The sequence below is a fragment of the Diceros bicornis genome, chromosome 21, assembly GCF_020826845.1.
Source record: "Diceros bicornis minor isolate mBicDic1 chromosome 21, mDicBic1.mat.cur, whole genome shotgun sequence".
Taxonomy (NCBI): domain Eukaryota; kingdom Metazoa; phylum Chordata; class Mammalia; order Perissodactyla; family Rhinocerotidae; genus Diceros; species Diceros bicornis.
The window spans coordinates 26411581-26483669 of NC_080760.1; the positions used below are offsets into that span (position 1 = coordinate 26411581).

At 39.0% G+C, this 72089-nt stretch overlaps 1 protein-coding gene across 1 annotated transcript; it reads left to right on the forward strand.

Moving 5' to 3' along the window:
• Positions 1-23479: 23479 nt before the first annotated feature.
• On the forward strand, positions 23480-58129 carry TRHR (thyrotropin releasing hormone receptor). Its single transcript, XM_058564451.1, has 2 exons — positions 23480-24268; positions 57722-58129. Exons 1-2 carry the CDS (start codon positions 23480-23482, stop codon positions 58127-58129), a joined length of 1197 nt encoding a protein of 398 aa, XP_058420434.1.
• Positions 58130-72089: the final 13960 nt, after the last annotated feature.

A 72089-nucleotide genomic window follows, 5' to 3' on the forward strand; every position in this document is an offset into this window, starting at 1 on the left:
TAGGTCATGGTGTCAAGCAAGGCTATCCTAAAGAATAGTGTGCTCAGTCTCTCCCTTTAACTCAGGAAAGGAGCCTAACCTTTCTAGGCATCCATTTCTCATAAGCTTCGTAGATTCTTCTTTTGAAAAGCTTAATCCCAAACCATTTCCAGTTTTCAAATGTGTTTAGTCATCAATAATTTCTTTTCCCAAATAGGATGTCAGGACTTTTGACATTTCAGGTATATACCAGGTGCAACAAAAATTGCCTCTGTCTGTATCTCATTTCCCTCTCTTCTGAATATTTGTGTTAATGATTACTTCCTCAGTGCTCCAAACCAAAGGATTCTTTGTTTTCATTCTAACCTTTTCGTAGGTTGTCTTCTTCAAGGAAATGTTGCCAGAACATCAATATTTTCTCCATTGGAAAGCTGAAGAATTGGTTTTGACATAATTCAGTAAAATTATGGGTATAACTGAAGATGTCTCACTCAGCCAGCTAAGCTCTCAATATCCTTTGTAGTCATCTGAGGTCATGGTGACCATATGGTCAGGCACAGCACCTCCTTTCTCCACCCAGTCTCTGCTGTCACTGTTTCCCACCCTCTCCTCAGTCCCTCACTAGTTCTACAGTGCAGGCCACCTTCCACCACTCAAAGGGAGATGATCGGTGATGCTGATCTGTACAATTATTGCAAGTGCAATTATCATCTACAATACCTCCTGCTGAAATGAAGCCCATCATATCTCATTTGGTTCAATTAATTACCAAACTTCCTTTCTCTCTCTTAACAACATGGCATCTACTACTCAGTTTTCTTCATTGGAAATCTAAAGTGTCTTAAAGAGGGTAATCAGATCTTTTCACTTTCTTCTACCTTGCATTGTGTGTTTAATCATTAAGGGTAAATGCAGAAGACATATGAGGAGTGTGCAGTGGCTGCAGGAAAGCTTGCATGGCAGATGCAACACTTGGTGCCCATCTCTAGTCCCACAGGGTTGTAGCATTATCCACAATGGCCCATGATTCAGCTGAGCTCCACACAACTTAGGCTACCTTCCTGATTTCCTTCATGGTCCAGTCCAGGTACCAGCAGAAGCATCATCAAAGAGTTAGAAGATCATGGAGTTGTACAGGCTTGGAGTTGGGTCCTTCCAAACAAGAGTGACTCAATCAGTCAGTTTTCACTTTGTTTAAATATCTCATTAGGGCTCTTCAGAGACTCAGGCTTAGCAATATACCCAGAGTTTTACCTTATGGATGGTCTCACATTCCTCCTCGTGTTCATTTACACTTTTCCCTTCCACATTCCAGACTACTTTATCTTGGTTGGTCCTCCTAAATAATAAAGTTTTTCTTTTACTATCTTACCAATGTGGAGAACTATATCTTTGGGTTTTTTTGTTGTTTTGTTTTGTTTTTAAGTTCCTTATATTCTGGAGGCCAGAATTCAAATACCATTACGCCATCCTCCCTTAAATGACAAGAGTAGTCAGTTACAGAGTTCTAATGATTCCTCTTCCAGGGATTTTTACCACATCTTCCCTCTTCTTTTTTGTCCCCATGCCACAATCCTAATAAGAACAACTGTAATAACTACAGTTTATAGAAGGTCCACCGTGGACCAGGTATTTTGTATATATTGTCTCTAAATCCTTGCCACTACCATGCAATGAAGAGGTTATTACCTCTACTTGATTTTTCTCTATTTCACTTATTGTGATAGTCTATTTACATATTTAATTTATTTATCTACATGTTTAATGGTTGTCTCAACCAACTAGACTATCAGCTCCATGAGGACAGGGATATTTATTTTGTTTGTCACTGTATCACCAGTACCTAGAACTAGTACCAGGTTGGCAAAGTCAAATCTGTTGCCCATCATTTTACCGTAGTACATAACACAGTGTCTTGCATTGATGTCTCACCCAATACATATTTATTGAATTAATTAATGAGATCAAGAATGACACACAAATCTCCCTCTTTTCTACTCTAATTGTATTTTATTTTTGGCATTTCGTCCCTAATTGGCCCACCTCGCATTTATTTATTCCTCTTAAATTTCAAACTCTTTTGGAAGGGTATATTGTATCAGCCAGGATTCAATCAGAAAAACAGAACTACCAAGGGAACCTATAATATGAAGAAGGGGTTTGTGATAGGGATTTGACCTTCTGCCATTGTAGGAGCTGGTTAAGTGACCTCTCTAAGTTTATTGTCTTTACATCTGACGTTAGAACCTAAAGTCCACTTATTAGGCAGGCAGGAAGGGAAGACAGAGGTAAAGTGGGGAAGAGGAGAAAAAGCTGGAGTCCATAAACATGATCTGGAGTCCGCAAAGGACTGAAACCTGTGCCATTTCCTATTGCCTCTGACCTCGATGGTGCAGGTGTCTGTGGAATCTGGGCTTTTCATCGTGGAGTTAAATATGCACACCTGGCCCAGGATTCAGAGACGCTGAGGAGATTCCAGAGGAAGGTGGCATAGTTGCAGGCCTGGCTGCTGCCTCACGCTAATGGGGTGAACTGGCAGGCATGCAACACATTGTATAAGCCACAATACGGCTGCAGCTTCACTCCTGCCTTGCAAATATCCTACAAAGATCTCTCTTGTGGCCCACCCTATCTGGAAACGTACAGGAAAGGGAATACTGAGGACAGTAGTTCAGCCTAGCCAAGTTGACAGATTACAAAGCTGCCTCTTGTATCTTCCAATTAACTGGTCATCATAATTTTGAGTTGCATTTCTAATTTTGTCAATCGTTAACAATTCACCCTAATTTAGACTAGAAACTTGAGGAACATGTTTTGTCCTGCTATAAAGGCCTTGATAGTACTACTGAATTCTTATTAACATCTTGCCTGTTCCATGCCACTTAAAATTTAATTGGATATTCACTTAAATTAACTTCTCTCAGTTAGAATTGCATTTCTCTCCAAACAGCATTAAACCAAACAAACAAATAAAAATAATGCCTTAAACAAAATAAAAACTTATTTCTTTCTCACATAAAAGAAGTGGGAAGTCTAGAGCCCGTCTGTCCATGAACATCAGAAACCCAGGCTTTTCTATTAATAAGATAAGACTTAGAATCTTCAAAGTTACTTTATGGTCCATGAAGGCTGCTAGACCTCCAACCATCACACCTACCATCCAGGAAGAGATAAAATTCAACGAGGTTTCCTCCCAGCTCCCTTACAACTTTCTTGAAGCTCTCCTGGAAATCCCAAAGAGCAACTTCCATTTGTATCTCAGAGCGTGAAGAGAAGCTGAAAATTATAGCCAGAACTCTATACATTGCTCAGGGGTAAATGAATAATGGGAAGCTAGTAGCAACATCTGACACAATTTCTAAGAAATACTCACTACATAAATCATACTTACCAAGATGAGATATTGCTTTCTTCTTTAGGCATCGATGAGAATATTATCAAATATAATGGTCGGCTTTAAAACAGTTAATTTTGTAGTAGGTTACTTCATTCAACATTATCAACAAATACTTTTGAAATTCTGCGCAATGTGGGTATTACAAAGAAAGTCCTCAAACTCTTAAGCTGAAGCAGTGGGGATAACACAGAAACCCAAATTTTGCAGTCCAAGGCAGTAAGTGATAATTACTGTAAAAGCATGCAGAGTGTCATGAGAGCTCAGTGAGACCCTGGATGCTCATCCACTGGGAGTGATAGCCCTAGGAACTGGCAACTGATTCAAACGGGGGAGTGGACGGGGCACGGGCTGGCACATTGAGATCCACGTGAAACCATCATGATTTGAACCAGGTTGTGGCGAGTGTGGGGGTCAATCAGACAGGCATTCATTAGTTTACCAGAAGGCAGTTTTCCAATTGAGAGAAGGAAGGGGCCCCAAGAAGAAAAACTTGCTAAGAATCCCGAGGATCTGCAGAAGTGGAGGAAGCTATGCAGAATTTACTTTGCCCACAGAGTTGGTGTCTGTTTAATATCACAGCATGTGAGGCTGAACTACCCACAATTCTCCTGCAGGCATTGCTTGAAAGGTAGTTATTCATCCACCTGATCCCCCTACCATCAAAACACTCTCCTGTCTTCGTTATTAAGAATGTTATGCCAGACAAAACATAACCTTAATGAAACCAAGGTAGCGTTCTATCTTTGCTTTTATTGCCTTCCCCCTCTAGCATTAAAAAAAAAAAAAAAGGAAGTTGGTTTTTCAAAATTTGCTTGTCACTTAGCCATGTTGATTACCATATATGAAGCGTGACTACAGTGTAATGAGACTAATGTCTTACAAACGCAGTGGCCTTTATGCATCCTAGTGAATGCCACCCCCTTCAAAGCATCGTGGGGGAAGAAGACACAGTTACATTGGTTGCTATAGTTCCAAGCACTGTGGGAGCTCGTGTTTTAGAATTCAACAGAGATTGTGGCTTTCCTTTTTTTTTCCACTCCCGTGGGCTTCTATTTTTTCCATCCTGCTTGAGTAAAGGGGGACCCAGAGAACGGATCTGTTTTCTTCTAGGCGTTGGGGAGGCCTAAAGTAGATGGTCCAGAGCCCAGGCTCCCAGGACGTGGCACTCAAATTCAAATCCCAGCTCTGCTCCATGCGAGCTGGGCCACCGTGGGTGAGGGTCTTACCACCTGCTTGTCTCAGTTTTCTCAACTGCAAAGTGGGAATACGAAAAACAGTGCTACATCATAGGGCCTGGGGCAGGGCTGAGGCTTCAGGTAGAGTTTAAGTTATTTCAGCTGTGAAGATAAGGTCTCCGGGAGCCACCGGAAGAGGAATACAGTACTGGTGAACAAATAAGTATGAACATTAAACTTCGAACTATTTCTTCCTCACAAAATATTCTTAAGCAATTAAGTTAAATCTGAACAACACAGTACCTGCTGTTTTTTAAAAAAACAAAAATGAAGCACCTTTATAATGAATGTCTTAAATCTTTTAAAAATAACAGATTCTCAATAATGTAAAGAATGAGCAGAACAGGTGTTTGTGAATTAGCATTCTTGTTTTGAAGACAAAGTAAAAATTACTGAGAAATTAAGCGGCAGTCTCCAGTTCCTCAGTTAGCTTGCTTTCAAGACTGTGCAGTCTAAGCTCTGTGCTCCAGAATGATTTACTGTCTCCCTTCAACAATCCAGTGTACGTGGAGCTGTGTCAGCCTGACACGTTAAATTGAGTTTGAGGGAACAAATGGGAAAAGTAGAATCAGTTATTGGATAGTTTTAAAGCTCTTCAGATTGTTTAATTATAGCCTTTACTGAATTTATGAAATCCGTTTTTATTGCCCATTAAGAACTGAGTGGCTATCTCCAAAACACCATGTAGAAACAGGACTGCCACCTGCTATAGCTACAAAGCCCTAGAGCAGATGGATCCCTCGGGCTCCGTGACCCACTCAGAGGCCAGGTCAGCAGACCACACAAGCCGCCTGTCAGCACTGAATGGGTTTTGCCGTGAAACTGCTCACGTGCTCCAGAAATGTTAACTTGCATTTGGGGTTTTGCATGTTCAGACTGGTGAGTGGCTATGGAAACAACAGTTTTGACCAAATTATTTTCTTTATTCCCAGGTAGACCCAGATTTGAAGAATTCATGTGGGTCCTTGATTGTCTATTTAGGCACTTTGCAACTCATGGCCACGAGTAGAATGTTCTGGTGGCTGGCCTTGGCCATTGCTGTTTCCTTCATTCTTCTTCAAAAGGATACATTTGGGGGCCGGCCCGGTGGTGTAGTGGCTAAGTTTAAACGTTCTGCTTTGGGGGCCCGGGGTTTGCCCGTTCAGATCCTGGGCATGGACCTACTCACCGCTCATCAAGCCATGCTGAGGCTGCATCCCATATAGAAGAACTAGAAGGACGTACAACTAGGATATACAACTATGTACTGGGGCTTTGGGGAGAAAAAAGAAAAAGAGGAAGATTGGCAACAGATGTTAGCTCAGGGCCAATCTTCCACACACAGAAAAAAAGGATACATTTGCTTTCAGGCAGCATATCCCTGCCTACGCAACATGTAGAGCCCCTCTTTCTGGCTGTGAGCACGTACAAGCAGTACCTGAAAGTAATTTATACCATGAGCTTGCATCAGACAGAGGGAAACCTTTATTAATGCACAAAACAGAATTCTTTCAAATCTAAGATGAAAGACTGTTTTTGGAGTACACATTTGCAATGGATTTCAACTATCACTTTTCCGTTCTTCTATTATTTGCCTCTTTTTTTCCTATTTCAAAGTGTTAATCTGATGCTTTGAGAAAGTTTCCTTTAAAAAATTTTAAGATGCTCATTATGAACTCACTGCAGGCAGTTCAAAGAAAAATCCCTAGGACTCCTGTAAGTTCCAGGAGATGTGAACACCTTCACGTCTGTCATCATATTATATTTTGACCTTCAGAACACCAGCGGGAATGTCAGTAAGAGGCAACACAGCAGACATATATGGGTGTCATATGGGCATATGAAAAGATAAGGTATCATTTTCCAAAATGAGTCCTATTGGACTAAGACACGAAATACACACACACACAGGGCAGGGAAGAAGAGGGAATTTCATGATCAAATAAGTTGGGGAAATGCTACATACTCTACCCTTTCATAGGTATATATAATACACTTTATTATCTTAAAAGATATGAAATGTTCTGCAGTGGAGACATATGTTTGACCCAGAATTTCTTCAAGAGTTTGAACCACAGAATCCTTGTCATTTGGGATTAGCAGGACTTGTGTTTTCAGTAACACACTTGGGGGAAAATTTACTCAATGATCACCAGTTAAGGCCTATATCAAGGATCAGCTAAGACTGATTTTTTTAAAAAAATTCTCCTGTCAATCTTTTTGTTGTTGTTGAGGAAGATTCCCTCTGAGCTAACATCTGTTTCCAATCATCCTCATTTTGCTTGAGGAAGATTTGCCCTGAGCTAACATCTATGCCAATCTTCCTCTATTTTGTATATGGGTCGCCACCACAGCATGCCTGCCGATGAGTGGTGTAGGTCCACATCCGGGAAACGAACCCGGGCCAACAAAGCAGAACGCGCCCAACTTAACCAGTAGGCCATGGGGCCGACCCCTCTCCTGTCAATTTTAGTCATATTTTTCCTGTGAACTAAATTATTTTATCTCTACAATAGTCACTTGTGTTGTTTGAACCTCTGTAAGTTTAGAACACTGGGATGTCGAAGTTTCGTCTATAGAAGACAGGAGACAAGGCCTTATTTAAATCAATAGATAATTACTTTTCTGACCTGATTAATAATTTGGCAGTAGTCTTTGCTTCTTCCACTCGTAGCCAATAATCACAGTAGCTTCCACACGCTTCCCATGTGCCAGGTATAGAGTGAAAATTATCTCCCAACATCATACAGTTAGGTAAGATCATCCATTTTATTACGAGGAAAATGGAGTTTCTAAGATGCTGAGGAATTTTACGAATAAAGAACAGAGTGAAAGACTGAACCCTGGTCTATCTGACTCCAACTGCCTTCCTCTGGACCACACAGCCTCCCTCTACTGTGAGCTTACCTGCCTTCTGCTTTTAGACAGAATATTACATGTCCACATCCAAAATAAAAGCACACGGATCCTACTGGTTTTAAAGGAAGAAAATTGACTGTGGGCTGTTACCCTAAACTAAACACCATCTGTACACATCTCTTCATCACCATTATCACACTCTGTCACAGTTATTGGCTACTCGTGGTCTCCTTTATTTGTAAATAGCTATGTCTTTTGTCTCAAAATACCCAGAACTTACCACAGGGCCTTGGAAAATTCCAAATATAATAATATCTAACATTTATTAAGCAGTTACTTTGTGTCAGGGCTTTATTTAGATGCTTTAAATGTATTAACTCACTTCTCACACCGATTATCATGAGGTAAGCACCATTATTATCTTTATGTTACAGATGAGAAACCTGAGGCTCAGAGAAGTCAAGCAACTTGCCCGAGGTCACACAGTGAGTAAGTGAAAGGGGCCAAGATCGGAGCCTAATAGGGACAAATGAACTCCCTGCTGAATAATAAGTGAATAAAAAGAGCTCATGTTTATTGAATTCTTATTCTGTGCTAGACACCATTCTAAGAACTTTACATGAATTCTGACTTTTATTCTTTACAACAATACTATGAGATGGGTGTGATTATTACCCCTCTATTTTTTACAGACAAGGAAATTGAGCAAAGAGAGCTTAAATAATTTATTCCAGGTCACAAAGCTAGTAAATGATGGGGCCAGGATTAGAACCGACTCCAGAATTCAAGTTTTTATGCTTCAAATGAATGAATAAATTTAATTAAGTTTTTAAAAACTGAACTAATTACAACACAATTCAGTAGAGAATCACAGACCTAAAAAATTTTTCGTAGGAATCATGCACCTATAAAAGTCGTTAATCTCAGAAACTGTCTGACATCATTTTTAAGGAGCAATAAAAAGTGTTTTCAGTGGTCTCCATTATGAAATTCTCCAAACTGACACCTGGCTTTCCCTAAATTAGAGAAACTATTTGGTACAGCATTCCTTCTTGTGGCTTGTATCTTTAAAATAAAATTAATTAAGATTTTGATTTGGCCTTTCTTGGGAAAACTGATTTGAAAGATTTGAAATCAATCATCAAAAAAGAAAGCAAATCATAGCAGGATACTCTCTAGATGTTTTCAAAATTATTCCAAACAGACATTCATATTCTGTATCCTCCACACTTCCCCTCAAAACAAATGTTCCTCAGCTCTAAGCTCCCCTGAAGAACCAGGAACCAGAAATGAATGGGAAGAGTCAAATGGGGAGAGAAAACAACAAGCATCATAAAAAACTTTGTATTTTCACAGACAGCTCTGGGAGGGCCGTTCTCTGCTGCCCAACAGTTGCATAATGTTCAGCAAAAATTTGCCTCTCTGGATTTATGAGATATAAAAAATGGCCATCATAGGATCTGAAAATGATAAGACCAGTCCTGAAATCACCGTGTCAACACTTAGAAAGTGCAGTGGAAGGCAAATAAAAATGATTAAATTTTGTGTAACAGAAGGTAGCAGCATGCAGAGCACAAGTAGCCATTGCCACAGGGAAACATTTGTCACAAGCGGACTGTAGATGGTGGCCAGGAGCAGGAAGCCAGGGGCAGGTGGGCGAAAGGCAGCCTTTATTGCTTTGGTGACTGTGGAAGGAAGGAAGGGGGGTATATTCACTCTAAGTCGCGCTGGCTTTTTCCATGGATATGAAATTTTGCAGCTGTAGTCCAGTCCCACGATTACAGAGCATCTCCCATAATGCCCTGAGGCCCTCTGTGGATGGTAATTACTCCTATTAGTGAGTGCTTACTATGTTAAAAGCAACTCTAATCACTCTATATTTATCCCCTTATTTAAACCTTAAAAACTCCCTGAGTAGGTACTATTACCAACTTCGCAGTCACATGAGGAAACCAAGACATGAAGAAACTAATTGCCCAGGGTAAAACAGATAGAAAGGAAGAGTCCAGAATTCAGAGAGAGAGAATCTCTCTGAATTCCACCAGATTCCACCGTCTTAACATTCTATGCCAGAGGTCGGCAAACAGCAGCCTGCTGCCCGAGTCAGCCCACTGATTGTTATTTTAGTGGCTCATGAGCTAAGAATAGTTTTTACATTTTTAAATGGTTGGGGAAAAAAATCAAAAGAACTGACACATGAAAATGACATGAGATTCAAATTTCATTGTTTATAAACAAAGTTTGATGGGAACCCAGCCACGCTTATTCATTTCTATATTGTCTATGACTGCTGTTGTGCTACAACGGCAAAAGTGAGCAGTTACCACAGAGGTGGTATGCCCTGAAAGCCAGAAATATTTATCCTCTGGCCTGTTACAGAAAAAGTTTTCCAGCATCTGGTCTATGCAATACTGAGCAAGAGCTGAGGAAGATTCTCCAAATTTGCCGCATCCAAGTGATGATCTGTCCAAGTGATGATCTTCCACTGCTGTCCAGGCAAACCTTCCATTCCACCTACCCCCATCTGTTTCATTCTTATATCTTTGCACTTGTGTGTGAATGTGACACAGTAGCAAATTTCTGACCTACCACCAATAGGTTATTTTGTCTTGAAATGTATGGATTGAAATATAAGTATGCTACACCAGCAAAAGTGGATAAGAGCATTCTACAAAATGGAACTAGAAACAAAACCAAATTTCCAAAGTATAGTTATTGTGACTTTAAAAATATTTGAGCCAGTGTTTAAGTGGGAGGAGAAAGAAACATTTCACATCTCTTTTTAATTAGACTGCTCCTATTAAAGAATAGAATGCTACTGTTGCCCAGAAAAGGTGGTCCCTTCAGCTGATCCACTCATTCGACTGCCTTCAGTGTGTGGCTTGTCAATTCTCACCCGAGAATAAGAAAATGCAAGTGAGTCGCTCTTGCTGAAGACACCTGTGTGCGTGAAACAGCAATCACAGAGGAAAAGGCAAAAGTAATTGGGAAAGTAGTGCTGCAGCCTCCCTTATCACCCGATTTCAAATAGTTTAATAAATAAATTAAAGCCTACGTTTAATTTAAACATTAGTCTGATAAAAACTTCACCTGAATACTTCATGCTTGGCTTTTATCGCTCAGGAATCGCTATAGCAACAGCGCAGGAGCAGGATTTGTCGTTTCCTTAACCACATTTAAGGGGGTAACCAATAAAAGAGGTGAACTGACAACAAAAGAACCATAAAATATACATCATTAGACCAGTAGATTCTGGTTTTCTCTTGCATTAATATACATTACATCAGAACAGAAAGCAAGAAGGTATATAATGATTATCTCCAAAGAGGAGATATTACCCTGTTCACTCGAGGGGACTCATCTGCATATGTATAGTGGGTTTAAAGGTCCTCAGGAGCTTGATTCTTTGACATCATGTGGGTTTTTCTGCTCTGTTACCTTACGCAGCTCTTAGCCTCTACAGGCTCCAGGAGCTAACGTCGTTGAGTCTGTGATGCGCAAGAGCTTTGGGCCTTTTCCAGCCTGCAGTGAACCAACACAGGAAAGCCAAATAGAACGGCCTTGTAGGCTGTCAGTAAATGCAGGCAGTGCGGTTTACAGATGTGATAAAATCCCAGGGGCACAACCAGAGGGCCCCACTTCCCAGCCTAGGTCCAGAAGACAGTTTCGTCCAGCTTCAGAGAGGAAACCAACTTCCTCCATGTTGGTTCCCTGGATATATATTGGAGTAGGAGAGATCCTATGGTCAGACTTCGCGCTACCTGAATCTTAAACATCTTTTCTCTTGGGTCTCCAGAAGAGCCTAAAATACTCTCAAAATCAAACATTTAAAACCAGAACATATCAACTATCCCAACATTCATTTTACAGACGAGGAAACTGAGGCTCAGAGAATTGAAGCTAGTTGCCGGGGGTCATCCAGCTAGTTTACGGGATACTCAAGTCTTTTATAGGACACATACATTTTGCCTCCCTGCTCTTCCAACCATGGAAATGATTATTTTAAAAAATGACTCTGGATCACTACACATTATACTGAACTCCGGGTTGTCAAAAGCTAATGTTGCTTGTTGAAACATGTTGTTAAAAGCATGTGTCTAGAATGAGAAGATATTCTCATGGCTTGCTCTGCCCTGGAGAGGTGGTGAACACTTGACATAATCTAATTGAGACAAGCAAGAGAAGTTTAAAGTTGCTGCCTGCAGCATCTCCCTTGAAAGGCAGTCAATCAATCAGTAGAAAGTGTTTTGATCTTTGAAGTACAATAACCCCTTAGGTAAGCAGATTCAGCCAGAATTTGTTAGGGACAGGCATAATATTGTAGAAATTTTCTTTTTCCAGCTGTGCTAGTATTCAGTTACACATACTCAATGGAGCCTAGGGGAATGCAGTTGCTTTGGCAAGGGTCAGGATTTCTTCAGTTATTAAGAGGTTGCAGAAAAATACAGAATGTTTATTTCCCAAGATATTCCCATTGCTAGGAAATGTGAATGAGTTGGGACAACCCACAGTTCCATAAACACCCTCCCACTCCTTCACTTTATTACACACATTCTTCCCTCAGCCCAAAATACCCCTCCTCTTTCTACTCTCAAGACTCAGGTCAAGGACTAGCACCTCCATGAGCTTTTTTGATCCTCCAAGCCAAGTTGGTGGCCACTCTTACAACTCAGGAGCCCACTGTATTTCTTCACATTTCTATCATTGAACTTAACAAGGTCATATTGTAACTCATTTTTGTGTTTGGTGGTCTCTGCCATGGGACTATAAACTATTTGAGGACAAGGGATCCTGTATTACTTATCTTTGCTTCCCACAACACTCGGAATATGTAGGTGCACAGTAAGTATTTATTTTCTGAAGTAATGTTTTGTGAATGGTACTAGCTGAAATTTTTATGATCTGCACATTCCAGCGGTTCACCATTTTCTCTCCCTAAAACCATGTCCTTGAAGACTTTGACATCTTGCTCTTTTGCATACACTTACGTTCCTCTTTCATTCTTAAATGGATTAAATCATTTGGCTAAAATTCAGAAGCAGGCTGAACATTAACACTAGGTGTGATTGCCAAGATGGTGGAAGGTCCGAAAAGGTGATGTGCTTGCCTAGAGATGTCGGATGGAGGGAGTTGCACACCTTCTCTTCATCAAATTGGCTTTCAAACTCTTTTGACCCAGACCCACAGAAAGGTGCACATTTTATATTATAACCATGTACGTCACAGCTTCTAGAGCCAGACCTCCAGGCTTGCACCCCAGCTCTGGAATATAACAGCTATATCTTTGTAAAGTTGTTTAACTCCTTAGTTTCCTCATCTGCAAAATGGAGTTGGTAATAACTCCATTATGGATTCTTATGAGAGTTAACTGAGTTACCATACATAAAGTTCTTAGAACAGTGTAAAGGCACTATAGCAACGTTATTACTTATAAGAATTAAACGAAACTAGAAGTTTATGAAATATACCCATATTATCTGCAATGTAAAAAAGCATTTTTCGGCCAGCCCGTGGCTTAGCGGTTAAGTGCATGCACTCTGCTACTGGCGGCCCGGGTTCGGATCCCGGGCGTGCACCGACCGCTTCTTCGGCCATGCTGAGGCCGTGTCCCACATACAGCAACTAGAAGGATATGCAACTGTGACATACAACTATCTGCTGGGGCTTTGGGGGAAAAAAAAAAGGAGGAGGATTGGCAATAGATGTTAGCTCAGAGCCTGTCTTCCTCAGCAAAAAGAGGAGGATTAGTATGGATGTTAGCTCAGGGCTGATCTTCCTCACAAAAAAAAAAAAAAAAGCATTTTTCATGAAATTTTAGTTTGATTTCACAACCCAATATTGGGTCTGAATCTGCAGTTTGAAAATAACAATGCTTAGCTTTCATTCTTTTTTTGAAATATTCATTTACTAGAGTTTGATAAACACCAATCGCGTTTGGAAATCCCTTTAAAACAGGCAGAGGGACTACAAAGCTTCAGTCAGAAGAAGTCATAAGAATGGGCAGTCTAGTCCCCCTAACTTACTTCAAGAATTTATTCAGCAAAAATAGACCTATGCCATCCATTCCTTTCATCATTAAATAGATTTGAATCTTGATTTTCTCTGATAATTCTCTGCAACACAGATGAGTACCCAGCTTCCATAGCTGCTCCTGCCACTTCTTGAAACCAGTAAGCGGTTAGCTGGTTACAACCTCAGAGGCCCATACCTCAAAAATCAGCAGAATTAGAAAACAATCTTTTTCTTCTACTCTAAGTACAGTAACCGTTAACATTTATTCAGTACACTCTGTGGTGGCATAGTTCTAATAATTTTAAGTTATATTATTTGATTTAATCCTAAAAATAAAAGACACACAACCCTATGAGATAGCTACTATTATTATCCCTCCTTTACAAATTAAGATATTGATGTGCAGAAAAGTAAAACAACTTGCCGAAGTCACACAGACAGTAAGTGAGCTGGTACTGAAGACCAGTCAGTGTTGAGTCAAGGACCATGGGCTTAGCATACGGCTTTGCAACAGGGCCCCTCATCCAAGGATGGAGGAGTCAGGCGCTGTGTGGGTTATGGAGTAGTGGTGACCATGGGACATCCTCAGAGAGGATGCCTCAGCAGGCACCTACTGCTCTCCATTGAGAATTTTCTTTCCATGGTTCCTTCCTAGATCCCAGCTGGTTAGCCAGGGGCTATTTGTCCAACCCTCTATTGCTTATTCTTTTCTCCCGGGCCTGAGTCCTGTCACCATTCTCCCTGGTCTTGTGAAATTACTCCATAGCCTTTCACATGGAACTAGCCCCTCCTAACACTCCACACCCTTAAAAATGCATACATACCTCAATTACAGCAGCTAACACACCGCATTATAATTCGCAGTTTATGTAAGTCACCCCTGCCAGGCTGGGAGCTCCTCTGTGCTTTTCACATTTACATCCTGTAGTGTCTGGCATAGAGCCTGTCAAATAATTGGCACTCAATAAGTAAGCGTTTAACAAGCGTGAATGGATGAACAGGTAGACGGACAAATGAACCTCTACACTGAAGGTGAGAGATCACTCCGTAATGTTGTCTCTGAATTCATTGACCACACTTCTTTCTTGCTACTCTTCTTCACAGAGGATTTCCCATCAGACTGGAAAGTTGAAGAAAAAATATAATAAAATACTTAAGAAATGTCTAGCCTTAGAAGAAATCACTACGACAATTTCACAAACTGAATATTTGTTCCACATTAATGCCCCTTTTTATTTATTTTTTGTTTTGTTTTTTAATCATTTCCAATATTAAAGTAGCCTTTGATTCTCTAAGATGCTATACTTTTGATTTTGGCAGATCTTACCTGTCTTCTTCAAACAAACCACTATTGCCTAACACCAACACCCCCAGCAAGCCCTGACCACATTTTCCAAGGGTTTGGGCCACCTGTGGGACTATCAGAAAGCATTTCCTCGTGGAGATGTAGTCCCTTCTGCACATTAGTGCTGGGATGATTTCATCAGTATCACCAAACATCCAGCTGCAACTAACAATATCATAATTAAGTGACTGGATTTTATTCTTAAATCCTATCTTCCTTTCCTTTTTTTTTTTTAAATTATATACAGCTTCAATATTCTGTGCTCTCCTTTCTGTCTCAGGATACTATTTAAGCCAACAATTTCTGACAACTAAAACAAATCATTTTTTTCAGTGTTTTCTATCACAATCATTATCATTTAAAGGCATCAGTAAGAATTTCAATTCCACAAATTCTTTCATTTGTTATGGACATAATCATGGTAAAAGAACAAATGCTTGCATTTTTGTTAATTAGTTAATAAAATGACTGAGGCGTGGGCTGGCCCGGTAGAGCAAGCCGTTAAGTGCGCGTGCTCTGCTGCAGCGGCCCGGGGTTCCCCAGTTCAGATCCCGGGCGTGCACAGATGCACCGCTTGGCAAGCCATGCTGTGGCAGCATCCTATATAAAGTGGAGGAAGGTGGGTACGGATGTTAGCCCATCAGTCTTCCTTAGCTAAGGGCCAGTCTTCCTTAGCAAAAAAAAAGAGGAGGATTGGCAGATGTTAGCACAGGGCTGATCTCCTCCCCCCCAAAAAAAAAATGACTGAGGCATGAAAACATTTAATGTTATATTTTACGTTTACTCAGTTTTAGAAGAAGAGTGATACGGCACTGGTATCTCCATAGAGACATATCTCCAAACCACTGAGTAACTCCATTGGATACAGCAAGACATATTTTATAACTTAGGTGTTTTAAAGGTGTTATGTGGTATTTTAGTAAGTTTAGTAATACCAGTTTTATTTTTCATTCCCACATTTTGCTTGGAGAGTAATGAAGATGATAAACTTTTATTATGTGCCAAGTGCGGGACTGAGCCTTTGATCTGTATTGTGTCACTTACCCATCACATCTATTCAATGAATTATATTTTAAGTCAATCATTTGGGAAAATTTACTCACTCATTTATACAACAAATTTGTATTGTACACAAACTGCCTTCTCTGTATACTCTGTATTCTGTCTGCTGCCTGCTGGGGAGCACACAAATGCTTAAAGCAGAGTTCACCCTAAACATGTAGAGTTACTTTCCGCTTTGAATTTTTTATATGTAGCCATTATGCAGATTTGTATGAAAACAAAACATTATGTAGATTTGTATGAAAATGGTGCAATCATTTTGGAAAACATTTTGGCAGTTTCTTAAAAATAGATATACTAAATTTATATCCCAACAATTTACTCTTAAGTAATTTGGTAATTCTTACCCAAGAAAAATGACAGAATATTTCCACAAACATTGTATTTGGATGCATATTAATAGAAGTTTTATTCGTAATAACCAAAACCTGAAAACAATCTAAATGTCCACCAATAGGTGAACGTATAAACAAAATATGATCTATCCATATATCTATTCAATGGAATATTATGCAGCAATGAAAGAGAACAAACTACTGATTCATGCAACAAAATGGATAAATATAAAAAACATTATGCTGATTTAAAGAAACCAGACATATAAGAGTACATATTGTATAATTCCACTTCTATGAAACTCTTCAAAAGATAAATACTATCTAGAGATAGATAGCTGAACAGCATTTATCTGAACACAAATTTGTTACGGGAAAGAGAATTGACTGGGAAGGAACATAGGGAACATTTGAGGATGACGGAAGTTTTCTGTATCTTAATTGTGCTGATGGCTACAAAGTTTTATGTCTTTGTGAAAATTCAAAAAAATCTACGCTTAAAGTGAATTCTTTTTATTTTATGTAAATTGTACCCCAATAAAATTGATTTTTAAAAAATGATATATACATATCTGGGGAGCAGTGTTACATGTCTGCACTTGTGTGTAGGCACAATAAAGAAATAAGAACAGAGGAGGAACTGAAGGTCAGATACTAAGTTGATAGAGTTAGTAGGCAAAAAAAATATTTTATTGGTAAAGTCTTACACAACTATTCACGTAAGGATATAAATTTGGACTTGTGATTCCTAACAGCCAGAGTAAAGAATAAAACATGATCAGCTTACAAACGGAATCTTATAATAACTTACAGTAATTTTTTTGAATTATATGCATTTTTAAAAATAAGTTTAAATAGTGTTCCATAAACATAAAATAAATCAAGATAAACATGAGCTCAGAAGTTTGATGTTTTGATTAAAATTCTTCTTCTTTAATCTTTTGTGTAGGTCATGTCCCCCAGTTACACTTTGGGGAGACTTTTTTAAATGGTGTTAACCCTTCCTGAACGTTCTTCTCCTGACCAGACAACAAATGGTACCGACTGCAGAGAGGAAGAGCTGTGTGTGTTTATACTTTTTCATTTTTAAATATTTTTAGTTTGAGTTCTGCTGCACTTTGTTTTTAAATCTAAGATCCTATTTTCTCCACAAACGTGGACACTAGGAAATATAAAAGTATATACAGTACAGAAATAGAAAGGAAGTGCGGACTGTGCCCAAAATACACAATATTACTGTATAGCTTATTTCACCTTTCAGAGTAAACAAGACTTCATGCCTTTTCCAATAAGCACAGACACGACTTCATAATCCCATCACATAAAGTATTTTCCTTTGTTGATCAGCAGCCAACAATTTTCTCTAGCTTTAAATTTCAGCAAAAATGGACTTTGACATTTTTTCTATCAAGTTTGCCAAATGCCACCTTCTCCTGCAGGCTCTGTGATGAAGCTCACACCTGAACAGAAGAAATTGAAGTATCATTAGTTCAGTATCTCGGTGACTCAGCATCAAATCCTGCATTGACTTGTTTTCTTCTTCCAGAACCCAGACCTCATATCACAACTGCAACGACCGAGTCTTTGCCGTGGTTTCTACGTCTGAATCTCAACTTGATAGACTGCACCACACTCAGCACTTCTAAACCTAAAAACCTGCATAGTTATACAATTTCTCTCAGGAACCAGAGTCTTATGCCAGTTTTCTGTTGCCAAAGTTTTCTGATGTTGTCACCTTTCTGAATCTTGGCAGGTTACTTGCACCCGGTTTATTTCACCTCATTGACCTTTCCATTGCCCTGACCACCACATACCACCAATCCCTCATCTCCAGAAACCAACATTTGTTGGTATAGCTCAGTGGTTCTTGACCATCATTGTACCTACCAAAGCTTAGGCTTCACTTCTTGACTAATTAAATAAGAACATCTGGGAGAGAGACTGAAGTATCTGTATTTTTAAAAACTCTCCAGATGATTCTGAAATTCAGCCAGGGATGAGAAACCTGGGAAAAGGGTAAGGCAAGGAAGGGCACAAAATTTAAGGGGGCTGCAAAAAACCAGTAATCAAGATATAACTTTAATGCAATATTTTTAAAAATCAAAGTGAATGCAAAATAATCCATAGTAAGCAAAATATCAAAATTTTAAGTAAAGGATCAGTACTTGGAGCCTGAGGAAACAGAAAATTCATAATATTGATGCTGTCTTTATTTAAAATTTTTATATTTTATTCATCATAGACTTTTTGCATTAACTTTAATTTTTAAAAATATATTGAATTAAATATTGATTGTATTAATCACTGAGGTTTTTGGCACCTCTTAAATTTTGCCCTCTCCTCACCCTAGTCTGGGTTCTGCAAACCACTGCATCCCAGCTGGATGCTCTACACTTTGTCTGACCCCAGTGCCACTTGACTGTAGTGAGCATAGATATTCTCTTTCCCAATAATCCCCCACCTGGCAAGCCAACTTCCAGTTATGACAGTTCAAGATAGAGAGTGATATACACATAGGAGAAGAACAAATCAATTGCTTTTGTCCAGAGTCCCAATCTCTTTCTCAGGCCATAGTCCGATCCTAGGAAATACATTGAAACCCAAAATACCTAGGAGGGCTAGGTTGGTATGTACATTTTTAATACACTCTCTAGGTAATTCTGATTCATCATTGCTCCCCACCTCCCACACCAGAACCATTAAACTAGATCATATAATACAGTGTTGCTCAAAGTGTGGTCCACAGACCAGCAGTATCAGCATTGCCGCAAGTTCATAAGAAAGGCATATACTCAGGTCCCATCCTAGAGCTACCAAAATAGCAATTTGGGGACAGTTTTACCAAGATCTTGACAATCTCTCCAGGAGATTCAGATGTATGCTAAAGTTTGAAAAATGCAGATAGCATAAATAACCATCTACTAATGGGTTCATGACAACCAGTGGATGGCCACCTACTACCCAGATAGCCAAGATCATCTCCACAATAAAGGTAGGGCTTGCCTGAACTCCTCTTCTATAGAAGCAGTCAGGCCCAGCAAGTGTGATATCATGTCAGTCACTGTGTCCCAGTAACAGAGACTTGGCCAAGCAAATGGTTTCCTAGGGTAGCCAGGGAAGGGAAAGCCAGATACTGAGAGCATGCCATCTGATTGGGAATGCCAAGTGTGGGAAGCAGAAGTGCTAAATCTTTCCTCCAGCTCAAGGGGCAAGTTTGAGGCCAGACCAAAAAAAAAAAAAATCCCAGCTAGGAGTCCAAGGACATTCTTACAAAGGAGCCTGTGAAGTCCAGTGCTCATTTTTGTTGAAGCTAGCCAAGTGGCACATAGTGAGAAGGCCTGGGTACAGGCATAAATTCAGAGAAAACAGGCCAAGACCGAAAGTGGGCATGAGAAGTGTGTGCAGTGTTTCAGGTTTGCCATCTACACTGTTGTAGCCATGACTTACCAACCTTTTCTCAAACAGATGCCACTGCACTGTTTTCAAAAGATGCATTTCTTTCTAGCCAAAGGTACTCAAAAGATATAAAAGCCACAGTTGGTTAGAATTTAAGATATTGTGAGGAAAAAAAAAAAATCTCAACTCAAATGTAAGGTTAATTCTCATTGTACCCTGTTTTTGTGCAGTTCTTTATACATTTATTTGATATTATCTGATTGAGGTTTACAAACAGAAAACCTATCTTACGAAATCACAGTTATTTTGAAAATATAATTTGTCAACGAGCTTGAATTTGATTGAAAACAGGAGCACAATAAACAGGCAAGTCTGGGATGGTGGAGTCAGAAGTTTGGGCTCTCCAGAGGGAGGGGAGGAGGAGTCGGGATGGTCTGAGTCAGAGCAGAAGCAAGGGCTCCTTACTAGAAAAGCTGCCTGGTGGTCATCTGTGGTTGTCTCAGCACCAGCTCAAGCTCCTTGTGGGCAAAGCAGAATCATAAAATTGCTCCCTCGCCCCCAAATCCTTGCCATTTTACACAGTTGGGCTCTATAGATCCCATCATCTCCAGTGAAAATATCTTGACTCTTCCCACCTATCAAAAGGAAGCTGTATTTTTCTTCAAGACTGTTCTCAGATGTTACCTTGCCTCTGAAGCCCTCTCTGGTCCCTCAGTCCATTGCCCCCACCACCCACGAATGCCTTCTCCTTCACAACCTACACCCTCTCAACATACGTTTTTAGTGCATGTCTCTCTCTGACTGTTTATAAGTCTGCTTCTCCCAATAGACCACAACCTATTTGAAGATAAAAACAAAATTTTATATACTAGCTTAACAATTATGTGCTGAAAGAATGAATAGAAACACAAAATAGAGACTTGGAGTGATGACCTTGCATGGTAATGCTGAAGAATGTGATAAGAAAAGATTTACAGTGGGGGTGGAATTGCCAGAGCAGATAGCGTTGTAGAGGTTCTCTTCTCTCATCTTTACTACTTCTCCGGAGGGCTGAAAACTAAAATCCTGGGGAGAATTAGAGGTTAGAGGTCCTTTATGAAGTATGACTTTCAAGAGGCATTTCCGGTTGGAGGTGGTGGGGTTGAGACCAGGTAGGGAGGCAGTGCCTTCACCTTAGAAAGCATTTTTCGTTCCAAAATGCAGAAGGCTAGGCAAGATATGAGGTGTTCAGAGTAATCTCTGTCATCTAGGCTAGTGAGAGAGGTAAAGTGGACATCCATTGTCCAGTCTGCTAAACCATTTGGGAGAACAAACTAGAATGGGGGCAGAAATCCTACTCAGGGTAAAAGAATTTGCGTTTGGCTGGTACCCTCCATTGTCTCTCAGGAACTCGCATGTGATACAGAGCTCAAGACTCAAATGGCCACAGAGGCCAGGTATGTATGATTGCTGAGTGAAGTCGGCATGTGTGACAGATGAGAAGGAGGTAGTATGGAGTGAGGAAAATAGGAGAGGGCACATCCTGTATCAAGGACACCCACAAACTGCTACCCACAGCCACTACTCAGCTTCAGATGGTGATTTACATGGAGGAATATGGGTCCATGATTGCCAGACTTTTCTAATTTTTATGAGACGCAGAAATCCAGATTTAGTATACAATTTCTCACTTCTGAAAGGTAGACAATAATCAAACTATTTTAAATCACACTTGAGCCCACCTTGTGCAGGCCAAACAATACATGTCTGAAAGTTGAATCTGGGTCATAGGTCATTAATATATAACTACTGATGATTTGGAAGAAGTAGATACTCAAGGAGCCCTCAATGGTTCAGAGGGTGGAATTCACTCAATATGATCCAGAGCTTTATCTTCATCTCGTTGTTTTCTAGCCTTGAAGATGGTTTTGATACTCCCATGGTCCTATCTACTCAAAATCTATTCTTCCATTAACAACTTCTAGAAGGAAGAACACCTAACCTTCTTAAAATAGAGAATTAGCCGGTTCACCACATAGGGAATTCAGTGAAGGGCTGTTTTTCTTTGTCAGTCAATAAAATAAAAGTGGACAAACGCTAACACTTGGTGTATTCGTTTGGTGCATGGAGAAAGGAGACATGTTTTCCTTAAAACATGACATGAGTTTCCACAAAAAATTATAAAGATTTGCTCACAGGTTACTTTAGAGAATTAAAAATCAAGATGAAGTGCACTGTCTAAAAAAAAAGATGGGTTTATAAAGTTTTGTTTTGGAAGTGTGGTGTCAGAGTGGCACTGGTCTAGATTTCCACTGGATGAGTTTTCACTCAGAAATAAATTGACACAAAAAATTGCTGGGTGATACACATGGCTGGTAGTCCAGAAGATGCGTGAAGAGGGGAGAGGCACCCAGAGCAGCTGGAGAAACTCTTAAGTGGTGCAGAGCCAGAGTGGAAAAGCAAACTTAACAGATCATACGCAGGTTTAAATCAAGGTTCTTAGCTCAAACAGTTTCTTTAAAAACGTAATCTTTACAAGCCTCAGAAGATTGCAGCTGAAATAGTTTAAAATCAATTTTAACTCATTTTCCATTCATATAATATAAGAAGAGGGAAACAATTTTACCGATTCACTGGAGAAATAGTTTCTGGGTTTCCATAGTAGAGAAAGAAGTTGATTTCGGCGCAGACAGGTATTTTAAGCCTCAAGGTCTGTGTCTGGACTGAGAAGGATTTGCTCTCCTCAAAGTCCTGTCAAACAGGGGGTGGACATATATTTTAGGGCTGCTCAGGTCCTGGGCTTCCTGCAGAACTTACACTGTAAGCATCTACAAGATTAGCTGCCTCTGGACCTCTTGCTCGTGATTTCAGCCTTCCAGATTGAGGGCTGTATCATCAGTACATTTAAAAGTAGATCCTTCAAGGGGAGAGGATGAAGCATCAGTGAGGACTGACTGGCATTTGTGAGTGTGAGCGTGTGTGAATGTGTGTGTGTGAGAGAGAGAGAGCCAGAGCGCGCGTGTTCTCATTAGGGGACGGTCTATGATTTGACAGCCTCGCGGCTGCTGCTTCCGCTGCTGCTTCTGCTGTGGCTGTATGGTCTGTCATCAGTTGAAAAGGGCTGCGAGGGTTTAGAGGAACTGCAGTTCTGAAGACTGAGCACTGCTAAGTGCTCTCCCTGGCAGACAGAGTAGACCAGCTTTTCTGTAGGATTAGAAACTTGGACGTATTACTGCTTCACCTACCGGGAAAAGCGGGCAGAGCTACAGAGGAAAAGGTAAGAGGAGAAATTGTTCTCTATTTAGTGTGTAAGGCAGGGAGCATGGGGAGAGGTAGGCTCAAAGGCTTGCTATTTTGTAGCAAAGGGCTCTCACCCTGTGAGAGCAAGGAGGCAAATGCTAAATACCTACCAAGCTTGATCATTGAGCCTCTTGGCTTTTCCCCAGGTACCTTTTTCTTCTTTATCATTCTTTTCTCAAGCATCTGAGAGGTTTCTTTGTATTTTTCACTTAGCAGTTATGGTTTAGCTTTTCCCATTGGAAACTTTCAAAACAGGGAGCTTTTTCTGTTTCTCTTTTCTTAAGCATTTTTCTCCGTTAAGAAGGAACTGGTCCCTCTTATTGTAAGCTGGTCAAAACGCTTCCTCCATCCTACGCTAGAGTTGCAATAAAAGGAGTTTTCAGAAGTACATATGTGCCTTAGTACTGAAGAAAAATGGGAGGTAAAAGGGGAGGATATGAGAATTACCTGTAAGTGACTGTGACTTGATCTCAAATGGTGACACCGTGAATGAATGTGGACTGTAACTCTTCACAGGGGGAGAGAAGCACTGTGATAAAGGCAGGGCACTGGAAAGAAGATGTTTTGAGAAGTGTTCTAAAGAAACTTCAAGCCACTAAAGATGGAAAACGAAACAGTAAGTGACCTGAACCAAACACAGCTCCAGCCACGGGCAGTGGTGGCCCTAGAGTACCAAGTGGTCACCATCCTGCTTGTGCTCATTATTTGTGGTCTGGGCATCGTGGGCAACATCATGGTGGTCCTGGTGGTCATGAGAACCAAGCACATGAGGACCCCTACAAACTGCTACCTGGTGAGTCTGGCAGTAGCCGATCTCATGGTCCTGGTGGCCGCAGGCCTTCCCAACATAACAGACAGTATCTACGGTTCCTGGGTCTATGGCTATGTTGGATGCCTCTGCATTACTTACCTCCAGTACTTGGGCATCAACGCATCCTCTTGTTCAATCACAGCCTTTACCATTGAGAGGTACATAGCGATCTGTCACCCCATCAAAGCCCAGTTTCTCTGCACATTTTCCAGAGCCAAAAAGATCATCATCTTTGTCTGGGCTTTCACATCCATTTACTGTATGCTCTGGTTCTTCCTGCTGGATCTCAACATTAGCACCTACAAAGATGCTATTGTGGTGTCCTGTGGCTACAAGATCTCCAGGAATTACTACTCACCTATTTACCTAATGGACTTTGGTGTCTTTTATGTTGTGCCAATGATCCTGGCCACTGTCCTCTATGGATTCATAGCTAGGATCCTCTTCTTAAATCCCATTCCTTCAGATCCTAAAGAAAACTCTAAGACATGGAAAAATGACTCAACCCATCAGAACAAGAATTTGAATTCAAAAACCTCTAATAGAGGTTTCAACAGCACAATATCTTCAAGGAAGCAGGTAAGCAAACCTGAACCTCAAAGCCCACAGAGGAAATGTGGGATAGAGTCCTTTGTGAGATGGGATCAACTTTGCCCTACTTAGCTGATGGTGAAACCAAAATATAATCATGCAAATGTTTCACAGTGTAAGCTTCTGCTTTACATATTAAATTCATCTCTAAAGCAACTGAAGATCTAAAAATAGATGGGGAAAATTTGATAGCACATCAGCAGGTACCAGTTCAGCTACTATTAAGATATAAGGAAATATAAATGGAAACTCTAGAAATCCATCTTTATAATGTTTGTGCCTCTCTGGGAAATGTTATCAAAATATTTAGACCATTTCTGGCTTCTGTAGGGAACAGCTGGATATCTTTAAGAGTTGTATTGCATGACAAAGATTTGACAAGATAGTTTGAGAAAAGATGAGTCAAAACAATAATGAAACTTTTCTAACCATTCATTCTATAGTCGCTCCCAACTGAGACACATAACTGAGAGCAGTTCTTGGACTTATTTTTTTAGTCTTAGTGAGGAAAGACTCTATCACCTTCTCCCCCAGCTCCCTACAAAGTGTCCCAGCATGCAGAAGCTAAAAATGCACTTTACTCAGGAAATGTTTTGATGAAAAGGCTAACACCAAGCTCAATTTGTTACATGAAATGATTGATTTTTTTAAATTTCTGTTTTTCTCACTAAGTATAACTAAAAATTCCTTTATGCTTCCAGATCACCTGAATACTCATGTGGTTACAGTTGAATAGTGGTTTTATTAGTGAATGAAGTGCAACTTTGTTACAGTAGATATGGTTTATAAGACAATATAGGATAAAATATTTTTATGTCAATACACATTTGTTGTATTTACACAATTGTTCTAAGTTACTTATGAATTTAGCTTTCAGTTCCTTTTCCTTCTTTGCTTAACAAAATTAACACATGATAAACATTTATTTTCGTAGCTAAAAAAGAAAACTTGAAGTCAACAGTACTGGCTCTTTCAAATGGGTTGAATTTTCTTTCTTTTTTTTTTTTTTTTTCTATAGGGAATATAGGTCTTCCTATGTACATAGATAGAAAATGAATATACTTTTTAAAGTATGCATATGGACCATCCATGCTACCACTTCCTAAACTCTAGATTAGCTGACATGTGAAGAATTGTAATTGGACATATGGGCACACAGTGAAATAAGCTACTAATCGATGTAGGTGCTTTAGATATGCATGAAATGAATAATGAACTGCAACTAAAAAGAAATATACACAGCATTTTAAATGATGCTGTGATACTTGATTTATAAAACATTTATTATTAAAGATACCTAGATGACAGAAAGGGAAGATCCGAGCAACTATTGCCAGCTCTTAGATTTCTGTTGTTGTGGGTCTAGCAGTGCTACTTAATATAAGGCATGTTTGGCCATCTATTACCCAAAACGTGATTCAGGAAATTTAGAGACATCTGTTGGCCATCTGCCAAGACAAACAACAAATAGAATGAGAGTAAAGATTGTGTACATCTCAATTAGAGACCAAGCATGGGTTAATGTCTGCAGCAAAGAAGGTCAGTAAGTAAATTCATTTGTTAGACTCCAATTTAAATTCTTGTGATAAATTCTACAAAATTGTTTGTCTGATCTAATGTCCTTCTTTTCAATTACAATCAATTAGTACCTATCAACATTAATAATGTGCTTTAGATTGCTAACTGTGTTACACGTTCACATTCTTATTTCAAAGCTATTACAGATAGCCTGTCTTTATAGAGGCTGTGTGGTAAAAGAAAAAAACAAAGATTTTAAATCAAGCCGCATGACCTTGGATAAACAGAACTCTCTGAGCCTCAGTTTCCCCATCTATAAAATGAGGATAAATAGCAACATCCAGGGTTGGGGTGAGGGTGTGAAATATCTTATGAAAGATACCTAAAATAGGGTGTTGGTTAACATCTGAGTGTTAATTAGCCTTTTTCTTAGTTTTTTAATATGTTGGCAAGTGTGAGGGAAATACAGATTTATCTTAAAAATATACATTCACCATTTAAACAAAGATTATTTGTTGAACAGGTGTGTATATGATATAGTAACTACTCTAAGGAACTTTTTAATAATTAGGGCATTTGGAAACGCATTCAGGGTTGTCACAATAACATCACTGTCAGTTAGCATCAGGAGCCAGGGATGCCAAATGTCCTGAAATGTGCAAGACAGTCCTGCACAATGAAGAAGTGCCCTGTTACAAATGCCAGTAACACCCTCACTGAGAAACGTGGGATGACACGTAATTCAACAGAAGTGCATTTAAGTAATATGTTGTGTAATTCAGTCCTGATTATAGACAGGATGAGAGTTCAGAGAAAAGAAAGGAAATTATGAGGCTAGAGGGATCAGAGAAGGCTTCATGGAAGAAGTGGCATTTGAGAAGGCTCTGGAAGGATGGTGATAATTTGGAAAGTAAAAGTCAAGAGGGACAACACTCCACACAGAAAAGATGTGGCTGGAATGAGAATGATATGGGTTTGGAGAGAGCGCAAGAAGGGGCACATAGGGTGGGGTTTTATGGTATGAAATGACTTGGTTGACTAAAATGAATGATATGTTTGGGGAAGCAGTAAAAAGTAAGATTGGATTGATAGAAGTGTGTGTGTGTGTGTGTGTGTGTGTGTGCGCGCGTGTGTAAGAGAGAGAAAGGGCTGTAGAGGAACCCAACTATCAGATAGAGCTCAGTGTGGAGGCAACAGAGAATGTGAGCGGTGAGCAGGGAGCAGCAATGAGCAAGGTGGTGCTTGGGGTGATAGATCCGACAGCTGTGGACGAGGCAGATTTGGAGGACGAGAGATTGGTGGCAGAAAGACCACTCTGGAAGTTGTCATTAGTGATTCAGGCCTAAGGTAGTAAGCTTCCCTATTGGGAGAATTTAAAGTAAAGTGTGAACCAGAGAGATGTCTCAAGGGAAAAAGGGTGAGATGTGAACAGATTCGATACAAAGTATGAAGAGAGGACAATTCAATGTGGTACCAGTGTTCTGAGTCTGGAAGAACGGGAGTGTCCCTGATAAATGGGAATGACAGCCATAAAGGGGAGCCAATTTTGTCCCAAATCAGTGACCCTTGATCTGGGTTTTCCTCTTCTGAGATAGTTCTCTTCCTAAATCTTCAAAAGTTTCAAGCCTCCACTTCCTATAACCCAAGGACTTTTATTTTAATACTTTCTCTCCATTTTTGTTTTCTTTTGGGCAAGTTTAATTTACATTTTAATAAATACTCCATCTGAGCCAGGTCTTTCTAACCAAGTTTTTAAAGTCAAATGTGCATAGCCTAAAAGAACTACATTTAAAACGGAAATAAAAGAGCCTTTTTATGTAAGGGACAAAAGTGAGCTTTTTGTTTGTTTGTTTGTTTTTAACTTATATCCCCTTTGCAGAAAATCCAGCCCAGAATCTTTTTCTTCCTATTATTCAGAGATTCACTTGTACTTTAGGAAATGAACTAAATATTTGGTAAATTCAATGAAATAAATTACTCAAACTAATGGCTTGGAATTGTGAAGACAAAAGAATTATCTGATTGACTGAATCTTTGACTTTGCAATTGTTTGTTCTGATGTTAAGGAGATGCCGTTTAAATTTTCACATTTGTCACCTTTCAGCTCTATCTACACAATGCCAAAAGATTCTCTCAGTTCAGTCAATTCAGGTGTTCAGCATTGTGTAGATAAAATATCTCTATTATTGACTGTATATTTCAAAGGAATTGATTGGGTCTTTTGGTATTTTGGAGGCACAAAAACATCTTGGTAAAAGACTATAATGTGGATAAACACATCGATTCAAATATTTGCTTTCCACAGGATGCAGGGTATTCAAAATTTTTTATAGATCAGGCTACCAGTTTTGTTTTTAGTTGAGTCACACTCTAATGTATTTTTCTTTTCTGACGGTATATCAGGTGGGAAAACTATGTAACATAGTCCAAATTGAAGCACCAAAAGTTAAAGGCAAAATTTTCATTGTAGGTTTTATTTGACTAAACAAGCCTTTGAAATACCAAACAGTCTTTGTTTCCATAAATTTCTTAAAAGCTACCTTACTAGAGGAATGTTGGTAGCCCAAGAAACAAAAGCAGCTTTCCTTTTTAAAACAATCCATGCCTTTTGTTGTTGTTGCTATTAACAATATGAAAGCAATCACGTGCATTATGGAAAACAGAAAACTAGGAAGAAAAAAGGCATCCTTTACCCCACCTCTCAAAATCACAATCTATTAACATTTAGTTATATTCTTTTTGTTATGTTCTTAATCTTTTTTATGTAATTATAGTCAAATATACATATAATTTTATATCTTGCTTTTACACAAAATGTTGACATTGATATTCTCAAGGAGAATAGCGCAGAGTAAAAGAAAATGGATAAGATTGTGAGTCACTTTCTCTCAGCCTCAGTTTTCTCATCAGTAAAATGGGAATAACAATTACTCATAGAGTTGTTGCTCAAATCAAATGAGATGCTTCAGACAAAGTTCACCTTTGCTCTCCTCCCACCTGTCCCGTCAGCTACGCTTCCCTCCCTCCTGCCCTCCTCAGTGATCTCCACCCCCCTAGACAGCCTCCTATCTCTGTCTTAAGCAATATCTAGTAATATGATTCGCTCATGGAAAATGAAGAACTCAGATAAACAAAGAGCTTAAATGGGTCTTTTCTCTCCTCCCCCTGCCTCCCTCCAACACACACCTCCAGTGCTATTTACTTATTAATGAAGAAATCTTAAGCAAGGAAAAACCTTTAAGACACAAAGAAAAGGAAGCATAATGGTGGAATGCCAGGCAGTAGGGCTAATATTTGGGGGCATCAAGTCCCTTAAGTTGTATGGGTAGCTTAATCAATGATTAACCTTACAAAGCAAATTAATGATACCAAACTCTTCAGCATTAGGCCCAAATCAGAGGTTTCTGAAGTTTACTGGGACCGTTTTCATAGTGTACTTACAGGCCCATCTTTTGTTTCTAATTGTTTTATTTGTTCTACTTGGCTGCGTTCAACTATATCCTTAATAGTATAAAGGTCTCTAAGTTGGAAAAAAAGTACAATTTTTGTCACTTAGCACACAGATATCTAAGTGTACCACCGTATTTTTATCGTTAAAGAATAGCTTTCCATTTTCCAATCTGCATCCTGTGTAAGGAAAGACTTTGCAGATATCCCATAAATTGACTAAGCGACAATCCCCTGCAGTTAACTGCTCTGTGTCCTTTAGTTAGATGAACACATATTGTTCATTCTCAATTTTATACTTGCAGCTTTGAGCCATAATTTTGCCAGTAGAGAGAAATAAATTTTCCTATATGCCTCCACTCCTACAGAATTCTCAATTTGGTCACACAAAAAGCACCTTAAAATCAGCTAACCTTGAAAATGGCAAACTATTTTATACTTCTTCATGTTGCCTCTTGTGAATTCTTTAAACTGCAAACAGATATTCCAAGTTCCAGACAGGTTGGGCTGAACCATGTTCTTAGCCACTTTTACTCTTTTTTTATGGGTTAGGGGTAAAGTGAAAGGTATAAAGCTAGAGCAAGGTCAACATTAAGCAAAATTTTGCAGTAGGTCATTTTATAATCAATATCCTCCTAGATTTAATGAGGAAGACAGTTCAACACAAAGAGAGGATAGGAGATAACTGGGCACATACAGGGAGAGAAGACTCTAGTATCGCTGAAACGGGATAATGAAAAGGAATTGTCAAGTGACTATAGTCCTGCTACATCTATCCTCTCCTCCCCAGCCCTGCCCTTTGTCATTCTGCCTACTTTCACCCATACCCGTGGTCACAGCTACCACCTGTGAGTCTCCAGTACACAGCTCTAGCAAAGACATCTCCTGACCCATACAGTTAATTGAGTTTGGACATCATGTAAGTACATCAAATCCAATATGTCTAAAATAAGACCCAGTATGTTCCCTCATTAACCCCTACCTCCTTCTTTCTTTCCTATTTTAGGTTCCCCAGCCAGAAATCTAGCAGTCCTTCTGAGTACCTTTTTGTCCTATATCCTCCCCCTCAAATCCCAGTAGTAGCCAAATCCTAGTGATTCTAGCTCATAACTCATATCTGACCTGCTCCACTCACACTACCATTTCCCTAAGTCACCATTTCTCACCTGCTCTATTTCAGTACACACCTCACCAGCCTCTCTGATCCCAATCTACTCTCTCTCAAATCATTCTGCACATTGCTCACTAAGAGACCTCTCTAACACAGAGATATGTTATTAAAGTGAAGTTTATAGTTCCCTGAGGCCTCGAGTTTAAACTCTTTGACATAACAAATAAGATCCTGGCTCCTTCCTATGTTTTCATCTTCATCTCTTGTGGCCCTCTTAACTTACACTTTATGCTCCAGTCATGCTGAATTATTTGTAGTTCTCTGAACTTACTATGTTCTCTCAGCTGGCAAACGCTTCATCTGGCAAACTCCCACTTATCTTCCAAATCTCAGATCAAAACATGCCCCCTATGTACCATATCAAGCCCTCCCTGAATTTCTCAGGCAGATTTACATAACTGAATGCCTAACTATAACTATGTATATGAGGTGTTTTACCTATGTTTTCATAGTACTTTGCATATACTTCTGGTTTAGTAATTCTCAAGTATCATAATTTTTAGCATGTCTGCCTTCCCACTACCGCTAACATCCTTAAGACTAGGGCCTTATAACCCCAGTGCCCTCAGCACAGTATCTGGCATATAGCAGGCTCCCAAAAGTGTATATACACAGTCATGTATGATAGCCAAATAATACAGGCTTTGCAAGATCAGGTTGTTAGCATCTCTTCCCAGCTCTGCATTCAGTGACATCACACTGGTTGCTTAAAATTGGCCATGGTTGGAGTTTCTTACACTACAGAAATCAACAAATATGACAATTCAGTGCCCTTCCCTTTTTTGTGGAGAGCCAATTGTTAAATGTTTTTCAGCACACTTCTGTGAATGTGTGTATGTATCATCTATAATTTTACATATAATAAATGAAAGTGTAAAAGAGTATATGCACGCACGCTTCAGGGCTCAATCAATCCCAACATTCTATTTTGTTCCCTGAAAAATTACTGTTTATTTATGCCATATCCTTCTCCGATTTTAATTAAGATTTCCTTGTCTTTTGGGCCGGCCCCGTGGCTTAGCAGTTAAGTGAGTGCGCTCCACTGCTGGCAACCCAGGTTCAGATCCCCAGTGTGCACCAATGCACTGCTTGTCAGGCCATGCTGTGGCAGCGTCCCATATAAAGTGGAGGAAGATGGGCATGGATGTTAGCCCAGGGCCAGTCTTCCTAAGGAAAAAAGAGGAGGATTGGCATGGATGTTAGCTCAGGGCTGATCTTCCTCAGGAAAAAAAAAAAAAAAAGATTTCCTTGTCTTTTACTGCATCTCTTTTGAATTCCAAAGTAGCCAAACCAGCAACTAGCTAGTATGATGGTGAGTATGTTAGTAGATAAGACTTTTTAGGAAGATTTCTGCCTTCCAGACAGGACAGGCTGACTTAGACACATGACAGACTCAAATAATAATTCATTTTTTATACAAGGTCCCGTTGGCTTTCCAATGAGCCTTTAAAATACCCTTCACAATGAGAGAGCCACATAAGACAGAATGGGCAGAGGATGGCAACTCAGGGAAGGAAAACAATGTGAGCAGAGGTATAAAGATGAGAATAAATCTATCTGAGTGCCCCTATGTGACTAATTTTCCTAGAACAATTTGCACACATCATCTTCTTTCAAAAAGAAATGTCTCCAATCTCCTCTAACTGGCTTTCAAAACTCTCTAAAAATCTGACCTTTTCATCATTTTTCTGGCTTTGTTCATCCATTATTTCTTTAACTCAATAAACGATTATTGAGCACCCATTTCACACCAGGCATTGCTCTGGAGAACCAATGATAGCCACTATCTTATGGAACTTTCAGTAAAATACAAAAGATCGCTACTAAAAAACAATTAGGAAATACAAGGTTAGGCTGTACCGTGTGCAGAAGAGGCAACAAGGAAGGGGTAAGCACTGTACTTAAGGCTGGAGAACAAGGTCCCAACAGAGTAAGAGTCACTTCCACTCTTGAATAATGAGTAGGCATTCACCAGGCCAACATGAAAAACAAGAGCTTCAAACCAGCAGAAGTAGTCATTTATGTAACCAAGCCGAGCCCAGGGCAAGACCATGGGAGGCTTGCGTGTCATCTGAAGGTGCCTGAATTTGATACTAAGGCACCAGAGAACCATTGAAGACTTCTAACAGGGATGGTGGCAAATGGGGTTTGACTTTTGGGAATTTTGCTCACAAAATTGTACAGTGAAGCCAGCCCAGAAATGGGGAAACAGAAATGAGGCCACTGCAATCCATGCAAGAAGCAGAGAAGGGTTGAGTTAGGAGGTAACAGTAGGGAAGACTGGGAAGGGAAATATACAAGTTAAACCAGTGGGGTTTAACTACTAATCTGGCAGATGAAGAAGACAGACGTTCCTAAAGGGAATCTCAGATTCTTAGCCGGGGTGACTGGACAGATAGTGGTTTTGTTAAGCATAGCACAGAACACAAGAGGAAGACCAGTCTTATCTTTATTGTTCCTGGCCCATAGACTCAGGTGTTTTGCACCAGATTCTCCCACACATACCAAGCTCATTTATACTTTGCAACCTTGCTCATGTGATTTTTTCCCACCTGTAAAGCCCTCCCCACTCTTGACGCCACCATACCTGTAAGCAAAGCTCGAGCTTCCAGTTCAGGCTGCAGTTAGACCAAGAGGTCTGGAAAGCAGGTGAGCATGAGCTCTGGAGTCAGAGAAAATATAAGTTCAAGTCCCAGCTCTTCTACTTACTAGCTCTATAACTTTGGATAAGTTATTTTACTTCTTGATACTTCCATTTGTTCACATATAAAATGGGATACTAATGATACCCACTCATAGGGTTGCTGTGAGGAAGTGCCTAGTACATAATAAGCACTCAATAACTCTTATTTACTATGTTTAAGCTATATATTATATGTAAAATGTCATTTATTTCCTCCTTATTCATGAAATAGCACAAATATAGACTGGTAATTCTGTCCTGAGGAAGACACAGTTTAGAGGTTATAATAGGGGTAGATCTTCCAGGGTAACCTAACAGCATACCCCTAAGATCAAATTAGTAAATACTTCTAGAGCTCGTACTATGTACCCAGAGAAAAATACAAGTACAAAACAAAATCACACACGTAACAGAAGCTAAGTATTATTGACTTTTTATTATATTCTCTGTACTGTTCTAAGTGTTTTATGTTAACTAACTCAATAAATCCTCACAACCATGTTGGGAAGTAGGAACTAATTTAAAAGAGGATTTGGAAGCATAGGGATGCTAAGTGACCTGCTCTGGGTCACACAGTTAGTTGTAACAAAAACAGGACTTGAACTCAGCATTCCTACTCCAGAGTTTATATAATATCAACCATAAGGGCAAGAGAAAATCAAATAAAGGTAAAATTAGTAGAGGTTAAGCTAAGTTTCCTGGAACTAGTAGGAAAATAGATCTAGAGGTTTGAGGAGGGTTAGTTAAAGAGAACAAGAGAAGAGAGTTCGTTCCAGATAAATGAGGGGGAGGGAAAGGATAGGACAGTATTATCAACATGAGAAAAAAGGCCAGAATTTAAAAAGCCATGTTCTGTCTGAGGAATAGTGATGAGATTAGCCAGATGTGGGCCAAAGGTTCGTGTTAGGGAGACATGGGAAATAAATCTGGAGGACATACAGGCTGGGGCATGATCGGTGAGGCCAGAAAACCAAGCGCAGGACCACCACCACCACCTGCCTTCTCAGGCCCCTCCTCATGCTGTTGAGCAGAGCTGGGGAAAATCACAGGCTACAGGGAGCAGCTATTTCACCCTTGAGTTTCCATTCCAATGGACCCTCGGTGACCTCTGGCTATCTACTTACAGGACCATAATCGCTTCCCTCTTTTCATGCCTTTTTCAAAACTCCCTACTCTCCTCACGTCACTATACCTGGAATTTTTTTCCTCTGAAATCCCTTTCATATCCATCCTCTCATTCCATTGCTATTTCCTCAGTTCCGGTCTCATCATTTCCTCTCTGCACTGTAAGCAATGAGGCTGGTCTCTCTGCCTCGCTTAACTGTTGCAGAGGCTTGCTAATCAATCTCCCTGCCTCTTAATTTCCCTCTTCAAATTCATCTCCCAGAGTTGATTCTAGAATCATAGATGATTCTAGAATCATCTAAAATGCAACTGTGATAACATTACTATGCTGCCTGAAATCCTCCAATATCCCTATTTCTTATAGGTTTAAATCCAAAGGTATTATCATGCATACTGGGACATTTATGATCTGCTCCCTGCTTACTTTCCCAAACTTAATCTTCTCCCTGTCCCCAACATACCATTCTACAAAGTGTTTCCTAAACTGGCCACACCCTATCATGCCTCCAGGCCACGTGCACACTCCTCCAACCTCAAGCATTCTGCAGCTCCTCATTTGACCTGTTACTTCTAATCTACCCTCTTATAGGTCACCCCTCAGAGCACACTTTCCTGACCTCCACTGGCAGAGTGGTGTTTCTCTCTTCCCTTTGTAGCACTTCGTTCTTGCATCTGTACAGCACACCACATTGCTGTAGTAATTTGTGCAAATATCTCTCCCATCAGACTGTGCCATCCCACAATGGCAGAAGCATTATCCCTTTCATTTTTTGTGTCCATAGTGCCATGGTGCCTGGAGACATATTGATAAATGACTAAACTAGTAAAGATTAGATATAAAAGAAGAGAAAGATGGAGACGATCAAATATGACTCTAAAGATTTTTTTCAGGAGATTGAAAATGGCAGAATTGTTCAAAGAAATGTTGAGGGAGAGATGTTAAAAACACTGTCAGAAGTCTTCAGTTTAAGATGAGGACTTGGATACGTTAGCTTGTAAGTGAGTGGTCCAGGATCAGATATGTGGATTTGAGAATCATTAAAATAATAGAAAGAAGGTATGACCAAGGTTGAGTTTAAAAAGAGGGGAGGACGGATCAACAAAAACTGAGTTCTGGAGGAATCCTTACATTTAGGAAGCTACAAGAGGATTGGAGTCTTTGCTAGAGATAAAAAGACTTATTTTCCCCTCTAGGAACATGGCCAGAGAACCAAAGACAGAGCGCTAGTGAATGATCCCAGTTGGGAGGGAAAGTAAAAAAAGAAGAGTGAGCCAAGAAGAGAGAGAAGGCTCAGTTAAAAGAGTAAGTGGATTGAATACATTCCTTGATGAATATATTCATCCATCATTCAACAAATGCATCTTATGTTAAACTTTAAACAGTGAATTACTCCGCAAATATAAAATGTGAAAAATAGTAAAACTGCTTACATGCAAGGCATTAAAATCTTTTTTCTTTTCAAAGTGAAAAAAAAAAATGAGGAATTATCTAAAACTGAGAAGTCATAGTCTTGCCACTAGAGTCAACTAGCTCTTCAGAGCCACATGGGAGGCCCATAAGAACTTGAATAAACTAAAAATTAAATTAGCTCTGAAAATTAAATGAAGCTAAATACATGTGCACATGAAATAGGATGAATAATGTAAAATATATGACAGCTGTGTTTAGTTGAAATAAAAATGGATAACATCCTTTCGGAAAAGATGAACAACACTGGTGACTTTTTACTATACCCCATAGATAGATCGCCTGAACATAACTGTATGGTAGCTGTAAGTAAGTAAAGCATCCTATGCCTCTCCATGCTGTACCTTTGTTGTTTGAGTTATATGGGGATTTATGACTATGGGAGAACTCAGCATATTTTCTGCAGGCAGCAGCTCTTAGCTTAGAAAATAAAGTGACTCAGTGAGAGAGGTGATAACATCGTGAGAGTGAGACTACAGAGGCAAGGTAAATGCAGACCACCCCATGAATTTTTGAAGATCATTTGTAAAGTCAAGGGACTCAAGCCTCCAGCAATGTGCAGGACTGACATCCCATCATGTTTCCTCTGATAGGAGTTGGGCTTTGTGACTGATTCTACTCCGCAAATATTCGAAAGACAATGCATACAGAAAAGTTGGGTGGGAGAGAGCAGGAGAAAAGAGTACACTGAGGTATTTTCTGCTCTACTAGGAAACATAGGAATAGGCTCAGGTTCAGAGTGAATTTACAGGAGACATATTTAACTAGAGATTGTAAAGTGCTAGGGTGGATCTCCAGGCATTTCTTTATGAGTCAATTAGACATCTCTCTGAATAAGTTAAGAGCAATCAAGTCAATACTTTTGTATAAACCAACTACAGTGCACACTGGAGTTGTTGTTATCCTGGAATTAAAGATGGTCTTGTTAAATTATTACAGTCTCTTCCAGGGCATTATTGTATGGAATGGGGAAATAGTGAAAATAAGGACAGGTTTGCACCTACTCATCTATGATTGCATTGAAAACCTCCTATATATGAGGCACTGTGTTAGGCACTAGGATACAAAAATGAATGAGACAATGCACCTGCCCACGAAAACTACACAGTCTAATAGGAAAAACAGGAAAGTAAACCGACAGGTAAAGCCATAAAGAAAAAAGTGTTATTGTAGGAGAAAGCACAGATTAGTGTTACCTGACCTAGAGATGGGCATCAGAAAGGCCTTCTGGAAAAGAGGACTCTTGAGCTGAGCCTTGAAAATTAATAGAAATGTTGTGAGTGAAGAAGGGAAGGAAGATGGTTTATGCAGTGGGAACTATACAGAGGAAGGCCAGAAGTCCAGAAAGAACATGATCAGTTTAGAGAACTGCAAGTAGCTCATTAATGCTAAGCAACGAAAGACAAGACTAATGAGGTAAGCAGGGACCAGGAAATAAACTCTTTATCCAGGATATTGAGGGATTTGGACAATACTCTAAAGGCTATGAAAAGTCATTGGTAGACTGCAAAGCAAGGTGTATTACAATCAGATTTATGCTTGAGGACGATCACTGTCTTCAATGTCGGCAAAGGATTGGACCAAAGTCAAGGATGTTAATAGTGTGATGCAACAGTATGGCCAAGGTAACTGAATAATTCTGCAAAGGCCTAACATGATAGAGTAAATAGCAGTAAAAATAGAAAGAAATGGATACATTTGGAATAGAATCAATAGATGACATGAGTAGATGTGCAGAAGTGGGGAGAGAAAGGAATCAAAGGTAACTCACTTGAACCACTGAGATGGTGGTGTGAAAATTGAGAGCCCACATTCTGGAATCTCACACCCTGGGGTCACAGCCAAAGTTGGCCACTGGCTATGTGATGTGAGCAAGTTAATTTGACTCAGGTTGCATATCTGTAAAAAGGATGATAATAATAGTACCTATCTCTCATGGTAGTTATTAGGATTTAGTGCCTAATTTTGGATTTACATAAAATACTGTGTTTGGTGTCTGGACATGGAAATAATAAATGTTAGCTACTGTTATTACTAATTGGATAGTGTAATTTGCCTACATGAGGACAGTTAGTGGAGGAACATATTTCAGTGGAGTGAGCATGTTAAGTTCAGTTTTGCCCGTGTTGTATTTCAAGTATCTATAGAATGCAAGGGTACAGTTAGAAATAGACAATTCGAGCTCAGAAGAAACATCTGGCCTGGAGACACAGATGTGGGAACAGTAAGTATACAGATGGTTTGTTGAAGATTCTGGAGTAGATTGATTACTGGAGGAAATTTTGCAGAATAGAAAAGAAACCCTGAAATAGCTAGAATTCTGGGGAGAATGGGATAAAGAACTGTAAAATAAACAGAAGGAATTTCCAGAGAAGGAGGAGGAAAACCAGGGGAAAGTAGAGTCACAAAAGCCAAAGGACGAGGCTTTCAATAGTGCTCAATAGAAAGAGGTAAAGATAAGAACTGAAAAAGCACCAAAAACAGGCACTGGTCACCTTGAGTGCAGTTTCCATGAAGTGGTGGAGGGAATAAATTAGATTTCATGGAGTTGGTGAATGAATTGATGGGCAAAAACTAGAAAGCAAGTAAGAGCAGACAGCGGCTTTAACAAACTTGATTATGAGAGAGAGAGCAATAATGACAAGGAGAAATGAGGCAGGTGTTTTTGTTTGTTTTACTTCTTAAGACAGAAGAAACCCGAGCCTGTTAAAATCCTGATGGGAAAGAGCTAGTAGAGTGGGAGGAATTATTTGTAGATACACCAGCAAGACTCAGTATTGATAGGGCACTGTTCCTGAGGAGGTGAGAAAAGAGTATAGGCAAAGAGATAACCTTGGAGAAAAAAAAGGGGCGTCTTTCCTTTCCTGTCAGCAGGGATTGTGTCTAATTCACTGATCCATTTGCAGCACCTAGCACAGTATCTGACACATAGAAGAATCCAATAAACGTCAAATCAGTAAATGGATAAGTGAGCGAGTTAAAGAAGGAATGAATAAGGTACAAGGAAAAGGGATAAGGATGATCACAGTTGCAGATCAATTTTAGGTTTTGGGGCAGGAAGCAGTGGGTTCTCACAAGCTGGTCTCTCTATTCTCAGTGAAATAGAATGGAAAGTCATCAGCTGAGAATGATGAAGGCAATGGCGGAGGGAAGGGACGTGAATAGAAGCATAGCAGTTCATTGTGGGAAATGGGAAAGGTAGATGACAGGTGGAATGATAACAGGATTAAGTCCCATTCATGTTTAGAAAAAATAAACTGGTGCAGTATTACAGGTGATCTGAATTTCTTAGTGACATCTAAACACTCTGCAGTGGGCCTGTTCTGGGACTTAGTCCCAATAAACATCTCAAGCAAATTAGGGCAATGCATCCCTTTGTTTGAACAATCAGAGGCACTGATCCCGAAGGTCTTTGCACATGGTGTCCTATTTAGATGAGCCATTGCATTGTCCTCAAGGTTGTTTCCTTTTCTGTTGCAGCAACTGACACACCCACAACCAGTACAATTTCACATTACACTTCATTCCCCTTCATTGAGGCAAAGATCTTATGATAAAAGGCTAGACTGAATCAGATTTGCTGCATTACCACAGGGCAGGGATCTCTACGTTTGCCAAAAAGGTCCATCTGAAGCCCTGCCTCCAAATCAATGAAGCCCGGTGCCTCAATAAATCCTTACTCAGAAACATTGTGAGCTGGACCGGCTCATGGGCAATCACGCTGTCCTCACCATCTTGAGCCAGGCCTCTCATTTATCAGCATCTCCAGTTGACATGTCGGGTGTTCACAGTCCGTATTTCCTTCCCCCAAACATCTTGGCTCTTTCCACTTTATCTTTGAAGGATTCTGGAAACACACTTAAAAGCAATTAGCCTTGCAACAAAATCAACACAGTCCATTTTACACACAGTTCTTGACTTGACTTTGCTATTGACTTTATTTCAAAGAAAGATGGTATCATGAGGTGGAAATACTCTTAATAAGCAGGGATCCACTCAGTCAAGGGTACTTGACTCTTCTCGTTTGTATGCAAGCACACGGGGGTTTTGTGCCTCACCAAGACCCTGGAGATACTAAAGGCAAAAGCCAGAGAGGCTCCACATAATAACACTCTATCAGTGCACAACTCTTCGCACTTCAGCATCACACAAAACGTTTGTTTATTCCTTAAGGGAGCTCTCCCAACTCAAGAAGTCTGTGCCAGCCACTCAAAATCCAGTGCAGACCCAAAATTCAGACAGGTGGGAAACTGCTGTTATTGAACATGGCTTTGAAGCTAAAGAATAACAGTTTCTGTCGCTGGCTCCTCCCCAGCTCCACCCATTTCCTCGGAATAATTAATCTAGAGAGATTATTAAGTCACATCAGGCTCATTGTCCCCATCTGAAACATGTTTCAAAATCATTTAAAATACACAATTATCCATGCATATACCACAAATAGAAAAAGCAGTCTTGAATTTTTTTTATTTTTTATTTATTTATTTTTTCAACACTCCACTTACCACCAGAATTTTCTTTTAAATCATGAAGGCTGAGGCACCAAAAGAAAACTCATGTTCCTATTATGCCCAGTTAGTCAAAAGATAGAAACTTCTGGGCTGTGACAGTGTGAATTATTTCCTCAAATGATTTTGAATAGTCATTAAGAGTTCTTGGTAGCATTGAAGGAAGCTACACTAATTTTTGCAAACTGATACCTAAGTGTAAGCCCACTTTCAGACATTGCTGCTATCTTTTAAAGAGTTACAGAGAAAAACTATTATAATTAGAATTTTATTTACATGGTAAAGTCACCTTTCTGCCTCTGCTAAATTGACCCAATGTGATCCCAATATTAAGGATAGCATCAAGATATTTAGTTAACACTGAGGAATGTAAGTATTCTTTCAAAAACACCAATAATTTATCATAAAGATAACTTGAAGTACAATGATTAGCAAGGATAAAATTCAGAAAACCATTTTTCCCTAAAGAGAAATAGAAATGTCTGCTCTCAGAAGTAAATCATCTTGGTAAACTGTTGTACAGAGGTGCGAGGGGAAATGCTCTGCACCAAAGCCTCTTGAGTGAGTAGTGATTTCCTTATATACTAACTAGCCAGGATGTCATATAGATGCCATGCTTACGGTCATCACAAAGGTTTGAACATAGTATATCTTGGTACTGTACTGTAAATTTATCAACTTCTATTTCACTCCAAACCCCCTGAGGAGGAGGACGTTTCCCCTTCGCTAGCTGAAGCACATCCCAACACAAATTCTAAAGGAGAGGCAACATTGCCAACTCTCCAGGAGTATGGAAAGTTGTGAAAATTGCAAGAGATTCTTACAACCCTCCTCAAAGCCTCCCCATCCCAGTTTGAGTCGCTGTTTAAATATTCTACCTTAGATTCTTCAGGTGATGTCATGCACCAGGCAGGCTACTTGTCTGATCTTCATCCCACCAATGCAACCTGGAAAATAGTCTGTCCCACTGGCACATCTGTCACTCGTTTATTCACCTTCCTGATGCGCAATATTACTGAGCTTTTACTGTGCAGCAGGCATTGTACTCAGGGATTTTTACACATCATCTCATTTGCACCTGAATAATTATCATCTCAGTTTTAAAGATGAGGAGTTTGAGATTTAGCAACAGTAAGCTCAAGGTCACTCAATCAAAAAATGGAAGAACAAGGAGTCTAATCCTAGCATCTAATCCAAAGCTTCTAACAGCAACTCTACCCTCCACTTCCTCATATACTTGACCATGGTACTTGTATCTCAGAGATGAGGTACAGAGTGGCTGTATCTGCCTAAGAGAAAGGGAACTTCTTCTTATGTATATGCCAATCAAATAGCTTCATTCATTACATGAGTTGTGTTGAACACCTGCTAGAGTGTTCTGAGCACTGTTTTAGACCCTGGGAACACAGTCATGAACAAATAAGACAAAAATCCCTGCCCCAAGGAGCTTACATTCTAAGGAGGAGACAGAAACGGGGAATAAATACACACAGTAGTATACACATAGTAAATATACACATAGTAAATCAGATTGTGACCTGTCAGATTGTGGAGAACAATTAAGCAGATAAGAAGGATGTGAAATGCTGGAATAGCAGGAGTACAAGTTTAAACAGAGTAGTCAGAGATATCAAATAGCCCCTTTTCAGAGTGCAGAGGTACTTTGATTCTACATGCAGGCACTAGCAAATGTCATTTATAAATCAATGCGTGACACAACAGGATTTTTCCCGTTGATGAAATGTTAAAACATCAGGCTGGCCTACATTAGTCGTTTGGCTTTCAAGCACAGGAAGTACAGCATGAATGATACTATTCAATTATATTTCATAAACGTTTATTACACTTATTCCAAAAGAAAATGCACCCTATGTTCTAATTCAGGACTGAAACCTTTCTCATCGGCGGGAATAGGGACCTCTAGGTAGGTCAGAGATTGAGAGACGTTTGTGATAATTGTTCTGTTACCCATATACACTTAGCTCTGTTCATTTTTGTAAGAGAAAGTATGGCGAGCTCTACCTAGGTCTTCTGCCCTGGGGAATAAGAAACAGTTGCCTTTTTAGGGACAGAAGGGACAAGAGACTTCCACCTTTTCAGCGGCAGCCGGAGTGGGTAAAGCGCAGATTGGGGCAAACTGTCTGGATCAATCCCAGTTTTACCACTTGTAGGTGGTATACACGTTCCCTCATTTGTAAAATGGAGGTAATGATAGTACCTTCCTCACGATGTGTTGTTGAGACAAAATGAGCTAATATGTAAATGAAGCACTTAGAACAGGGGTTGGTGCACAGCAAGTAATGAGTGTTTTCTATTATTAGCTTCAAAATAGCTTTCGCTTTTCTAACATTTACTATGCTCCGAGCACTAGCATAAGCACTTCATCTACATCATCTCATTTATCCACACAACCATCCTGGGAAACAGGTAGAATTTCTTTCACTATTTTACTGAAGAGAAAACTGAGACTCAGAAATAGTAGAGGTGCCGAAGTCTAACAGCTGGAAAGTGCTGGAGGCAGGATACCAACGCAGAGTGACCACTGTAAAGGGGAGACTTTGACATTGGCAAATTAGAGGAAATTACCAAAAGCGGAAGAGTTCAAGCTTATCCTAGGCAGCCTAAATTAGCAGCCCGTGTATCCCCTGCCTTCCTCTTGACTCTGTGTTGCCTAAAGAAAATGCTGTGCCCAGTATAGGGGAGAATCCTTGATTTCCATGGGCTCTAAAAATTACAAATTTAAGATGCAGAGCAACATCTAGAGAAATGACTTCCTGCAGCTTCGTGAGTGACAGAGAAGCCAGAGATGATTAAATGTGACAGCAGATGGATAAGAAGAATGCCTGTCGAAAGCGAGATTTGTGTCTTTTGGAGGCAAACCCCACCTTAGTTTCATATCTATTAACCTAGTATCAATCAACATCCAGTAATGGGAAATGAACTCAACATAAATCATATTGACTTAGCAACTCCTAAGCTCTTTATATTTCCTAAGTTCTTCATGACAATATACCCAACAATTCTTTATTTCTGCAGAATAACAGACTGTTCCCCAGAAAATTTTCTTCACTATAATTCCAGTCTGATCATCATGCCCCTTTTTAAGACTGAATCTTTACGCATGGATTTTAATTTTTAACTTCAAGTATTTTTTGATGCCAAACCCCGTTTCAGGGGCTAGCTATAAAAATATGCAATACACATTATTCCTGCCATCAAGGTCCTACATATGAGAAAAGAAATCAGACCCAAAATAATAATAACATTTGTGATTAGGGCTGGAAGTATCAAATGAGCACGTGGAACTCCATGGAAGAAGCAAAATTTAGAATAACATTATTAAATTGTTTCTTTATTCAATAATTCATTCATTCATTTCATGAATATTTATTGCACCTATCAGATGCCCAACCTTCATGTTGCTCCTTGCATGTAGGTAGGGCAAGGATCCTCAAGGATCCATCATTCTAGGGATGAAAGAGAGACAATAACAGGTAAACAAGTGAAGCAACAGGGTCCTTTAAGAATGTGACTATTAGTACAGATGAAATAAACAGGGAGATATGAGAAAGAGTAACTTGAGGAAGGGTTAGTACCCACCACTTTCTGTAGAAATGTTAGCTTCTCTGGATCTCTTTCTTTTCACCTATAAAATTAAGAAAATCCCTACTTCATAAATACTGTAAAGATTAAATAATTCGATAAAGTCCCTAGTGCTATGTTTAAGATATATTGTGTTCAATAAGGTATTATTATTATTGTTACTGTCTAAGGCTTCTCTGTCATTTGGTTAAATCCTCCACGTTTTCCCACAGATGGGAAATCTCACCACCCTAAATGTAAAATTAGCTGTCGTGTATGGAGGACCACACTCTATGCTGGTGCTGTGCAGAAATTACTTCATTTATTCTTTGTACTTGTTCCCATTTCACAGGTGAATATACTGAGGCTTAGAAGGGTAAGATGTCTTGCCCAATGCCATACAGCTAGTAAGCGGCAGAAATAGCATTAGAATCCAGCTATGTCCTGCTCCATGGTCTGTCCCCTTATCCACTATACTAATACTACCAAGCAACCTGGACAATATCATTGAGAAGAGACTCAAATCTGGAGCCTCATAGCATTGGGCCAGCATGCTGTGGTTTGCATCATACACCTCATAGACACGTGTAGGTTTCTAGTCAAACAGGTAAAAAGCTGATAAAGGCAAAGAAGCTTCATTCAATCTGTTGGGTTGACTCAGGGATATAAACACTCCTCACCAAGGATGCAGATTTCAAGACAGGATAAGGAATGTAACATCCCCTTATATTAGAAATGTATAGTATGTGTTACAACATGTTTCCACATCTTTCTTGCAATTAATCTTCAAATATATTTTTTCCTATATTAAACACAGACACCAAGGCTCAGAAAGTTTTGAGTTGTCATGAGTGGTAAAGTCGAGTTTTCAAACCAAGTCTTCTGATTCTGAGTCCCATGTGTAGCACATTGGAAAGCTAAAATCAGTGGAAAATGCTGAATTTATGGCTTGGTGAATGTATACCTTCCCCATTTTGGCTGTCTCTGTGAGTTCTTTCAGGACAGCTAGAAAATTAGCTCTGTAACTCCAGACAGGCCCAAGCATGGAACAGGCCGTCTCTCCTGAGAGACACAGGTAGAGAAGGAGTTGGCTGCATCCCAGGTGCTCTCAGCCCCGTGATAAGGGAATTTGTCCAAGACCTTTGGAAGCAATACAACTAAATGCCCACTAAAATTTGGCAGCCCTGAGAGCTTTACTTCTATTTAGAGATGACCCCCTTTCCCCTCCATCATTCACATTTTACATTTTAAAATATTCTCATTGATTTCCCATCCCCTGCTGTGTGAGCAGCTGAAGGATCGCTTGTCTGTATCACAGTCTACAATGTCACCCTTACCAAGTTGTACAACCAGAGAAGCACAGAGGAGAGATGAGATGGGGAAATATCTCCCTCAGAAAGGATCAATATCTTCATACAAGTGTTACAGCTAGCAACTGCATCCCCAGCTCAAAGCCAGCCAAGATGCCTCATTCAGAATTTCTAAGGTCTGGTTACAAAGAGAAAAATGACCGGGAGAGGTAAACGCACCCTAGAGAGCAAAGATAGCAAAACCAAAGCAAGACGTATTAGGGCAGGCTTTTCCACAAGCTTAGCTATTCGCCAATAATTTACCTGGAAGAGAGAACACTTAGAAAAGGCTAAATAACATGCTCAACCCACTGCCAATGAACTGTAGCGTTGTTCCAGCACGCCTCATGAAAGAATTCAGAGTGACATTTTGTTTTCTAAATTGAGATGTTATTATAATTTGAATCCCAATTCTGCCAGCTGAGTTTTTCCCTTCCCAGCGTGTTTCCAAATATTCGCCTCCTGTGAACAAGAAAACATCATCCAAGCAACAGGAGGAAGCCAGCCTTTCATCATGCATGATTATCAGTCTCTGTAATCAATACTGAAACCTCCACATCACAATAGTTGCCAGCACTGCAGAAAGTTTTGCGTCTAATCCTCGAGTCTAGCCACAAACGTTACCTAACACACAGCTGTTTTCCACTCTTAGCAGAAGAACCCTGAAATCAGAAACATTCAAAAGATTTGTTCCTTCAGGACTTAGTATCACAGTGTGAATAGGAATATCTTTGTTAGGTGCAGAGGCATAAACCCTTGGGTAGAAATAAGAATTGGTTTTTCATTCTCCCTGCTCCACTCTCACAAACAGCCTTCACCAATTCCAACCTGTAAACCCAAGTTTTGTTTTTGGTTTTGCAAACTTCAGAAAAAAATATTTATTCCCCAAATTCAAGTTATTATAGTAAAGGAAATAAGAAGACTTTGGGGTCAAATATACATGTCATTAAAGTGTGGCTTTCATTCATTAGCATATGACTTTCCTCAGCATCAATCTCATCCTTGTGAAATGCAGGTAAAATAAGGCTGCTATGAAGAAAATACCAAGCACATTGCCTGGTACATAGTAGGCACTTCATATATCTATCTTAATTCTCTTCCTCTCCTTCACCTGCTAATTCCAATTGCTAGATTAGAATACCTTCCATTTTCATCCTGTTTTCCTCATTCTAGAATGAAACATGTTAAGAAACACTGCACAGTCCCCATCTAACAGACTCTCAGAGATTCTCAAAAAGCGAGGCTAAGGCCAGCCCCTGTGGCCTAGTGGTTAAGTTCGGCGTGCTCTTCTTCAGCAGCCCAGGTTTGGTTCCCGGGTGCCAACCTACACCACTCATCCTGTGGCAGTGGCTCATACAAAATAGAGGAAGATTGGCAACAGATGTTAGCTCACAGCAAATCTCAGAAAAAAAAAAAAAGTGAGGATTACAACCACTCGAGGCCTCTCTTACCCTGAGAGGCTTTGGTATCATTGAGCCCTGAACCCTGGTTCCACTAACCAGGGAAGTTCAATGTTTTGTCACTCTTTTTCACTCTGCATGTTTTTGTCACTCTCTCTAACTTTGCTCTTGAAACAAAGCAGAGGCTTTGAGGTCTCATCCCACACCAGACTTGGATGCAGAGATCTGTCCATTTTCTACAAGAAATGCCTCACTCTTGGCATTTGGTGATGCTTAGTAATTTTACTGGAGAACTGGATGTGTCATGGAGAAAGGGTCACACTGTGTTCTACACAGATGTATGGCATTCTGTAACTCCAATTCTCATCTGTGCTCTTGTATCTTACCAACAGCAGTGCCAACTCATGACTCTACTGGCACGTGTAGCCCCCCTGGGATATAGAGTCCAGTGTCCTGTCCCCACAAATGTCTCACTCAGGAAACTGCTCTGCTTGAGAAGTCCATCTTGCTCAGCACCCCTAGAATTATGGAGAAAAGTTTATTTGAAATTTTACTGGATACTCCATACTTAAAAATTTATACTTAGACCCAGCACTGGTGGCCTAGTGATTAAAGTTCGGTGCTCATTGCTTCCTGGTCGTGGAACCACACCACCAATCTGTCACTTGCCATACAGTGGTGGTGGCTCACACAGAAGAACTAGAACGACTTACAACTAGTATATACAACCACACACTGGGGCTCTGGGGAGGAAAAAAAAAAGAGGAAGATTGGCAGCAGATGTTAGCTCAGGGTGAATCTTTTCCTGCAAAAACACAAAACACACGAACTGTCTTTAAAAAATAAAAATTATACTTAAAAACTCTTTTACCACCATTTTTTCCCTTAATCTTTACTTATCCCTTAATCACTACTTCTCCTTTCTCAAATATCATCAAATACAACAAGTTTCTCTATTGTGAATCTCTGCTAATATTTTCATGGATATTTTTAATTAGAGTAGAGCCCAGAAAATGCTTCTTGCCAGAATGGCTATTCAGAACAGAACATTTAGATATAGTACTTGACAGGTAGAGTTAAGAACCCATCCAATTAGTATCCCTAGGTGGCCTCTTGTGGAGAAATCTATAAGTAATCCCCAATGCAAGCTATAACAGCTCATGATCTCTTCACCATGAATCACCACTCAGAGTTTATTCACTTTTATTATAGTTTAACTGACTTTGAGTTGATTCCAAGACCATTTGTGACCCTCTCTTTCAATTTTTAAATCTCACCAATGATCTCACTCCAAGATATAAAGCACCTCACATTGATTATAATTGTCTTTTAAAAACTGTACGTCCAGACACTTAGTCAAAACAAAGCAGAACAATCTGCAGGAGGAAAATCCTATAACCCCCAATCAGTGTAGAAGCTTGGCTAAATTCAGATTTATATAATTGTCTAATCAAGTTTATCCTTCAATTGGCTCAATTAATGTAACAAAGTGCAAAGGATCATTGATCACTTTGCTGAAGTCCATCTGAGAGCAAAATATTTTCAGTAACAGAACACTGTTAATTTGCCGCAATGCAGGAGAACATGAACAGGTTCCAAACAGAACGTATTGTTACCCTTCAAAGAATGGCATTTAAATATTAAAGGCTAGATGTTTTATATTCATTAACCAAGAAAATGTTTCCAGAATGTTCCCATTCTGAAAATGGGAATATTGCAGTCAAGAAGTACAAGAACTAGAGCACTTTGCTATATTAAAGGGCCCTAAACTCACACATACCTCCACAATTATATTTTAACATTTGCAAAAAATAGATGTTTACTCAATAATAATTCAACTGTGCATTGAGCATTTATTACATGGCAGGATATGTACTAAGGACTTCTCCCAACTTGTTGTGCAGTAGAGATCCAATAGAAGTTGGTTGTTGATTTGCTTTGTTCATGAAGCCAAACACAGAGCTTTGGCATTGTAGAATGTGGGATCCAAAATGGCTAAAGATCCTATTCACAAATTAAAGTTACCCACTATGATGTTCTTGAAGATCATTCATTGTAAATGTGGTAGATAGTCTTCAAACACAAGTTTATTGATGAAATTATCACCTCCTTTTATGTGGCTTTGCCTTATTAGTCCTAAGAAAGCTTTTTCAGGATTTAAAATTGCCCTGAAATTTAGATATCTGCTACTAAATGATTGATAGCCAAATATTTGAATGAGCCCTGGTACATTTTATTAAATAATTTTTGTCTAACCATTCCTTTTAAAACTTCTACAGATTCAGTCTTTAAATTGATAGTACTCCTTAAAAAGGATTCAGTTATTTGCTTTCTTCTCTAAATGATACTCCTATACCTTTCTATAACTCCATTTCTTGAACAATATTTCAGTTATAATGAACTTTAAAAGAGAAAATAATAATAAGTCAAGAAGCTAGTGTCCTGGGTCTGGAGAAGCACCATGTTAGTTAGCTACAGGAAATTAAACTGAATTATAGTAATTTCTTCAGCACTTTGGGAAAATGCATCACCTCTGTGAATGCAGCCATTAAGATGGTTACTGGCAATCACTGTGATTAGGAACTGAATCTATTTCTATAGTTTATGAGCACCTTGAGGGATACATATGCCCCGGCTACTATTTCACTTTGCCTGGTCTTATAATCCCCAAGTGACAAAACCCAATTAGGAGAAAATGATCACAAACACGTCTGAATCTTGTGTTACCAGTAGCAACATATAAGTTAGATGTTCTTAGAATGTTCAAACTGAAGAGACCTTTGAGAGGAATCCAGATTGAGCATTTACTGACTCTGGGAAATGAGGTTCAGACATAAGTCATGTGACCTACCCAATCCGCTCAGAGTCGGAAACGGATTGTGAAACCAAGATGCTAGGCGCCAATTCCGGGTCTTTCTTCTATACTCACTACACTTTGCCAGTCAGTAACATACAGAAGAACTGTGCCACAATCTTTGTTTCCCAAGGAAGAACGTCCAGATAATAGCATGACCGTGCACAGAATTTTTTCTGAATCACACATAGAATCAAAAATCAGAATTTTTTTCTGAATCAGTACAAGAATTCCAACTAAATCTCGTAGAGAACTGAGGTATCAATCAACTCCCAATGACTTCCTAGGCAGACGAATAAACTAGTTTCTGATAATTAATCAAAATGTCCCCAGATCCCATGTAACTAGCTCTTCATAAATGATATGCTATTAATTAAGTGACCAAAAAAATAGAAGTTTCCATTTTCTTTTATTATTCCATATTATTACTTTTGCGTTTTTAATTTTCTTTATTTTTCCCTAGGAAATAGATTGGTGTGAAGGATTCCTATCTGCCTTGTTATGACAACTTTCTTCTCCCTATCAGTACTTTCTAAATGTAGCACTCCAATTTGGGGCAAAAAAAAAAATACCACATCATTCCAAGGCTACCAATGATTCCTGCCAACAATATTATCCTTTCCAAATATTTTATAAACATTATTTACAGCAATTAGAAGTTTTCAACTCACTATGTATGTTGATTTTTGCAATTATCTAGAAAGAAAACTAGATTTAGAGTCAAATCACCTTAGTTCAATAACTAGCTTTGCTATTTATATACGAGCTATATGAGTTTATTTCTCTGCTTCTCTGAATTTAGTTTCCATTTCCTCATGAACGAAATGGGAGCAATAATACGTATCCTACAGATCACACATGGCCGTGAACACAAAGTGGGTTTGACGGCAATGAAAGTACTTTGTTAATTCCAAGGAATTAAACAATTAACTGCTATGGGGACTCCATTCAGGATTCAGGGTATTGACAGAAAAAGTGGCATTTTCTCCTGCATTATCTTGATCTCTTAGATCAAGTATGGCTAAGAAAAAAGGGGCAAATATTGAAAAAGTAATTTTGCATATACACTTGCAAAGAGGCCAATCTGACCACTTGTGCACTGGATGCCATTCCCTAGCCAAGAAGATAGTTCCTCCAATTGTTTTCTCTTTTTCTCTCTCCTGGATCTTCATCCCCATTTGGCAGTCTTTCTATTTTACTACTTCCTTTTCAAGCAAAACTCTCAAAAGCTATATCTATAATCACTATCCACTTCACTCCAAAGAGGCTTGCCTAATAAATGAAAGTTTTTATTAGTACAATAAATAATAATTTTCTCCCCAAATACCCATTTCCTCTTACTTATGTTTTTCTGTCTTGTAGTTATTCTCTAATTTTTAACAGCAGCCTAAGAATGCGTCCAAACTGTTTTAGTTTTGTCTTTACTCTGTATCTTTTTTGAGTCCTAATGCATCTATAAAATCAGTTAGCACTATTTACTAGGTGTTATAGTAATAATTCTCTCTCAGAATTGTTTCAGATTAAATGCTTAATATTCTTGAATACTTTGTAACTTAAAAAGCAATATACAGGGGCTGGCTTGGTGGTGTAGCGGTTAAGTTCATGCGCTCCGCTTCGGTGGCCTGGGGTTCACATCCCAGGCAAGGACTGGCACACTGCTTATCAAGCCATGCTGTGGCAGCATCCCATGTAAAGTAGAGGAAGAGGGGCACAGATGTTAGCCCAGCGCCAATCTTCCTCAGCAAAAAGAGGAGTATTGGCATTGGACGTTAGCTCAGGGCTAATCTTCCTCACACACACACACAAAAGCAATATACAACTCAGCAGTTCCACTCCTAGGTATATACCCAAGAAAAATAAAAACATGCATCCACATAAAAGGTTGGACACCCCCAAATAACAGTTCATAGCAGTATTATTCATTATAGGCAAAAAGTGGAAACCACTCAAATGAATAGACAAATAAATTGTGGTATATACATAGGATAGAATACTACTCAGCAATAAAAAGAAATGAAGTGCTGATACATGCCATAACGTGGATGAATCTTAAAAACATTATGCTAAGTGAAAGAAGCCAGTCATACACAAAAGACTCCATGATTCCGTTCACATGAGATGCTCAGAATAGGCAAATCTACAGAGACATAAGGTAGATTATTGTTTGCCGAGGGCTGGGGAAGGTAGGGAGAAGGTGGAGAGTGACTGCTAATGGGAATGGGGTTTCTTTTCAGGGTGATGGAAATCTTCTAAAATTAAGTTGTGATAATGGTTGCACAGAACTGTGAATATACTAAAACCTTTGAATTGTACACTTTAAGTGGATGAATTTAATTATGTGTAAATTATATCTCAATAAAGCAATATATGAGGTTAACATCATTAGTCATAAGTCAAGTTGATAGTATGCACTCTTGATACGTTGTGTTGAGAATGGCAGTTCATCCCTGTGGTGTTCCTCCCCAAAATCCATCACATCCTTCTAACCATGAGAAAAACATCACCCACACTCAAGTTGAGGGGTGATCTATAAAATATGTAACCAGTACTCCGCAAAACTATCAAAGCCATCAAAAATAAGGAAAGTTAGGGAAATTGTCACAGCCCAGAGAAACATAGTGAGATGTGATTACTAAATATAATGTGGGACTTTGGATGGGATCCTGGAACCAAAAAAGAAAATTAGGGAAAAACTAATGAAATCTGAATAAAGTATGGAGTTAACTAACTCCATATAAAAATTATCAATATTGGTTCATTAATTATGACAAATGCACCATACTAATGTAAGGTGTTAATAATAGGGGGACTTTAGTGTAGGGTATATGGAAACTCTCTGTGTTATCTTTGCAACTTTTCTATAAACCTAACACTGTTGTTTTTAAAAAAGCAATTTACAAACATTAGTTAACAGTTTTAGAACTTGTAGTAAAAGTCACAGTGCTAGTAATAGTGATAATAGTAATACATGGTTCCTCGGCAGGCTAGAATAGAGAACCTAATTATCCTCTCGTTTTTCACATGCAGCACGCATATTGCAGAGTTGAGCTTGTGTCCACTCAAGGAACCATAATCTCGAGTTTAACAATCTCATAGAAATCTATCCAGTTCACACCAAAAAAAAAAAAAAAAAAAGGAAGAAAAGAAACCCCTGAATAAAGTCTTTATCTAGAGGTTTCATAAAGATTACAAAGGGCAGTGGTAGGAAGAACTGAATCCAAACTCTCTCATGAGAGCTATATGCCACTTATTCCACATAATTAAATACAGTGAAGAGTAAAATACATCTAGTGTGGCTTGATTTAAAATTTCAAGCTGATCCTCGTGAAAAAGTAACCCTTGAGCCTGGTGGCCAAAGACAGAGGCCCATTTAACTTAGACCCTCCTGTTCCCAGCCTGCTCTTCTCCTCAAACCGTCTCTGCACGGATTCTCTTTCTTTAAACACTATATTTTAATCAACTGATTTTTATAGCCTCCTTTCCTTGCCCTCAATATACTTGGCAAAAAATGGCTGCCTACGTCCTCATTGACGAAAATGGCTCCATGGAACTGATGTTTTCAGAACTCAGCACTCTGTATCTCCTTTGGCAGCTGCATCTCTCCTTCTGTCCCAGCAATGGAAAGCCAAGCACCCCACAGAGTATGACATCACCTCGTCATATAAAAGTGATGGCTTTGTAATGGTTTCCACAAGCTTCCTAGAGAAAGAGATAGCTCCACTTCTCTACATGATCTGCAAGTGGAACTTGCATACTAAATTACTTCTGGTCCCCATGATATGTCCCACTATGTCATGCCTCTAGATCATCACACACACCTAATCTCTGCAGGAACTCTTCTCCTGCCTCTCTTTACCTTCAGATTTTAGCTTAGATGTCACTGAGACCAGAATGCCCACACTAACCAACCCTCAACTCTAAGTCCAGATCAGGTGCTCTCATAGAATCAAAACTTGACTCTATCTTAGAATTTATCACTTTGTATTATAACCTCCCATCAGATCATAAGATTCATGAAGCCATTGGATGGCAAGACATGATCTCTGGATCATTGTGGAATCCTCAAGAGCCAGGATATTGACTCGTTCACAGTAGGAATGCAAATGAATCTCCTAGAATGAATGGATAAATTCCTGCCCAATCAAAAATATATTGTAAGATCATTTTCCCCTGAAGATTGTGTCAGGCTGTTTCTCAGGGACCATTATATTCTGGGGCAGAGGCTTCTGTAAAGAAGAAATCTTTCATCTCATTGTATATCCCATGCGTTGCCTCAGCAAAAATACCACTGCTTAAAAACAGTGGCCCAAAGATATTTTCAAATTTGCATTTTTGTCACTTTATTTGGGATAGGAATAACAACAGAAATAAAACTTCAACAACCACAGTGAAATTAATTGAGTATGCAAGCCAATCTCCAGGACATTTCCTTTCTAGGTGTTTGCTCCTATATTGAGAAAGAGTTGTTAAAATCCAAGCTATGGCTATACTATAAACTTGTGAACATTTTAGAAAGAGATTAAGCTCAATCAAAGATATTTGGAATTAATTAAAAATAATTATGAGTGGGATTAAATGTATCCTCTATCATCCCAATGGAGACATATTTTCCTCTGGGTCAACGTTAGAAACATCATTATATTTGTTTCATTCCACACCTTCTCAAAATTTTGAAATATGTTTCAAACGAAAAGCTGAAATGTGTTGATGACTCATTTTGCTAATTAACCAATCTTCATTTAAAAGGGATTTTTTAATACTAAAAAATAAAATGTTTGCAAAAATCTTCTAACAATATGTTGGAGTATTAAAACCCAGAAAAGGATCATGGTTACATATTTTGAAATAATTATTTCCATTCTTGAATTTATTCAACATTTATTGAGGGCTATCTTATGTCACTGTACTAAATCCCTGAGGACCAAGAAATGAATAAACTTACCCATGCCCTGATGAAGCTCACCATCTATTGGAGAGGTGGATAAACATAGCTCATTGCAATAAAAAGCTTTGGGAGTGATGTCAAAGTATGCACAGGGGGTTGGAAGCACATGGCAGAGACAGTAACCTTGAAACAGGTTGCTTTTCTTTAAGACAATGAAAGTTGCTCCCTCACTGACGCTAAGTGAGAAGAGGTAGGTACGTATTATATGTGGATTCAATGTTTCATATGACAATTGTAGAGAAAAATATAAAGATAGATGAAATTCAACCTTAACTTCAGAAATTTAGCTGTGATCAGTGTGTTGGATTTATACTCAGAAAAGTTAAACGTTTTGTTGACCATAATGGGGATAATGCAGTAGAAATCTCATCATTGAAAATGCAAAAGACTTTCATAGAAATAGCAAAGTGTAAAGGAAAGAGCATGGATTTTGGCTTAAGTAGACTTAGGTTGAATCATGGCTTTGTCACTGACTACTATGTGTCCTTAGACAAATCAGATACACTCTCTAAACCCCAATTTCTTCATACGCAAAATAGACCTAATACTAGCTTATAGATGGAGTTATTATAAACATTAAATTAGACAATGTTTACATATCTTTATGATGGACCATCATAAAGGACTCAAATGTGATGGTAGCAATCTAATTGTAAATCTAGCCAGGGATTCAATGTAGGATGCTTAGTCCTTGGCAAGGAGTGGGAGGATGTTGGCAAGTGTGAAGCAGTAACCTGACGTCAGAGAACCTGGAGTACTAGGCAGGGGACGAAGGCAGGGGTGTGAGTGATGATGATGATGATAAAGATGATAATAACTATAGCTCCTTCCAAAGCTCAGAGTATATATCACTGAATTAAGCCTTTGATTTCCTAGTACCAATTAAAGCACTTAATCTTGAAAGTCTGCTTAGGAAAAATCAGGCTTCAGTTAACCTCTTGACTGAGTAGATCCCCCTCATCTCTGAAAGAAATCAGAATCTCTGGAATATTTTACCTGGTGTTACATGAACCAATGTGAAAATCAACTTCTCTCCCCGCAGGGAGCAAAATATGAAGTGTAACTCTCCTGCGCGCACTGATTCAGAAGAGAAGCTCAGGGAACGGTGAGTGAGGTAGAACAGGAGGGCTTGGGCACCTTCGTGGAGGGCAGGGAGAGCTTCAAGAAAGTGATAAAATGCCTCTGGAAGCAGAGGAAACACTGTAACTGGAGAGTAGGTGGATAGCTCATAGGTGCCATAAGGAAGGTAGCTGCAGGAGTCATTCAAAAAGAGATAGTAGTGGTTCAAGAAGAGATAAGGGCTATGTGTGCCCATAGATGAGAAGTCTTATAGCACATGATATTTGGAGAGCCAAGAAAGGAGGCAATTACTATAGACAGCAAGAGGGTAGCATCATTTCCACAATGCAGAACTCATGGGGAGTTCCTAGCTGGGGTGGAAGGGACGTGGTTAAGGGTAAGACAGAGCCCCAGGATCAGAAGAGTAGGAGTACTAGGGAAAAAAGGAAGGTGTTCTAGCACAGGAGATCGAGATAGGTTCTATTACCCAGATCAAGTACAAGGTTGGGAGCTGAAATTATAGTAAATACTAATGACAGAGTAGGTGTCTAGATGTGGAATCTTTATTTCTACACTAAAGAATTTTAAAGAGCCCTCTCTAAAAACAAGATCCCTCTCCGTGCCAGAACAAGATAGAGGCTGCTGGCGGGGGCTTCAGTGAAACAGCTGGGAGATTAAAAGGGACGAGGGAGGAAGAATGAGTTCCTCTATTTTGGGTAGATTTCAAATTCAGCACGTCTAGGACGTCTAGGCTGGGGAAGCTGAGATTTCTCAAACTCCGCCAAGAGACTAAAGATAACTGAAAACTTATTTTAAAATGTGTAAAGTGTTGCTCTTGAAGAAAAGCAATCAGTTATTATCTCCCCCACCCAAAGATAATCACTGCTATAATTTTAATATGCCCTTCGTATAGTTGAAATATTATGGTCTCTTTATATTATCATTAATCAAAGGGTAATATTTCCGTTGTGCTTTAATGTTTCAAAGTCCTTATCACGTTCATTATTTTATTTTCTCAATATCTCTGTAAAGTAAGTGAAACATTATGATCAGGCGTATTTTCAGACATAGAAATGGAAGTACAGATAAATGACTTCATTAAGGCCTTAAAATCACTTATAAAGTCGAAGCCAGAGGATATACTTTGAGTTCAGGCCAATCCCCAGCATCTTACTGAGCACGGAGCTGAGTAAGAGAAGAATCTGCTAAATTATGCTCTTTGATAATCTTGTCCCTGTGCAATCTTGGATACTAACCTCATCCTACCTGTTGTCCTAGCTGCCATGCCTTGCTTGTACTTAGGAGTAGGGTCAGCTCTGCATAAAATCCCAGGTTTGTTTTCCCTGTCCTCTGTCTTGCTTTACCCTGAAGGGAAGCTGTGCGGTAGGAAGGGCGAAAGCTTTGCTTTCAGACTGACTTGAATTCCCATCCCGGCTCTAAGACTCTACAACTTCTGCCAAACCGCTTCCCAGCATCCGCATCTCAGTTTTCTAATTTGAACAATGGAGCATGCAATACCTATTTTGGAGGGTTTTAAGTCGTTTAAATGTGATAACATATGTCAAACAGCTAGTATAGTGTCTGACACATAGTACACATTCAATAACCATTGGCTTTTTTGCTTAAGACACTTTATCCTTTTCAAACTCTGTCACCTCCTTTGATTTAGTGGAGCAATATCGGGTCCATTTTACAGACGAGCTATAAGAAAGATTAAGATCATTTATTGAGGCCACACATAAGGTAAGTAAAGATGAGATTAGACTCTGGGTGTCCTAATGCTTGTCACAGATCCTTTGATACCCTGTGTCACATACTCTTAGCCAGACTCTGATTTCAGCCATGGCTATAATGGATGGTTCCTGCTTGCAGAGAACATCCCACTTCAGGTATCCACTCTCCCTTGCTGTCTCTCCTCTGCCTCAAGGGTCTCTCTGAAGCCACCAGGAGTTTCCAGGCAGGAGAATCCTGGAAGTGCAGGGCCATTAAAGCCCCTAAGGGCATCCTTCAACAAAGGGAGAGGGGGGCCAGTGTATCAATGCCCCATCCTCTCTTCCTCTGGACAGATAATCCTAAAGTGCAGTTGCCCACAATGGGAGCTGTCTCAATAACACACCCTATTTTGACTTTTCCTCCTCTATTGCACTTTCCTCAATATCCTTCATCCTGCCTCCTAGGATCATTTCCCAAATAAATTGCCTGCACTTAAGTCCATGTCTCAGACTACTTCTTGGGGACTAGACGTTGGAGGGCGGTGGGGAGGCAGTTGTTTTGTTTTCATCGTTGTGTTTTTATCTGTGTTCGTACTGCATTTCTCTCTATTTCTCCGCAGGTCACCAAGATGCTGGCAGTGGTGGTAATTCTGTTTGCCCTGTTATGGATGCCCTACAGAACTCTTGTGGTTGTCAACTCATTTCTCTCCAGCCCTTTCCAAGAAAATTGGTTCTTGCTCTTTTGCAGAATTTGCATTTATCTCAACAGTGCCATCAACCCAGTGATTTACAATCTCATGTCCCAGAAATTCCGAGCAGCCTTCAGAAAGCTCTGCAACTGCAAGCAGAAGCCGACAGAGAAACCCGCTAACTACAGTGTGGCCCTGAATTACAGTGTCATCAAGGAGTCGGATCATTTCAGCACAGAGCTCGATGACATCACTGTCACTGCCTCTTATATGTCTGCCACGAAAGTGTCTTTTGATGACACCTGCTTGGCTTCTGAAATAACCTTTAGCCAAAGTTAATTAGTGAATTCGAAGAAAATGGACCACAAAGTAAATGAGAATCTGTGCAGTGATCAGCCCAAGAGAGGAAATGGCCAATACTCGTACGTGAAGACAGAGCAGATAAATTCTTTGCTAACGCTCTAACAACTCCTGGCCCGAAACACCCATGAGAATGATTCATATTTCCCTTTTAGTATCACAAAAAATGGAGCAGATCTGTGAAATAGCCAGACAATGGAAACTGAAAGTGCAGCCCTTTCTATTTAATTTGAGAAATTCGCTGTATTTTCTGGGTCTGTGAAGTTTAGATGAAATCTAGACATCAATTTACATTGTTCATAATAACTATCAAATGTAATTTCTCAATCCCTTCCCCCAAAAATTATTTATACATTTGGTAATTTGGCATGTTGCAAATGTTTAAATGTTTGCATTTAGTATTTCATCTTAACGAAGTACAGTGCTATTTCACGAATATCTGAAACCACAGGGAAAAATAGAAAAAACGTTTTACTTATTGAGTAAAATGAGATTTCAAACAAATATGTTCACTATATTAAAAACGAAGATGTCATAATGCTTATAAAATTAAGATGATTTTTATATCTTACAAAATAGATGATCACCATTCAATTTTAACGTAAAATAAACCTCAAAATAGCCAAAATTATAAATCGAGAAGACATAGATTTGATTTTTACATAAATCTGGCTCTTATCAATTCTTCAAGCCTCCTAAATGATGGGTGAGGCAGGAGAAATATCCAGATTAAATAACTGTGAAGATACAAACTAACATGTAATTACTATTGAAAAGTATAGCCAAGACAAGACCAAGTATTTAAAATTAGATTTTACTTTTTCTCTGAAACTTTTAAGGAAGAAAATCCTTTTTGAGCATTCTTGTGTGTAAACTACTGAGCCATGTCAAGCGAATCTTTCTAGCTGAATCTAGCTTAAAAGTCTGAAACAGTCTCAAAAGCTTAGTTACTATTCTAAGTCAGCCAAAATCTGACTATTACACTTCCAGATGAAGACTCCCCGGTTAGCATTGTAGTCTATGGATTTTAACTTGTCTACAATTATCTTTCCTTCCTGCCTGCTTGTCATTTGTAGGTTGTTTTTTTTTTCCCCCCAAATGCTAGTGATATTTTGTTTACAGATTCTAAATCAAAGCAATGCAAAATTCTTTTGGCTTTATTTTCAATAGAGCTAAAACTGATTTCATCTCATTATCAATATCTCTTTATAGTTATGACTTAGACCTGCTGCAAAATCTATTCCAGTGATTATTAGAGAGGTCCACCCAAGAGGTGATGTCAGGTCCTATGTTAATCCCTTTCAAATGACTCACCTACCAAGATTTGGCCAGTCAGTATCTCCAAGTATATAAATTGTGCTTGGTTCAGTAACAGCTGATTTTTAATGAAAAGGTGAAAAAGTACTGGGTACCTTTAAGTGTCCCATAGACTGCCATTTTCCCTCTCCAGCTTATGTTCCTATTTCATGGATTTTTTTGAAAAAATTCTCCTCACCTTCTTTATGAACAATACATCATTCTATTTTGGAAACTTCCGTCTTAAAATACTGATTCATGGAGACTCTGCCACCTAGAACCTCAGATCAGAATACGCTTTTGTGAACACACACCTCATCTACTCCAGGAAGACATTCTTATCCTGTCACTGTATCAGTAAACAAATACAAGCAAATATTTATAGGAAATACCCTAAAAGTCTACCTACGTGACACTAAGAAATCTATTTTAACTGACTCTTCATCCTGGATTAAATATTAATGTTAGAATCATATAGATAGAGCATCAGATTGACTTAATCCCAAATCACACAAGCACATGTGCAGGTGAATACAAACACCCACATGTGCACAAGTTGCTTAATGAAAGGGATTGGAATATATTGGATTTTTTCATTAAGGAAAGGAACTAATATCATTGAACATCTACTATGTCTCGGGTATGCTGGTAGGTACTTAATCAACATTATCTTCATCACAGTCTCATTACCGCTGGATTTCTCTGATGATAAGACCAGGAATCAGGAATTAATGCAGCTTCTCCAAATTGTGTAGATACTGGGAAGAGAAAATATGTCTTTCTTTTTTCTTTTTCTTTTTTTAGGCCAGCATGCTGATAATCTACGACCTTTTTTTTTAAGCCAGCATGTTGATGACACTTTGTGATGTGATGGCCTAAAAAATTTAAAATATGTATAGTTTGCAGAGGGGTAATATCAGATATTGAAAAAAATTATAATTAGTTTTACATGTTTTACACAGAACACAATACACTCTTCCCACCTTTGGAAATTTAATACATGGGCTCAGTTTTTCCATTTTAATTTTTAAGAAATTATTTGCTAATAATCTGTTAGTTTTAGACCACAGGGGATATTCAAAAGAACACAGCTCATAGTGTTTCAACTGTAAAGCAAATGCCATTTTGAAATTAAATGTTCTCCATGCAATGTTCAATAGATATTTGGGTTTACACAGAAGAGATATAACTTTTTGAAGTATTCTTTATCACACTGTACTAAATCATAAAATATTTCCATAAATAATCAAAACTTAAGAGACCATCAAATGAAAGATAAAGAATAGATTAAAAATTGCTGATGGAGTGAAGTAATATTACTAACAGCCCCCCTTAAAATTTATTGAGTTATTTTATTACTTCCACTTTCATTAATTGCTGAGTGTCTTTGGTTAGATCTTGCACCTGAGGTAATTAGGTAAAGGGCACAGATCATGAGCAAAATAGGCCAACGTTAATTCCCTCTTAAGATTTTGTTCTCCATCAGCATTGTGAGTATATTTCTAGAGCTTTACTTCAATGCAAATATTCTAAATGTGAAGAGAAAGTCCAAACTATATTCATTCTTAAACAGGCTAAATATACAGAACAAGACACCTTGATAATATTTCAAAACAAATGGCTGGTTTGAGCTAAACAACTAATAAAGTCAAAGGAAAACTATAGCCATAAAATTTAGGTGAGCGTAACTAAGTCTTAAATGGATACTTGAATTGTTTCATTTTCAGAAGAAAGTGCTGGAATTATAAGGACAATATATCTTGGTAAAGCTGGGTCCACACGGTTTTGGTCTGCTCTTAAAGAAGAAAAGAGTTACATCACTCTAAACTATGTTAAATCCATAAGCATGAAAGAAGAGAGAAAATATTAACTTTTTAGGAAGAAAAGGAGATTTTAAATGTTTACCTACGATTCTAAATATTATATTCAACATTATTTTTGCCTCTCAGCTGCAACTCACAAAAGGGTTGGAATATTAGTGTCACGGAGTAAGGAAACTAGATGTGAATGAGAGAGCATCCAGAAACAACTACTCAGTCCCAGGTTCAAAGACAATTTTTTTCAAATGTTTGGAATCACTTGTTCCGCTTGGAAGAAGCAGAGGGTAAAAATCTCTAAAAATTTATTTTCTGTTTATCTTTAGTTGTCTACATTAAATAGCCATCAAAACCAAGATTTAGCTGAACAAATATAACTTTTTAGAGTAATACACATGAAGAAGTCTTATAGAGCTCTGTAGTGATAAATATATTTTTCTCTCCTTGACCTCTTCTCCTCTCCTCTCTTATCCCCCAACAAACATTTCTTTCCTCAGAGCAAGCAGTTTCATCTGACTTATCAAGACCAAACCTGGACATGAAATATCTTAAGTAAAAGTGTAAATATTCTTTCAAATATATTTATTTATAAGAAAATATCTTTTTGTTCTGAACACTTTCATATTTGCATAAAATCATGTTTGAATTATGGAAAAACTGGTAGTGCTAAAATTTCTATTTAACTTATGCCCCCATTTGCATGGTGGGAGCTGTGTGTAGAGTGGAGCTGCTCGATGTGGCTTTTTCCACAGAACAAAGAAGAGGTTTGGCATTTCAGAGGCTTCAGCAAGAAACCAATAAAAGAACACTCAATACGTGAAAAACCACTGCAGAAAAGGGCGGCTCTTCCCATTCTTAAGGAGCTCACAGTCCAATGAAGAAAAATAAGACCAGTATGATATCATCTCAAGATATAACTGTTTGGCAATATTTAAGAATACGAATTAGAGATGTCAGAAATGTTTTAAAGAAGTAATTGTTTAAAATCTATTTGGAAATGTCTTCAGATGACTTTTAATATGACGATCATTTACATATTGTGATTCTATTTTATGAACTATACTTAGAAATATCGATTAATTTAATTCTTAACTTCATTGATTACACAGGGAGAAAAAAATGGTCGGATAAGACCCTGTGGTATTTTTGTGTATATGTTTGGTCTCTAAGTATAATTTCAAATCACTCAGCAGAAAATCTCATTTACAAGAGTTGCCCATTGGGGAATAGTTTTGTTACTGTGATGGTTAATGCCGAAGGGACTCTGCTGACGTAAACCAGATACATATGGTTCTAATTTTAATACTCAAATAATCTCTTTTGAAAAGAATGGCCGTGAATGTTTGTATACAATGTTGTCAAGCCTGTTTACATTCTTCTACACCAAGCACCTTCATGGTAAGTCCAATCTGAGGTGATTGATTTATGTTTTAGAAATTACGTCTGGAAAAATAAAGGGGCTAGATAAAATTGTACAGCTGGGACAGCACATTGTCAGAATTGTCAAATCTGGATCCAGCGAGAACAAAAGACAGTTTTATGGCCACACAATGATTGCCTGTATGTCCTCATGGAGGAGCATCTGGGTCAAGCCCATGCTTACAGGCTCTCAACTGGAACAATGGAAATGAAAACACTTTGAAAATTAGAAAAGTTAAAAAGGATGGGATAAACAATGGAGTTGGCTAGAGCTCCTGCAACTTATTTGAGCCCCAAAGCAACACCCATAAGTGATTGTTTCATTCCTCATAGAATAACAGACTTAATTTTTGTGCATTTGACTATTCTCTGACTTGCAAAAAAGAGAGAATACAAACTTTCTCAAGAAGGTTATGGACTGATATTGATAAAGGTGGAGACTTTCCAGAAAAGAAAAACAAATACAACATGGCAGTAGAATAAGACTCCATCTAACCTAGTTCAGGAGATCTGAATTCAGAAGTCAATAAGAACATTCTCTGTGTTCCTGAAATGGCACAAATTGCCTCACTAAGGTGGCCAAATGTTTGCTCCCTAGACAGCAAAAATAAACTTATCCCTCTTCAGTATACATAAGAATTATTTGGGAGCTAATCTTAAAATGCACTTTGCTTGGCCCTGCCCCAAGAGATTCTCATTTATTTGGTAATTTTGATGCCTGAAGTCCTCTGACCACACCTTGAAAACCAGTGAGTACTGGTCCCGTATGTAGAGCCCTCAAGGCTCTGATTTGTCACATAATTTTTAAGAAACAAACTACATGGAAAAGTCCTTGAGGATGTCTATTTCATCTTTGTATTCCACAAATTATCTGAACTTGGATGATGTCCCTAAGTAGCTGTTATATGAATGAATAAATCAACAAATCCCAAACTAAGGAATGCGTTTGATGTATACATTTGATGGCACCTGATGGTGCTCAATTTGCCTGTAGATCTGTCCTCACGATAAGATAACTAGTTCTATTTGTTTTTCATTTGTGAAACAGTGCTCAGTGAAAGGCACTGCATTAAGTGTGCTAGATCATGGTCAGAACAATCCCTTATGTATGCATAATGCTTGACAATTTCAATTGCACTTTCACATCCTAATTTAATAATCCACCTAGTTTAATAATGAGAAATAAAGAAGACTAACACACTGTCAATCTGCTCTCAAGGAGATTACAATTTAGTAACAATATATGAACACAGAAACATATAAGAAATACAACATACATAATTGGAAGCCAAATAGTGTGATTTCAGACTACAAACTGAGCTCTTCAGAGGAAAAGGGGAGTCACTGGGACCTGGAGTCAAGAAGGAAGACTTTGCAGAGAAGGTAGGACTTCTTTCAAGGATACGTTTGATTTAGTTAAAGGAAAGACAATCCATGTGGGAGAAATAAGATGAGTGAGGGCAGGGAGACACAAACAAACCTTAGGGCAAGGCTCTGGGCATTAAGGATATGTGTCCAAAGCAAGTCCATTTCATGAGGGATTGATCAAGGCAAGCATCTAGTCCTTTAGTATTTGCCAACACCAATGAAGCCCCAAGTAAAGGAAGTCAAGGACCTAGCTGTACTTGTATTTGGTGAGGAAATATTCATCCATACACTAGAATATAGAGTTAAAAAGCATATAGGTCCACCATGTTTATTTTCTAAACCTTGTGAATTTCATTTATTATCTATAGAAAATATAGTACACTATTTGTCTTATAAATGTTATAATTCTAAAAGTATTCTTACAGTCTTAATTTTCCAAGTGAAAAATATATGTGTGTGTCTATACATATATATATATATATATATATCTTTGTTTCTGTATTTTATTGTCACCATATATTTAAAAGTATTCATACCTGTGTATATTATTCAGGGGTCCTTAACAACTGTGGATTTATCCAGTTATGCTAAACTTAGAGATCAGAGCTAGCTCAGGGACCTAGGCCTTTCATGAACTTAGGCTTCAAGACTAAATATGAAATTGAAAAGCATGTAGTGATTAGCTTCAGACTACTTGTGACAACACTGTGGACTTGCATGTTGCTTATGCTGTGCTTCTGAATGTGTTGGCTTCCTTCTATCAGTTTTAGAAAGTTGTATGCTGACTCACTTCATCATTTGGGCATTAATTGTTGTGTCCTTGTGGGACAAAGACTCTTCTTTAAGAAAGTACAGGATTATGTGCTCTGCTATGGGAACCTGTGTCTCTGTTCCTACATGTGTATTGCGAGTAATAAAGCATCAAACTGAAATATCTGGCTCCTTAGCTTTCTTTTTCTTCCAAATTATTTCATTTTTGGTGTAACTTGACCCTAAACCACTTGTCCAGAAGAACTTCATTCTAATCCAGTGGCACCTAACATGTACCACTGTGATTCTTTGACATGATTATAAGTAAAACACACTTAGACTTTTTCCATTTTAATAATAAATTTAATGTGTATTGGAGAAAATATGACTAGCTCATCAAATTCGTGATATCAATTATATTAGTGAATTCATTTAATGTTATTAGATAAAACAAAAACCATGAGGGTTGAATAAGTGGCTGAAGTTTGAGCAACACTGAAGTAATTGTTTCAAAGGTCTCTAAGTGTTCCTTTTTGAACAATAGCAAAGTAAACTCACATACTTGCGTATTATTGTAAAGCAGATTGCTCTATTACTTTTGTAATTCCAAGTAATCTCTAACTTACCTAGAACAGGCAGGGCAAAAATACATAGACTACAAAGTTCATCTCTGTGTAGAAATGGGTCTGGCTAGTCCCCGGGGCCACTGTTCTAGTAAACTGACTCCATTTGATAAAGTTCATTTGGGCATGTAAAAGGAAATGCTTGCTTAAATAAATCTCAAGCTTTGCTTGAATGACCTCATTCTTTCACACCTGGAGAACAGGCGAAAAATAAAATAAAAAATACATTTGAAGCACTGTAGCATTCAGTGAACAAGAAAGGGTTCTTTGAATCCTCTTTATTCAAGAGTAAAAAAACCTTGCCACCACTAACGCTACCTACCTTTCAAAGCATTTTTTCCTCTGTTATGATATGTAGCACCTCCAGCTGAGTAAACATTTTTCAATTCCCCAGGTAAATAGTTGAGTGGGATTTTACTCAGTAGCACATTCCTCTTTCCCAGATCTCCTGAAAATTCTATAAATGCCAATGAAGAACCTTTTTGCTCACTATGGTCAGCCAAGTGCAGTGACTAGCACACTACCTTGCACATAACGTACCCTCCAAAAATATCTGTTAATGCATGTAAATGAATGTGCTTTTTAAAGAATTAAATTTAATGAACAGAAAGCATCTTATACCACAGATAATAACTACTAAGAGTATAGATTGCATGTACACACTAGAAGTCTCAGGCCTCCTCAATCTCAAAACACCAACCACTTATTCATATTAACCTTAAAAAGTGTTCAGCTTCATGATTCAATACTCTTTCCTCTGACATGAAAATACACTAAATGTGATCACCTCATCCACTCCACAAAACTGCCAACTCTGCTGTATAGATGTGCTATAAAAGATGAGATAATGTAGGTGAATCCATGCAAATAAACCACTGGTAGCAGCCACTAGTGGAGCCTTGCGTCACATCTCCTCTTTGACGCCGGTGATTTCAGCACGGCTGTGGTGGACAGTTCCACACGCACTGCCACTCTCCCATCTCCTGCAAACCAAAGTGACTGCATTTCTGCCTCACAGCTTTCTCCAAATCTGTGGAAAGCCACTCAGTTTCAGCATAAGTAGCCAAAGAGTTCAAGAGATTTAATGCCGCTGGACAACGCTGAAACAAAGAGAGATGAAAACCAATGGACAACGCTCCAGCCTCTCATCTTCTGGTGAAACATTTCTGAGGCATCTTTAAAATGGTTCTGGGCCTGCCCCGTGGCTTGGTGGTTAAGTGTGCGCGCTCCGCTGCTGGCAGCCTGGGTTCAGATCTCGAGTGCGCACCGATGCACCGCTTCTCCGGCCATGCTGAGGCTGCGTCCCACACACAGCAACTAGAAGGATGTGCAGCTGACATACAACTGTCTACTGGGGCTTTGAGGGGAAAATAAATGAATAAATAAAATCTTTAAAAATAAATTAATTAATTAAAAAAATGGTTCTTTAGGGGCAGGCCCGGTGGTGTAGCGGTTAAGTGCGCAACCTCCACTTCGGTGGCCCGGGGTTCACCGGTTCAGATCCTGGGCGCGCACCAATGCACTAATTGTCAATCCATGCTGTGGCAGGGTCCCATATAAAGTAGAGGAAGATGGGCACAGATGTTAGCCCAGGGCCAATCTTCCTCAGCAAAAAGAGGAGGATTGGCAACAGATGTTGGCTCAGGGCTAATCTTCCACACATACACACACACACACAAAACAAAAAAATGGTTCTTCAAAAGGTCTTCAGCATGATTGAGTCCCATTCTCCATATTAGTAACCAACTCAAAAACACACCCTTCATTAACTTTTCTTCCTTCCTTGTCCCACTCTCCCAACTTGCTCACTTCTGATTCCTGAAGTCACCTCCAAAATGAACATTTGCACCCAAATCCTTGTTTGAGGCTCTGCTTTGAGGTACCATCAGTGCTACAATTTTTTTGAGTGGATGTCTAATGAGTAGTGGATCAGAAATATCATCAGAAAGTGATATTGAGAATAGAACTTATTATACTTCCAACCAGAGATTGCCCTCTAAAATCTTAAAGAGGTGACATTGCATATGTATATCAGTTACTACCCTTCTAATATAGCACAAATTTTATGAATCACAGAAAAAAAAATTGTTTCTCTATACTACTAAACCATAAAGGATCTTGTCATTTTAATTTATCTTTGTTCGCCTCAATCTCTCTTATGTAATATGTAAGTATTTGGCTCAGTATATAATCATTGCATCTGTAAAACAGAGAAACATCTAATTCATGCATGAACTGTGAGGATTAAATTAAACTACACATAAAAGGTACACGGTCCATGGTATGCACTCAACATTTCCTAACAATTGCTAATCAGACTCAAGACAAGGAATTCCAACCATATCAAGTCACAAATATTCACTGAGACATGCTGTGTACAAGGCACTGTCCTAGGTTGCTGGGCTAAGACAAAAAAGACAATAAGAATTGTCCTCGAGAACCTTGCAGTCTGGCTGAAGATACCAAATGCAAACATTTAAAATGTAGGTAACTGTACAAGATTTAACTAGCAGTTCAACATGTCAAGAGAAGAAAAACTGAAGTGCGTGGTGAATTCCCCAATTCTTAACACAGACAACAATTGCCAAGAAAGTTCAGAAAAGAAAGAAATCACTCCAGGCTATGCTAGCAAGAGGACACCTTGAAGAAGCCATGGATATGAGCTGAACATTAAATAGTAGTGAGATATGAAAGAGCAGAGAAGGTATGGGGTGGAATAGACCAGAAAGAGAGGCATTTAAAAAATGCCTCAGCAAATGAGAAGGGATAAGTTGGTGTGGAGACAGAGGAGAGTGATAGAAACTATGGAAAATTAACTTGTTCACAACAGAATATCGAGATAGAGGAGAGTGATAGAAACTATGGAAAATTAACTTGTTCACAATAGAATATCAAGAGTAGAATAACAGTCCAAAATCAGGTAGTGCTCATTTGAAAAGGGAATTTAGTTGGGCTCTGTTTTACTTTCAAATTAATAAATTCTTCCTGACAATATCAGGCATGAAAAATAATAATACCAATATGGACCGAATGTTTGGTCCCCCTGAAATTCACATGTTGAAATCTTAACCCTCAAGGTGATGGAATTTGGGGGTGGGGGCCTGTGGGAGGTGATTGGGTCATGAGAGCAGAGCCCTCATGAATGGGACTAGTGCCATTATAAAAAGAGACCCCAGAAGCTTCCTTGCTTTTTCAGCCATGTGAGGACACAGCAAGAAGACTACCATCTATACACCAGACACTGAATCTATTGGCACCTTGATCTTGGACTTTCCAGACTCCAGAACTGTATGAAATAAATTTATTTTTTTTTCTTTTTTGAGGAAGATTAGCCCTGAGCTAATATCTGTTGCCAATCCTCCTCTTTTTTGCTGAGGACGATCTGCCCTGGGCTGACATCGGAGCCCATCTTCCTCTACTTTATATGGGATGCTGCCACAGCATGGCTTGATAAGCAATGCATATGTCTGCGCCCAGGATCTGAACCTGCGAGCCCCTGCCACAGAAGTAGAGTGTGTGCGTTTAACTGCTGCGCCACGGGGCCGGCCCCCTAAATTTCTCTTTTCTATAAGTCACCCAATCTCTGGTATTCTGCTATAGAAGCCCAAACAGACTAAGACAAATACTACTTGCTTAAGTTTTTTCTGGTTTATAATAAGTGGAGTGTAAGTAGAACCGTAGTACTATATTTGCATCTGTCTATAAATCTAAATTATTCCACAATAATAGTTTTACTGAAAAAAATAATAAATTTTGGTAACGGAAGTCCAGGAGGAAAGTAGTTTGATCCAGAATGTTTCCCTTATAAGTCCCAGAGTTATTTTGACATTAAATCATTTTTTTAAAAAATTACTCAAATGGCAAAATTAGGCAAACCCTAATCATAAACCCTAAAATCACTGGCAAAGCTCCTGTCAAACCGTTATTCAAGTACAGCAGGGATTTTTTCTCAAGGAGCTTTTTGAATATCTCTCGCTTGAGTCAGTTAGCTTCATATTTTGTTGTATAGCAGTATAAGACAGAAAAGCCACATTTTAACCCCAAATACACATACATACACACACCCAAACACACTCCCAGATTACAGAATTTACAGAAGTATAAAATAATAGGAAGCCCAGAGTGACCATAGACATCTTTCTTTCTTTTCTTCATCCACATAACTGTTCATCAACTAAAACATATTATGCATCTACTACATGGCTTCGGTCGTTCTCAGGTACCATAAAATGGACACTAGTTAACTCCAAGGAGTTTTTAATGACTCTGTCTTTGCCAAGTTACCCTCAGAAAAACTCCAGCATTGATGACTAAAATGGTGTTTCAACTTTCACCTCACACTGCAGACCTTGAATGTCACAAGTCTTATGTCTTTGGCTATTATGGCAGGTGACATGGTTGTGGCAACATCCAAGGTCTAAGAAAAACTGACTCTTGAAGGAAAAAATACCTATAAATTGGTGACAATAACAACAATTAGACTATTTGTCTGTTTGTTTACCTTCTTAGCCCTATCAGCTATGATTGGACAGAGGTGTTCAGAAATATCTTGAGACATTATCCTAACAGTGAAATGAAGGGAAGAAAAACAAGAAGAAAAAAAGGATTAACGAAAATAACACTTCTAATAGCATATTCTGTGTTAGACTTATTGGAGAAAAACTTCTTTCAGAGTTTAACATTCAATTTTTAATATGAGCACTGTTGTTTGATTCACAATCAGTCGTTTTCTCTGGGAAGAATCAAGCTGGCTACCAGAAGGATTTGATACAGCTGAAAGAATCAGTGCCTTTGCTTGGAAGATTGAACACATTCTTCTTAATGCCAGGATGCAAAGGATGTGGAAACACTGATTTCTATGGCCAAATGGTGAACTACAGCTTCTTTCCAATTGAGTATTTGCTAAGTTTACCCACATCAGGTATTGTTCATCTAGGTTATACCTCATGCTGTACTTCTGCCTGCTGGTTAGAAATAGCAATGGACATGCTTAGCATGAATTGCTGTCCTATAATTTCTTATGTCAATTACATATGTTTGGGACTTTTATAACAACTAATATTGCCATGTCTTAAGACTAACATTATACAGTCAAATAGAGTGACACTTAGAAGACCCAGAGATTGGAACCCAGCATCAAAACTGCTGCCTGCAGGTAGCAAGCACTGAGAAGGAAGTTGAGGTGAGGGTCCATCTATCTATGGAAGCAGAGAGGGAATCCAGTCCATTAGGGAAAACGGCATCCACATAATTCAATTTAAGGCAACACATGGGTAGTGAGCATCTACAGCGTGCCAACACTACGACTGGTAGCATACAACACAGCTTACGTAAACTAGATGATGGGAAGTCCAATGCAGGTGTTCTTTATTGACTTAAAAGGCAAGCAGAGCACCTGAAAGAAACTAGTGACATTGAGAAATCTAGCTAGGCAGATATCAAGGTAAATAATTAGAGCCACACTAAAGTATAGGTGACTTGATGCTGTGCAGAGCAGTCATGAGCTGTAAGTGCTTACATAGACCCAACTGAGGTCATAACATTTGAGAGCCTGGAATGGGACTGGACCTGCAAGGTGAGGTCAAGTGACCCCAGCCCTGGAGAGGAGACTGCAGAGACTCGAGGACCAGGCAGACTTGACCAAAGTTAGGCTCCTATTTTCTCACCTATTTGAGCACTGTGATTACTATTCAGACAAAGGAAAATTCCAGTCTGGTTTTTCAGGGATGGGATGAGCAGAAACACGTGCTGCCCAGCTATTGTTTATGTATTTGCCAGAGCAAAGCGGATATATGTATGAAGAATTTGATCATCAATGTTTTAAATATTTTAAATAAAATGCTTTTATTGGGAAGAGAAAGAACATCTTACTTACTAGTTTTAAAACTCTAATTAACCACCAAACTAGGAATGAAAGAATGTTCCAGAAACCAATCAAAGTTATTAAGATCTCGTGTGTGTGTTCTCATACCAAAATCTATCCCAAGTAGTAGAATAGATTTCAGTATGTGAGATCATAAGTAGTGACCTATGCAGTTAAGAATTAAAACGGGGGCCGGCCCCGTGGCTTAGCGGTTAAGTGCGCACACTCCGCTACTGGCAGCCCGGGTTCGGATCTCGGGCGGGCACCGACGGACCGCTTCTCCGGCCATGCTGAGGCCGCGTCCCACGTACAGCAACTAGAAGGATGTGCAACTATGACATACAAATATCTACTGGGGCTTTGGGGGAAAAAAAGGAGGATTGGCAATAGATGTTAGCTCAGAGCTGGTCTTCCTCAGCAAAAGAGGAGGATTAGCATGGATGTTAGCTCAGGGCTGATCTTCCTCACAAAAAAAAAAAAAAGAATAACTGAAACGATTATTTTGTTTCAAGACATTTTATATGCTGAGACTTATACAGAGTTCTTAAGGGAAAAAAGTGTTTTGGTCACTATGGTGTTGGAGAACAACCCGGGCCTCTAATATGGTTCTCCAATAGAAGAGTGTGTCAGGAATTAGACTTTCCAGTCTTTCAGAATCCCAGTCAGTGGGAGACAGGAATGAACTCAAGGGAAGATGATCTCAATATTCATCAGTTGCTACAGAAAATGATCAATTCAATTTTGGTGAATATCAAATCATGACATGGGAACTTACTCTAAAGATCTTGAGACTTTAGAGTAAA

What these genes read in the sequence shown, in the direction of transcription:
- TRHR (XM_058564451.1), top strand. Translation starts at nt 23,480, where the DNA reads ATGGAAAACGAAACAGTAAGTGACCTGAACCAAACACAGCTCCAGCCA. An exon ending in CAATATCTTCAAGGAAGCAG is followed by an intron (nt 24,269 to 57,721) that starts GTAAGCAAACCT and finishes ATTTCTCCGCAG; the next exon opens with GTCACCAAGATGCTGGCAGT.